The sequence below is a fragment of the Diadema setosum genome, chromosome 8 (genome assembly GCF_964275005.1).
Source record: "Diadema setosum chromosome 8, eeDiaSeto1, whole genome shotgun sequence".
Classification (NCBI taxonomy): Eukaryota; Metazoa; Echinodermata; class Echinoidea; order Diadematoida; family Diadematidae; genus Diadema; species Diadema setosum.
Genome location: NC_092692.1, coordinates 32,555,656 through 32,627,744, shown reverse-complemented (window position 1 = coordinate 32,627,744; position 72,089 = coordinate 32,555,656). Strand labels below are relative to the sequence as shown.

General features: G+C 39.0%; 1 protein-coding gene across 1 annotated transcript; it reads left to right on the top strand.

Moving 5' to 3' along the window:
- The first annotated feature begins 37,695 nt into the window (after nucleotides 1-37,695).
- LOC140232209 (calcium-activated chloride channel regulator 1-like) lies at nucleotides 37,696-70,150 on the top strand. Its single transcript, XM_072312346.1, has 14 exons — nucleotides 37,696-37,863; nucleotides 45,036-45,327; nucleotides 48,433-48,568; nucleotides 49,834-49,948; nucleotides 52,313-52,445; nucleotides 55,261-55,391; nucleotides 56,530-56,751; nucleotides 61,933-62,125; nucleotides 65,308-65,432; nucleotides 66,348-66,627; nucleotides 67,085-67,279; nucleotides 67,815-68,060; nucleotides 69,280-69,574; nucleotides 69,613-70,150. The coding sequence occupies exons 1-14, from the start codon at nucleotides 37,696-37,698 to the stop codon at nucleotides 70,148-70,150; spliced, it is 3,069 nt and encodes a 1,022-aa protein (XP_072168447.1).
- Nucleotides 70,151-72,089: the final 1,939 nt, after the last annotated feature.

Below are 72,089 nucleotides of genomic sequence, written 5' to 3'. Positions count from 1 at the left end.
CGTGGCCAGGTTGTTGTATGTATATGTTATAAGATAATGTCTTCTATAATCTACATAATCAAGAGGTAATTGATAATGATATTGACGTAATAGATATTGTAGTTCATTTTCCTTCAAATCTGGTCAAATCTTCCCTGTGGAACACTGAATCATAACCAAGTGGCCAGGTTGTTGTATATATAAAAGCCCCCTAACACCTGAGCGAATGTAGGGGGACGAAGGGGGACGAATGGGAAAAACGCACGAAATGCGCGCGAATTCAACGATTTCAAATAAAATTGCCTTCAAATCATCCGATTATAAACTAAAGTCAAATATGATTAATGAACGACAAGCGAAGGATAAATATGACATGCGAAGGATAACGATTTTTCGGTTCACTTCTTTGAGTAAATTGCGGCCGAAGGCGAGCGAAGGGTTGATATGACCCGATAAGACGAACGAACAATGAGCAATGGTTTGATATGGCGTGCGATTGGAAACGAAAACGAAAGAATAGATCAGGCGTTCTCGTATGTGTGTGTGTGTGTGCGCGCTCCTCGGGGAGTATAAATTGTGCGAGTACGTGGAAGGTGATAGTCATCACGATGACGAGTTGGGTAGATATGAAGAGAGTTATTTCTTATGAACTAAAATGTGCAAAAATGTCAGGAAGCTCATCAATTGAAAATTTATACATAAAAATACCAACATTATAATGAAACAAATCAATCAATTTCAGATTTTTGCTTCTACTGTACACAAAAGATCATTAACCCTTGTGTGGAATAAGTATCCAACATTACTAATTATTCTTAAAGCACGTTTTTGAAGAAGGAAAAGGGTATCAAGCAAAAACTGAGATGAATTGCCCCAGTTGCTATCATTTTAGCAAAAAATAAGTATTGAAACAGTAACAATGGAGGTGAGGTGATAACAAATCTGACGTACCCCTAAATTGACTCGACCTACCCCCTTTCCGCTATTGTATCATACCTACCACCAACATCGCACCAGACAAATTTGTAGTCACTGTCCACTATAGCCAACAGGATTATACTAAAAAAAAGCCCTTGTAGTTGTAGTATAGCGAGCCAGACAGAGGAGGCTTTCTGACACGTCTGATGGCCACATGCTTGCCATCAATAGCTGCCACACAGTGGGGAAAATTCCACCACTTGTAGAATCCACCAGCAAGTTGTCACCATCCATCAGGGGTTGAAGGGGCTGTCATGACTTCATCTGCATACTCGTCACATATGGCCTGACACACTTCCCTGACCACTACAGATAGGGTGTTTTCAGGTACCCTCCACCCATACTGCATGTCGGAGTACTTGGTGCCAGTCACAAGATGACGGAGAGTACCTGCCAACTTGAGACCTTCTTCCAGTGGCTCCCTGTACCAGGTGTACTGCCTCCTGAATCTTCCTCTGACCCTCTCCAGGATTTCATCGTAGAGTTCAGGGGGCATTCAGGGAAATTTCTTGAAAGTCGAAAGGTTTTCTCTTCGGAGCTCAACCAACAGCTGGTCGTAGATTCCAAAAGCCCTTCTTCTGGCAGGGTTCAGCCACGTCCTTCTCCTGATACGACGTCGTCTGAAGCCTCGTCTCCATCTGAAGCGGCCTCTGATGAACTGGTGTAGGTTCAGCTGCTGATGTATAACTTCATTCTGAGCCATTGCGAGTAAATACTGGACTCTGAGGCGGGCTGCATCTTTCATTTTTCTGAAGAAACTTTGAAACTTTCGGGTGGAATGTTTATATATGAGTAGCGTGGTGAGTGGCTGGTCACAGAGAGCAGCTCAGCATTCGCCAATTTTTTTCGTCAGGTCATTCGCTCGTATTCGTATCACTTCGCAATCCATAGTTTGTCATAGTATCTCTTAGACTTGCCTTCGTGTATGCATCGCTATTCAAATTTAGTAAAAGTCAATCTTGGTTTCCCTTCGCATAGTAGATGGCAAGCGAAAATACGTTTGTCATAGTATCTTCGTTTCTATGCGCAAGTCATATTTAGTCATCGTGTTGCTTCGTTTAGGGTTCTTTCGAGATCGGTCCACCTTGGCAAAAGCGCGATGAGGGACTATGCGTGACAATAGCACACGAACGATAAACGAAGGATTACCGCAGACTAAATAAGAGATGCAAATTCAAGCAAATGACAGACGATTTTTCAATTCGTCGGGAAATTTTAAACATGTTCAAAAATCCCGTGCGAATTTGAATAATCGCAACTGTTAGTTCAGAAGGTGTACGAACCCAAACACGAAGGGTAGATATGATTTACTATCAATTACCAATGAAAACTATTTTTCAAAAAATGCCTTTCACCAGCCATAGCAAGTCATATTCCAGGCAGTTCGCTCAGGTGTGAGGGGGCCTTTAAGGGGACATCTCACTGAGCGGCGAACGCTTACGAACGTTGCGAATCAGGATTCACCTATGTCATTAGCAACATTTAGCGACTTTTAGCGATGTTTAGCAATAACTAGCAACATTTTGAGCGAATGTTTGCGAAAGTGTTTGCGAAAGGCAGTTGGAGACTTTTAGCGACCGTAAGCAAATGATAGCGACAGTTTTTGCGAAGATTAGCAACCATTTGCCAGTTCTTCACCACTATTTGTGAATGTTTGGAAACTTTTGCTAACTCCTGGAAAAAGTCTCAAGCAAATCTATGGACCCAACCCTATAAAAAGGGTAAGAAAACCTTCCCCCATCATTCTGATTTCTTCTGACCGCAGTCGACGAATATTTTCGAGATGGATCGGAATTTCTTCCACGAAGAGGCCCCACGCGCTGCTGCCCTCGAAGAACTGCTTTGCCTGGCTGCTGCTGCTGCTGCTACAACTATCGTGCCAATTAAGAGAAAGAAAGAAGAGAAAGAGAAAGAAGAAAGGACGAAGAAAAGCAATCCTGTTTGGGTCAGAGAGTGGTTCCTGCAGAGAACAAACTTCGGTCAATTTGAAAAACTCCTGTAGCAATCCCATGATGGTGACCTACGGCCAAATTTCTCTCAATGAGTCGTTTTTATACATGCAGTAACCATTACAGTCACGTGTCGGTAGCATTTTGGCGAAGTAGAAGGAACTTCAGCGAAACCTCCTTCCAACCTTTTGCAAAGACTAACGACTGTTTTGCAAGCGCAAGCACTGTTTGCGGAAAAATAAATTCGCAAAGAAATTTTGAACATGTTCCAAATCCATGTGCGACAGGAAAAAAAAAATGTTTGCGACAAGAAAAACTGTTTGCAAATTTACTTGCAACCTTATACGAATCCTGGCAAAATCCCAAATTCGCTACGTTCGCAAGCATTCGCCGCTTCGTGAGATACCCCCTTAAGATAATGCCTTCTATAATCTACAAAAATCAAGAAGTAATTGATTATCAACTGATTATTAATTGATTTCGGAAAGGCTTTTGATAGTGTCTCTCACCACTTTCTGTTTAAAGCCCTTTCTTTCTTTAAGTTTGGTAATTCTTTCATTCGGTGGATAAATTTACTGTACAATGATGTCTATTCTAGTGTATTTGTCAATGGACAAGGAAAACGCAGATTTCGCATAGAAAGGTTATGTAGGCAAGGCGACCCACTATCCCCCTACTTGTTTTTGTTATGCGTAGAAATTATTGGGATGTTAATTCGGAATTCGCACTCGGTGAAAGGAATCTTTGTCGGCGCGAAAGAATTTAAGACCCTTCATTATGCAGATGACACAGCACTATTTTTACTATAGATGGTGCAAATATTATTTTCCGCAACGCTCTACATATTTTGGATTCATTCGGAAAATGTATAATAGTGGGCTGAAGATCAATATGCAAAAAAAAAAAAAAAAAACAACAAAAAAAAAATGCAGTTTGGATTGGTGCTTCAAAAGGTAATGATGACTTAGAAACAGAAAGACAAGTGCATGATAGAATTTTTGATAGGAAACGTCAGATGATTTCTTGGACTAAACGAAATAGTACGGTTTGGGGAAGATTAACGGTTGTTAAATCATTAATGTTGCCACAGTTCAATCATCTTGTTATATCAATACCAGCTCCTTCAGCTAAGTTAATGAAAATCATAAAAACTAAGTTTTTTTCAGTTTATATGTGAGAATAAGCCAGATAAAATTAGTAGGAAACAAGTGGTTGGTACACATGAAGAGGGGGGGGGGGTGGGTCTTAGGATGCCAGATGATGTTGAGTATTTTGGTATGTCATTAAAACTGATATGGATTCGAAGAATGGTTTTAGGAACATGTAATGATGTCAGTCTTTAATGTAGTCATTTATAACAAGGCCATTTGAAGTAGGGTTTGGCGATGAATATTTTTCAACTTTATCCCAAGAAGTTTCAAATCCGTTTTGGAAAGATATATTTTATGCCATGTCCTATTATGTCGTGCAGAGGGATCTGATTTCTTAACTTATCCATTGTGGAGAAATAGTTCAGTTCAATTCAATTCAATTCATTTTTATTCGTCCAATAAAAAGCATTACAGGAAACTCATCGCGGGATTTTCACATATAAATGACAAAGCATAACAAATACAGTATATACATATAGAGAAAACAACACGGAATAGCACTTGACAAATAGATAAATAACCGGACATGTATGCAAGGTTAAACTGAAAAGAACAATCGTATAAAAACGTTGCATAAAAACGGACTCCATTGGCATGTTAAAAACTTAAGAAACCTTCCCTATTGTTACGTCCCAATCTCAGCCCCCCCCCCCCCCCCCGCGTATATAGAATGGTGCTCTCGACAACAGCGGTGTAGAAGAGTTTGAGAATGGGTTTATCAACATGAAAGGATTTTAGTTTCCTCAAAAAGTGAAGCCTTGCATGGCCTTTTGCCAGTACTTGTTTGCTCTGCTCTTCCCACTTTAACGACTGATCAATCATTACACCAAGATATTTATATTTTGGAACAATTTCAATAACCGAGTTGTGGGTGATAACTGGTCTTGGAACATCATTCTGTCTTTTTCTGTGGTCAAACACAATTTCCTTTGTTTTCTTTTCATTAAGTTTGAGATAATTACAGTCACACCACTCTACGAAAGAGTCCAGTGTTCTTCGATATGTTGTTTCGTCATTCTTCGTAATCAGTCCAATTATAACCGTGTCATCAGCGTATTTCAGTATGCTTGTGTCCTCACAATCACTTTGACAGCCATTAGTATAAAGTATGAAAAGGATGGGGGACAGAACACAACCCTGGGGGGAACCGGTACTGATTGTCATCGGGCGTGAAAGAACACCACTAACCGATACTTGTTGGGTTCTGTTAACAAGGAAATCGCGAGTCCAGTGAATGAGGGTGGGGTCATCTCGCAGATTCCGAAGTTTTTCGATCAGCTTCCCTGCTACCATGGTATTGAATGCTGATGAGAAATCCACAAATGTAGCACGAGCGTATGTGTCGCGGTTGTCTGTGTGTCTTAGAATGGAGTGAACCAGTGATAACACCGCGTCATCTACGGATTTGTTCTTCTGATATGCAAACTGAAACTTATCCACCTGCTGCTTTAACGGCTCAGTGAGGCGCTTGGACACAATTCGCTCAAAACACTTCATGACTTGTGACGTCAGAGCAATCGGACGGTAGTCATTCGGCTCACTTGGACGCGGTTTCTTAGCAACGGGAACAATAACGGCAGATTTCCAACACTTAGGAATCATGCGTGTCTTCAGTGACTTGCGGAAGAGTGCAGCATAAGGAATTGCCAACTGATGAGCACATTCTTTGAGAATTTTCCCTGTGATATGATCTGGCCCGCGAGCCTTCCGTGGATTCACGCGCTTGAACTGTTTCGCGACTTCCCAAGTTTCGATAGTGACACAGCACTGTGATGAGTCGTCACACAAAAGCTGTTCAGGTGGAGTAATTGGATTCACACATCCTTCCCTATCAAATCGGCAGAAAAATTCATTCAGGTCATTCGCCTTGTCATGGGGGTTAGATGCAAATAGGAAAGGGTCACTTTTCCTCGAGGAGAAACCCGTCATCTCTTTCAAGCACGTCCAGGCGTCACGGGGATCGTTTGTTTTGAACTTGTTATGTACAATGTAATTTGTCTCGGTATGCAAGCTTTGCATTCTTAATTTCTTTCTTTACTTTGTTTGCACTCTCAGATACTGCAGCTCGATCATTTGCAGAGAAAGCAGTGATTTTTTTTTTTTGCTTCATTGCATCTTTCACCTTTTTCGTTATCCAGGGTTTTTGGTTGGGATATATTTTCACTGGCTTTGTTTGAACACAGCTGTCTACGCAGAAACGTACATTATCATTTATCCTTTCCGTTTCCACATCAACGTTATCATCGCGAAAAACATCCCAATCCGTGGTTTCAAAGCAAGATTGTAGTCTATCAATGGCAGGTTTGTCCCACACTTTCACAACTTTTTTGGTAAGTTTTGTTGTTTTAAGTTTTTGACGGTACCTTGGTAAAAGATGAACGACATTATGGTCAGAGTTTCCAATTGGGGGACGAATAAGAGACTTGTAAGAATTAACAATGGAACAGTAACATTGGTCCAAAATCTTATTTCCCCGTGTAGGTTCATTGACACATCGAACAAATGTAGACAGGGCTTCACTGAGAGGCTGCTCACAATGATTAACATCTCCCAGAACAATCTTTGGCGAGTCGGGGGAAGAAATACACATAGACTGTACAGTGTCATAAACCAAGTTTGACGCCACCTCAGCATTTGCGTCGGGAGGGATGTGTGCCAAAATAACATGAATTTGGTTAAATTCTCGGGGAAGGTAGAAGGGACGTAAGGCCACGCACATGAGTTCAATGTTGGCGCTGCATATACTTTTCTTTATCTGAAAATTCTGACACCAGTGTTTGTTCACATACATACAAATTCCACCTCCTTTTGATTTATTAGTTGCAGTTTGGGACCTGTCCAGACGTAAAATATCGAATCCATCAATGTCAATAATGTCGTTCGGTATGTCATTTGATAGCCAGGTCTCGGTGAAACAGAGTATGCTGGAGTCTCTGAACTCGGACAAGTATTTGCAACCAGTTCGGATTTCATCAATTTTGTTTCTTAAGCCCCTTTTACACTTTCACGGATTACTACACGGATGACCACGGATCGTTATCCGTGGTGATCCGGCATGCAAAATATCGATTTTCCTCTCAATGCCGGTGTGAATACGATGCCAACTGGATGTCTACACGGACAAGTACTGATGCTACAAGGACAAGTACGGTGCCTACACGGACAGACAATGAACGAACGCGGACCACAGCGGAAACGATACGGAGCTAACACGGCCATATCAAGGAAGAGCACGGATGCAACTTGGTCCCTTCGCGGTCTTTACACGGATATCCCAAAAATGTTGACAGATAACATTTACTTTTGCTTTTGATACTTTATCATTCTCAGGCAACATGCCTCCAGCGCTAATAACAAGCACATCAGAAAATCTACAGCAGCCATGCCTCGGCTTGTCGACGTCAGGCAAATCTCTTTGTTGCAAACTCTCATTTTGCGGGAACATCATCACATAAACAAAGCAAAGCAAAAAACAAACAAACAAACAAACAAATCAAAATGCACACACATACACAAAAAAGGTCAAGGAAATGTGTGGGTCACTGAAGGTTTTCGTGCGACCATCATACGAACAGAGTATGAGGGGTTGCTGGCTGTACTGATGGGGGAAGATGTGAGCAAATTTAATGGACTTCATGAGCTTCTATTTACAAAATACACGAATTTTTCATCCCGGATGGAGCCGATGATAGTACGGACGTCCCGATGTCTTCACGGATTGTCTCGGAATGAGTACGGAGGCAACACGGAATAGCCGGTGCCTGCAAGGAAGGAATACGGAAGCAACACGGAGTAGACGGTGCCAACAAGGAAGAGTTCGTATTGATTTTCGTCCGTGATGTCCGGGATGAAAAATTAAGCAAGCTTAATTTTTTTCCGCGGACATACCGGATGATCAAGGATAATGCCGGATGACTTCACGGAGTCAACACGGTCATGCCGGAAACAGTACGGATGATCCCGGATCGACGATCCGTGGTCATCCGTGATGCGATCCGTGAAAGTGTAAAAGAGGCTTTACTGACCTTAGATTAGACAGCGTTAGTATTGGTAAGGGTGGGCGTTGTCCTCTCCTTTTGACACGTTGTCTCACACCACCCTTCCTACCACGGCGTATGTGTCGACGCTGATCCGGGGGCGCCGTCCAAGAGTCATTTCTCGTTGGTACCCATGAAGGCAAATCCATGGGCGTGACTCGCGACGCCACGGCTCCAGCAAGTTCATGTCGTACACGTTGGTCATATGTAATTGGGTTGTAGGATTGAGCCGGAGATAAATAATCACACTGAAACAGATAAGAAGTCGAAATCAGTTCTATTCAAATCGGGCAGAAAACTGTATTTTTCAAATCTTGGCATGAAAAAGGTATCAGGTATATCAATGATTTGGTTGATAACAAGGGAAATGTGTTGACCCGTGAAGAATGTGAACGGAAATTTTGTTTGAAACTTAATTACCTTTCATATTATTCGTCAAGTCAAGTAATTAAGTGTCGGTATGGTGGTTATTTTCAAAGCTGTGAACAAAATATTATAGATCCGTTATTGCCGTCACATATTAAAATAATACTGCAAGAATAATTATTAAAAGGATGTGTGTATTCATAAAGCTCTTCTTGGAAAAACAAAATGTTTGCCTTTGATATGTTCTAAACGGGAACGACATTTGGATAGTCCCCATGAAACTGTAAAAATGGAAAAGTATTACATCATGATATTTCGTTTCACTCTGGACATTGGGTTGAGATATTTTCAGTATAAAATAGTAAATAGGATTTTGTTTTTAGATAAACAATTGTATAAGATGAAAGTCAGTAGTCAGTAGTGATAAATGTTCGTTTTGTAAAGAAGAGCTGGAAGATATTGTACATTTCTTCTATGAATGTGAAACTAGTAAGTCAATCTGGAATGAAACTGAATAATATATAAATGAAGGTTCTAGAGCACAGATAAAGTTTAGTCTGGAAAATGTTACTTTTGGTTTGAAAGAAAAGAGAAACGACGCTCTAAATTGTGTTGTGATTTTGATTAAGCAACGACTGTTTGTACAAAAGTTAAAAAAACAAATTCCCTAGATTTAACTCTATGAAGAAAAAAATTACTGAATATTACGCAGATGAGAGGTACATTTATTCTGTATCGGGTACTCTCCAACATCAAAATGTTTGTGTAAATGTTTACGAGAGAAATGTTAAGAAAAAAAAAAGAGAGATTGTGGTTGAATATTTTCAGTTGTACTATGTTGACATGAATATAACAAAATAGTCCATGGAGGGCTAAAAAGTTTGGAAAAAAAGGAGTAATTGATAATGATATTGACGTAATGACGTTTATATTGTAGTTCATTTTACTTCAAATACGGTCAAATCTTAATTATACCCAGGTGGCTAGGTTGTTGTAACAATAAAATGAGTTCAATCGATAACAGCGTAATGGGTGGAATCATGATAACGAAAGTAATTGTAATAACATGAGAATGAGTTTGTCTGGTTCATTTCATATTTTGTTGCAATCAGAATGTACTTGACGTCTATTGCTTTTGTCGGTCAAAAATTGTGTATTCTTTTTTAAAGTGGAATGGTCATTTTGAACTTATTAATAAAGACATATTTTGATTCTTGTGCATATTATTTCTTATCTGTCATAGTATCCTCGTTCTTTTTTTTTACTTGTAGACTGTCAAAAAAAAAAAACGGTGATAGGAGTTTCAATCATCGTAACCAATTACAACAGTTTCAAGCATCTATCCAGTGAGTTAACAACACAAAAAAAGGCTATCGATTCACGTCATGGGTGTTGTATATGCTGTAGTTGGTATCTTGGTAATCATGGACATACATTAAACTAGCCCTTTGTGTGGTTTCGTTGAGCGGTGATTGACACGAAAAATCCTACAGTAATGCACACATTGTCCATAATCCCTGTCACAGAAAGGGTTAATCTTGATAGAATTCATCTCTGTTGCAGCTCCTGAATGTTTTAAAGGTATTAGCCCACATTTGTAAACCTGCAGCAATTGGTCTCATAGATAGCATGGAGTTTGGGTATGATTGCAGCAACATCGGTGCAAAATTTCGTTCCAATTAGTCCATTACTTTCATAAAAATAAATGAAAATGCACCGTAATCCGTATGCATGCGTATAACGCTCGCTAGCTCCGGTCCACGTACGTGTTACATGTACAATGTACGTAGCTATAGCCCGCGCTCGTAATTCGATTTTGGGTCGGGTTGACCCGGTTTGAAAATTGATTTTAAAACGATGATTTTCTCTCTTTTATCGAATGGTATAGACAAAGAGCGACAGGTGAGGTATGTTACTGTTATAACTTGTACTTGAAGTCATATTGGACCTGTTTTATGCAGTTTTGATTTTCGTGGGTTTGCAAATGTGGGCTAGTACCTTTAAAGCGTGATTTCCTGACTACTTGGATTGATTGGATAACTGTATATCTCGACAAAACTGTTCAAGCTATGTTATTGGTAAAGACTTACGTGGATTGCAGAGCTGAATGGTCCATATTATAGATGAAGAAAATATTGATAATGACTGAAATAATGTAGAGCCTACGTGTACCTACGTACATGAATCAAATATCTTTTGATACCAGACTGATTTTTCACAGTTCCTACACGCATTTTTTCACACAAAAAAAGGAAAACTGTCCTTGTGTTTCAGGAAACGCAATCCAAATTTATCCTACTGTCGAATAGGCTTGGCATGAAAGGTGTCTAGTTAAGATCCCCCCCCCAAAAAAAAAAAACCAAAAAAAAACCTGAACTTCCAGTAAATTTCAACGTTCACTTTTGACCTACTCACGTGACCTTTGAACTCCGAATAACATTGAGGTATACGTACATGCAGGACATTTATCATTCAAGTTTGATTACAAAGCATGGTTATCTTTCAACGTAGTAGAAATTTCCAGGTAGATTGTAATATTTGACCTCATTTGTCCTTTGACCTATTACTTAACCTTTGATCCCAAAGTGTATGATTATTAAAGTCCCAATATGACTAGTACGACCTAAGTTCAGTTACTAACAACCTTATGGTTGCAAAATTATTCACGTTTTTGTTAAGTGTTACGGAACGGGATGGACAGAGAACGGACGTACAACGGACGGACGGACGGGTAATTGGATCACATGGCCTTTCTCCACGTCGATGAAGAGCAAGAAAGCATAGTTGTTCTGTTAATCAATAATACAAGGAACAATACTATATTTATTCCATGGAAGATGCTGTCTTTTTTTTTTTCGTTTGTTTTTTTCTTGCGGAAACCATCACAGACAATGGACGTTTCTAAAGTATCTACATTTTCATCACAAATTTAAGAATAAAAGAAAAAGTGAACTTTCCATGTACGTCAGAAAAAAAGACACCCAGATAAGTTATAATATTGCATATTATTACCTATACGAGGTAGTTTTGAGAGGCAATTGCAGTTGGTATTTTGCAGGGTCGGGAGTTCAGCGGGCGATATTAGAGCATATCACGAGCATCCGGGGTTTTACATATACAGTGGACTCCCGTTATAACGAAATCCTCGGGACCGGCAGTTTTCTTTCGTTATATCGGAATTTTGTTATAACCGAACAAATAAACGATAGAAATACATAGAGTGGATGACATTGCAGCCAAAATTTTTACTTCGTTATAACCAGAATTATGTTATAACCGTGTTCGTTATAACGGGAGTGCACTGTAAAACAGGGAGGTGGGAAGAGAGATTCCACTCCTTCTCTTCCCACCTCATGTAAACATTCCGATCGACCACGAAGAGAAAACATTCAAGGACGTCGCTGCGTGTCGATTACACGAACCGCAGAAGAACGCCGATAAATCAACTCATACAAGGTCGACCACTTCCACTAGTTCCAGCAGCACGACGCGTCAAACAATGACTAACTGCACAGTGACCATCAGTTATTACAACTCTCCAAATTGAAACAGAAGCAAAAATGAAGTGTAAAAGCGTTCAGATGTTTGAAGTTCGCCTGTTACAACTACATATATATCTTTGAAGTTGGAGTTGAATGATATACATTGATGAACAATTTTTCAATTATTCGACATGTTGGTGATGATCTACAGGTAGGTCAAATGTGGCTTGATCAATATCATAGTGTCTAGCTGTATTCACATATTTTCCTAATTTACCTAGGGGATAGGTAATAATTATGATATTGACTGGCCTTGAGGGAGATACCAGATAAATATTGCCCGCACTGAAAGAATATTGCCCTCGTCTTCGACTCGGGCAATATATTCTTTCAGTTTGGGCAATATTTTCTGGTATCTCCCTCGAGGCCAGTCAATATTATATAAGTGATGCTAGATTCAAAAGTATATTTTCGAACTGATGCTTGGGTAAAAACATAATGATCAATATGTCAGTTCGTAAAGAATGCATACTGTGATTTCTTTTTTTCCATGGAGCTACAACCGTTAGCTTCATGTTCTTTCCTCGGGGGTGTATGGGGCAGCATCATCAGTTATTAGTTTTTAGAAATTGGTATCAAGAGTGCCTTGAAATAACACACTCTAGTGGAGAAGACATGAACCATGCAGCATTGCAGTGCTCCATCACTGTCCATGATAGGCGCATTCTTTCTATCCTTCTTTCTTTCTCTCTTCATTCCTTCCTTTCCTTTCTTTCCTTCTTTCTTCCTTTTCTTTCTTTCTTTCTTTCTGTCTTTGTTTCTTTCTATTTCAACGTGGCCTGCTTCTGCGATCCACTAACTGGGCTATAAAAAATCAAATTGACATTTCCATGCAAGGTTCGACATGTACGAACACTAGAGGGCAGTCAACCGACCGACAACCCAGAGCCCTTATACATTTTACACCTTATACATTTAATGTCGTGAGTTTCACGAATTAATCAAAGCGCCTGAGAGCGTCGAGCCGAGACGTTTCTAAGCGTGGTCCTCCCCGCCATGGGGATGCCACTTTATAATGCGCAATGTGTATGCAGTTGGAAATAATAAGTGAACGTCTATCAACGTTTGAGGAAAAAATAGAAAAAACAAAATAAAAATTGGATAAATCAAAGGCGGAACTAAGGGAAATGAAAGCCTCGTTAATTTACCAAAGAGACGAGGTAGAGGACCTATACGCTAAAACAGCAGCTAAACGGTAAAGAAGTCGAATAACATTGCAATAAGAAATGGACAATATCTTGCGGCGTATGTTTCTCGAAATACATAACTTTGTTGTTATGGTTCTGGCTAAAGAGGAGGGAGAAAATGACGCGTATGTCCCTGCTGGAAAGGGCACATTGTCCCACATTGTTAAACACAATGTGAAACACAGTGTGAACACATTGTGAACACAGTGTGAAATCTCTTCACATTGTTAGGCTACGGTCACATATCCCCAAATCAGCCTGCTCAATGACCGGACGGGTCAGCCGGGAGTTTTTAGCCAATTTTGGTCGATCACCAACCGGTGACCGACCGGGCACCACTTAATTTTAGGGCATCGCTTGATCGCCGATGAAGTTTCAACACGGAGTTAAAATTTCCACAGCGACTGACCAGTTTTCACCCGCCATTGCCCGCCGTCCGAAGTACGCTCGGTGTCTGAGCGGCAGCCACCCTAGTCTAGCTTCCGGACTTTTTTTTTTTTTTTTTTAACTCGTAGCGGGGATTTAGTATACGCGACAAGCCGTAAGAGAGCGTGACACCCGAGGATTGCATTGCGATACGCCAATAACCTCGACACGCGAGAGCCTCGCACCACGACTCTTTTCATGATTATCGCGATCAGAAAATTTGCGCCCTCTCCAATTGGTTTGTCGCAATTGGCAAAATGTCACACCAAGTAAATAGGGACGGAGCCCTGATTGCAATCATCCAGGCACCGACCTAATCGATTGGTCGCCGTCGAGCGATTTAGGGAAAAAAAATTATAGTAGAAATTTAAATATGACAAAAGCACAGAAGAAACCCAAGGAACTCGAAGACGGGGGACAGCTGGGCTATGGGGAAGAGGAGACAGGGCTACATTCTGGAAGAGGCAGGGGAGGGACAAAGGCAAGGAAACCTCACCAACTTCTCCCCATGAAAGAAGACACAACTACCTGCAGCTTCTACCTGTCAATAGGGTGCTTTAGATTTGCTGCGCGGACGTTTGAGACGACGCTTGAGCTGGACGTTCTCCTCTTCCCTGCGTCGTGCTGAAAAGTAGCTTTAGATTACGCTGAGACGCAACTTATAAAAAATAAAATGGCGCCCCCATATGATCGGTGCATAGCTCTCTACGTCGTGAACTGAGCGGACGTAAAAATAGCCCAGAACGCGAAGTGAAAACTCAGGCGCGCGAGCTACAAATAGATCGCGTCTGATACGCGATTCTGCGCATGCTCAGACCAGGGTTTTTTTTTTTCCCTCTGAACGTCCCCGTCGCGAAAATCTAAAGCTCCCTATTCTCAGGTAGCGTACGCAGAAGAGGGCTCGGCTAGTGAGGCTATGGTCACAACCCCCAAAATCAGCCTGCTCGGCGACCGGTCGGCGAGTTTTTAGCTAAAACCGGTCGGAGAACGATCGGTAACCGACCAGTGACCGACCAGGCGCCGCTGAAGTTTTAACGAGCAGTTAAAATTTCAGCGGCGACCGACCAGTTTTCACTCGCTGCCCAAAATACGCTCGGTGTCCGAGCAGGAACCGCCCAGGTACTGCAAAAATAATAGCACAGAACAGCACAGAAGAAAACCAAGAGAATAGATCGAGCGGTCGCCGTCGAGCGATTTGGGGACTAAAAATGTTAAGATGAAAATGACAGAGGCACTGAAGGAAATCAGGGCCTAGATGGAGAAGATAATCTAGCGCAATGTGGAAGGGGGAGGGATAAGAGGCAAGGAAATCCCACCAACATATCAGCATCTCAACATCTCGGCAACCAACATGAGGGACATTGAAGTCAGAGGCAACCACTTCGGGACAAAAGAGATGAAAGCTAAAAGTAAGTGCCGATATGTTGACGTAGTAAAATATGGTTTGGTTACCTTATCATTCATTAAATGCCTATTGATCGAAGAAGAAATAAATAACAAGAGATGGGGGAAATTAAAATATGAGATCAAATAGGAATAGAAAATACTGTAAAATATAGAAGCAAAAAAAAAAATATTTTGGAAAATTCTAATCTATTCTAATCTTTGTTCCATCTTGGGTGTTCCTCCCTTTTGTTTTATTTCCTAATTTCTAGTTATCTGTGGTATCACATGGCGGAGTTTTGTTAGTTGATAATTTAACTATTAGAGGTTTTGCCTCAAGTTTTTTCTTAATTAACTAATTAGTTGATTAATTAATTAACACATCACAAATCACATAGGAACATTAATAAACACAGGTAGCTCGTGAGATATTTCCGGCAGAGACCGGCGGGTGGCCGCCGGTACGCCTACGGGTCACCGGTAGATGACCTATCGATCACCCGTCGGACGCTGAGCAATTTCGTAAAAATCGGCCGGTGGCCGGTGGGAGATCGTCCAGTTGCCGATGGGGCATCGCTCGGTTACTGCTCGGACTCTGCTCGTTGCAGATCTCCATATTTCGCCAAAATTTTACTGAAATCGATCGGTGACCGACGGGAAATCGACAGGGCGCTGCTCGGTCATCGCTAGGATTTTACAGCCTGCTCAGCATCTCCAAAAACTGCTGAGCAGTGCCAAAATTTCAGCAGCGACCGAGCAGGCTACAAATCGGTCGGTCGCCGCTCTGAGTTGTGACCGTAGCCTGTGTGGGACAGTCAAGACAGGGATAGCCACTTTGGGGCGGATGAGATGAAATCTAAAAGGTGGGGTTATAAAAGGACATTTGGATAATAACAATACAAAATTAAATAGGAAATAGATAATGTACTAAGAATATAGTAGCAAGCAAAGATATTTTGGAACATTCTAATTTAGGAGCTATTGCAGATTTCGGGTTTTGTTTTTTCTTTCATCTTGGGTTCTCCTCCCTTTCTATATTGATTTCCTAATCTCTAAACATCTTATTTATCTTTGGTTTCACGCAGCTGAGACTGATGAGCTGAGTTCGTAATTTAATTCTTAAATCATTTACTTCGAGTTTTATCTGTTATGTCGAATTAAACTCTATTCTGAGAAGAATAAGGTAGAAGGAAAGTTCTTTGTTAGTTAGTATACAGGTACTTATGCATTCATGTTTTCACTAAAGTACTGGGCTTATGAACCTCGCTGTCGTGGTCGTTGAGGAAGAATTAGGAGCATCGCAGACCTCGTTGCCCTGTTAGATGGAAAGCAAAAGCGTTGTTCTTGATGGCCCAGTCACACATATACCCATCGTGAGAAATTTCCGACAGAGAAAAATACCCTTTTCGTGTAATTATAAAAAATAAGAAAAAGTATAGACACACTTTTTTTTTTCATTGAAATATTTATTACTTTATCACCGTAGGATCGATGTATGCGACAGAGGAGGGTGAGGGTGAGACGAGTTTCTTCCTAGGCCTCAGTCGGTCAGATACGGATAATTATTATAACAAACCTTACCCCGACAACGTCGGTACAACGTCCGGAGAACAACAAAACCGCATGAGAGAGCGAGCTGTACTGTCTTAACACAACATGCACATCGCACCAAAGCAATCTCGCACAGGCATCTCATCTGTTTGGAAAAAATCTGTATTACAAAGAATTCTGTATTACAAAAAAAAAAAAAAATCTGGCCAAAATTATCAAAAACAAAATTGTATAAAATAGGCCTGTTGCGACACGGATTGTCGCCCCTACACGGATTGTCGCCTCCTGCTCGGGGCGACAATCCGTGACGGGCGCTGGCGGCACGGATTGTCGCCCCCTACACGGATTGTCGCCTGGCGACAATCCGTGACGCTTGTGCAGTTCCCAGTTTTTGACCTCGAAGGCGATAATCCGTGTTGGCAAAAAAATTGTTGCGACACGGATTGTCGCCCCGTCACAGATTGTCGCCCCGGGCTCGGGGTGGTTCCTCCGGTGTTAAGCTTTGGTGGGATGGGTATGACTGGTAAGTTGTGCGTATGTGTGTGTGTGTGTGTGTGTGTGTGTGTGGGTGTGTGTGTCTGCGTGTGTGTGTGTGTGTGTAAGTGTGTGTATGTGTGTGTGTTTGGAGTATAATAATACAATATGTAGAAACTGTGCATGTGTGGTGGTCATAGTGGTAGTGGTTTGTTTGTCTGTGTGTATACGTGTGCCTGTATGCTTACGTGTGTATGTGGAATATAGCGGCGCTACTGTGGCAATACAAACGCCTTCAGAGTGTATGAGCACGTGTTTAAAGAATTCACACCAGCGTTGATCTAAAAATAGTATGGGTGTGTGAACCAATATCAGCGGTGAGGCAGGCTAGGCGAGAGAGAGACCGAGAGAAAATACATACGAGGGAGGTACCCTCCCCAAATGTTATTTGTCTTTGTTCATTTTTCACTGCAGTCATTTTCTTCCATCAGTCTTATAAACTAGAACGTCCATACCACTATTCTTTGTCCCAGAATAGGTTTGGCATGCTTTATGCATGAGCGAATAATTTCCACACGCCGTAAAAAAATTTGTCAATCGTTAGTTGATTTTAGCACAAACGAACTGCCATTGCACACCGCTAATACATACGTAATACAAACAAACACCAACAAACACTCAAACAAATCCTCATAATGCAAATAAACCAACTCAACACTTTTTTCCTTGATATTCATTGATTTCATTCAAATCATTCATAAATCGACTCATTCTGGGTGTAACATGAAAAAAAAAAGTTACAAATGGCAATTCGAAACAGAAACAAATCCATTTGTCAATTCATACCACAAATAATCTCACTTGGAACAACAAAGATAACTCGATTATAGACCAACCCTACTAACAATTTCTTCACGAGAAAGTTTTGACATGTAGGGCCCTACCAAACCTATATTCCTTGAATACATTGGTTTTGATCATGTAACACCTTCTTACTTACAAGGGCATATACATAAAAAAACACACAAATACTTTACACGAATCTAGAATGAAATCAGTCATAAAAAAACCCGACCACCCCCTCCCCTCCCCAACCGAAACAAATCTAGGGCCTACATCTATCCTAAATATTAAATCCTACCAACATCTGTCATACCATATCCTTCTTCAAACCCAATCCCCAACCCACCAACCCCTGATTAAACAAAACCTAAATCATCCCACACCCACATTCACCAACCCAAATACATACACACACACAAACACACACACACACACACACATACGAAGGTTCCGTTATTCCGAAGTTTCGTTTTTTCCGAGGCTTCATTTTAATATCCGAAACACACAATTCCCTATACCTAGAGGCTCGTTGATCCAAAAAATGAAATTCGGAATAACGAACCTTCGGAATAATGAGCCTTCGGACGAATGAGCCTTCGGACGAATGAGCCTTCAGAGTAACAAACTTTTGCAATACGAAATGTAATCCCCTTTCCACATACCGACGCACACCCGAACCGATACCACATTCCTTCCTGATGAAACGATTTCCCAATGTTGATAAATAAGACATAATGGACCGTATGCAGAAAAGCAGCATCTACCCGCACGCAAGCTCCACTCCGAATTCATAATTATACAAATCTGCCAAACAAACTCATCAAATTCAAAGCTGCTGATGAAATCAATATCAACGTTTATGCCAGCAACAGCTTACTAGTTATCCCTCCCCACGCGCAGCTAAAAAACACATACGCAAAAAAACTGACATAATAAACACATTCTTCCATATCACACACACACACACACACACACACGCACGCACGCACAAACGGACACTAAATTATCATGTGCAAGCGCACATACACACTTCCTTGAAACCTCACCATGACTTTTTGCATGGATGTAGCCATGTAAGTTATGTGTTAGTATTTCAATGATTATGTCCAGAACGATATTACCCAGCAAAACGTGCTTCGAGGGCGGGCGACAATCTGTGCCGCCAGCCCCCTACACGGATTGTCGCCAGGCGACAATCCGTGTAGGGGGCGACAATCCGTGCCGCCAACGCCCGTCACGGATTGTCGCCCCGAGCAGGAGGCGACAATCCGTGTAGGGGCGACAATCCGTGTCGCAACATAGGCCTATTCAAAAACATATATATTGATATTGTTGGTGTCAAAAAAATGTATGTATGTATATGTATATATATATATATATATATGTATATGGGTGAGAATTTTGAACGATGTACAATTGCCAAGTTTCGCACCTTATGACACTCTTTCCCTTAGAACACACCAGGATGATCTACGAAACCAGTTTTTTTTTTTTTTTTTTTTTCATGTCATCTCAAAGCCTGGTAAATTTCCTTTCAGGAAATGTATGGGTTGGTTTACTTTTGACTGATATTTTGCATTTGACAAGTACTTAAAGCAAAAAAAAAAAAAAGGTAAAAACTCTATTTTCACAATAATTTTTGTTTCTCAAACCAATGATGTGCCGTTTCAAAGTACGTGGCATCTATTATCAGACCGTGTTCTGGATCTGACATATCATGGGTATGTACCACAAAATTATAAGAACTCTGTGGGCACGTATAGAATTACAAAGAACAGTTGAAATATCAAAGTCCTAAACAGACGAACGTCCGTGATGCTTCTATCTCTATCGCTGCTGCAAATTTTACTTTGTTGTCGCAACTGTAATGTATACGAAAATTTGGTGTTCCACCTAATGTACATATCCTCCTACTACGTCTACTGGCTGTACATGGGACGTAACATTATTTAATATGCAAGATTATCTGATTATATTCAGTTTTCGTCACGGACGTGCGTCCCCTATTTATCAATAGGGATCGTAGCCCATTAAACGTTATTGGCGATATTGTTCTGAGTCGTAATCAACTAAGATCTAGCTACATGGTGATATGTATGTTTTGAGTTTCTGTCAATCCCCTGTCAAATGCGACCCGAAATTACATTTTTGGACGAACCTCCGAGAAAAAAAGAACGTCCGTGATGATTAAAACGCTATCGAGTGGGGCACCATCTTGCTTTGATGGCGCAGGTACATTTTACCTCTGGCTCTCTAGCCGAGGAGCTGCATGCCATGTTTGGAGCGGACTGGGGCTCGTCTGCAGTTTTTGGACCATACAATTCACCGAAAACCAAGCAAATTGTGAATATTTTATCTGAAAATCCACCTCCTACTCCCTTTCTGAGCAATATATATGTTGAAAGGGTGTCAAATTTCTAGTAATTTTCATTGAAAATACCTTTTCGAAATTTTGAAAGAGTTAGGAAGGCTACGTACTCTCTGTCGATTAATTATCCGTCTTGGAACATGACCTTGGTGGTAGAACGAACGTCCGTGACAATTTCAGCGAACGTCCGTGACGTAAACAATCCAACCGATAGGGATAACTTGTCTCGAAATTTTCCTTTATTCTTTAAAACTTTCAGCTCAAATAACGATAAGTAAAATTTTACAAAGTAAACATTGAGCTTAGAGCAGTAGTTTCAGAATTTTTAAGGCGGTATGTGATCATGATGAACAAACAGCTCAAAATTTACTTGCAATTTTACGCTTGTATTCCCTCTAATTAAACAAGTACAACTAAACACTGAAAACCAGGCTATAGGAAACTGGAATTTTGCATAATCTGTAATTTCTGTGCATTTAAATTTCTTTCTGATGAGGTTTTGGAGACAATTTGCACTGTTATAGGTTCTGAGAGTTTAGCTCACGGACGTTCGGTCCGAGAAAGGAATTTTCTGATGATTACAAATATATCACTGTACGATAAGTTAATGTTACTTGAAAATATTACTAAATCACTGAGTCTCTCGTACCAAAAAGTGAATAACGTTCAGCATTCAACTTATTTGTAATAACAAGAGGAAAACGTTTTGCTCACGGATGTTCGTTGGTAGAATAAGCCCATGAATTACATAGTATATAGGAGATAGTGACAGATGCTCCCCGTGTATATCTTTTTAGTAAGGTAGCTGCCATCTCAAACGGAACACATCCATTTTTGGTCTCCATCACGGACGTTCGCTGTAAGTGTCATATATTATGTGCCTTTATACATTCTCATTTTTCTTTTCACAACGATTTTTCTCTCATTCGCTAAGTAGCTTAAACATGCTGCGACCAAAAAGAAAGAAAGAAAATCCGAAAAGTGCTACGCAGTCATATTCGGAATATATTGAAGCGAAAAAGATGAATGACGGAAGAAGTCTGTAATGGGTATGTGGCAAGAAGAAACGTAAAAATGTCAAAAGAACGTGCAAGCAATTGAATGGAAATGAGAAGAAACGGAGAAGGGATCGAGCTCCAAACACATGGAGAAAAGAATTGCCAGTGCACTCCCGTTATACCGAATTCCTCTGATGGAGGGGCTGTTTCTGTTTATTTTTTATTCATCGAAATCTCGTCATGAGCGGACAAAAATAATGCAGTATACAATATGTGACTGTGCACCTCAAAACGAACATAAAGTCGCACACACTGATTGTGCGTGAGGCCTGTAAATAAGTGAAATGGTTCAACCTAGCCGAACTTGACTTTTTCATATTTTCTGGAAGAGCGGATCTTCTTTTACATTACGCTAAAATTTGGTATCATAAAACGGGCGGGAAAGTGTGTTTTTTTAGCAGTTTATCTCGAACATTTTTGGTAGAATAGTGTGATTAGGTGTGTCTTTAGAATCCCTTTTTCATTTCTGAAAAACCTTGTCCACACTCTTCACTTTCAAGTCTAACAACTTTTGAAAGGATAGTGCTACTGCTTTGGAAGTTAACATTAATTATGGACAAAATGTGTTAATGAGGCATATTTAATTTCAGTTTAATCTGATTATCCCTTCATTGTTGTTACTCTGGTGGTTTACTTCCTGTTTTTTGTCCCATTCATCGCACAGCCAGCACGGTTTGGTAAAGATTAAGCGCTTGAATAGACACTGTACTTCAGAGCCTCTTTTCTCAGTTCACATTATTTCCTGAGTTTGTGCTTTCTTTCCAATATTTAGATAGGTTAGGAGAGTCCATTTGATTTGATTTATACATTATTTCAAATCTTAAAGTCTGCTCTTTCAGAATATGGTCTTAATTAAAAGTTCATGTCTGGCGACTTTTTGTTTGTTTTGAGGTGCAGGGTCACATATTGTCTGATGAAAACACGCAAATCCTCCTTTTATCATGACATGGTGTTTTTTATACCCATCAATGAAAAGCAATGTTAATTTGCAATTCTGTCTCATATATATCTTTTTTTTTAATTTTACATTTAAGAGACAGAGAGATCGTCAAGTTGTTTGTGCTTTTGTGCTTACTTTGAAAACACATGTTAAAAAAGGGATGATTTAGTAATAGGTTTGAGGTTGCACTTTGATACGTTCGCTCTTCCAAAGATTCGTTACTTCGAATTTCCGTTATTCCCTGGATTCATTATTCCAAAGGTTTGTTATTCCGAAAATGAAAAAAAAAAAAAGGTTCGGAATTAAGTTAGGAGGTTCCTTATTAAAAATGTTCTTATTCCGAAAGTTTGTTAATCCGAAAATTCTATATCAAGGTTCACTATTCTTAAGGTCCGTTATATCAAAAAGTGGAAAGGGCCTGATATTCGTTTACGTTAAAAGTTATATAATGAGATTTCTAAATTTGGATTAACGAACCTCCTTTCATGTTCCAATTAACATACAAACCTTTCGATTATCTACCTTCGGAGATTCCTATCATATACCGAATAAAAAAAAAAGCTTCATGATTATACGAGCCTTAATCACTATTTTCGGATTGACAAACCGTATGAATAACGAGTCTCCGAAATAATGCGCTACAAAATGTTCGTTATAACAAACCATATTGTATGATAACAAAGTCACAAACATCCATCTAAGTTATATGGACTTAGTGTGTTTTGTTATGACGAAACATCAGAATAACGAACCTTATATCATTTCTGACTTATATAATAACACGAATTCTCCTCGGTAACAGTGTGTAACACAAGGAGCAAACGCAGAGGGATTTCTTTTTATACACATTGAAACGTGAAGCGTTTGCCCTCCGCAGCCGTATTTCGAGAACGGAGCACATTTCTTCTGTTTTTCTTTGGCAATTCTTTGTCATATTCAGCTGTGACCTTGTTTGTTGTAAGCAAATTTTGCATAGTAGACATTAGATAAACAAATTTAGGACCTGAATCTTTACTTCGTGATTACGAAATTTTGATAAATATATTCGCTCTCAACGACGTGCACTATATCGCGATTACATGAGAACTTTAAATTTTTGAAATCAGTCAACTGTCAATGCGATCTTCTTCTATTTTTTTTCCATATGGACTTCAGTTAAGACATTTAGAGTTATAATAAAACATGTTGCCAAAAACATCCAATTTGGGTAATGGTAATGAAAGCAATGTGTGTGGAAAATAGTTTTTTTTTTTCAATTTTCAGAGGTTACCGATGACCTGCTTACAACCGACTAGACGTGACATTTCACTTGATTCTTTTAACCTGAAGTTTGGATTAACAAAATGCTAATCGTTATAATTACAGAGTTCACTGATCTGCTTGATGGAACATACTAGCGACAAGGCGTAATGTTTCATCAGATGGACTACGTCACTGAGATTACACGTACGTTTGCACGTTCATCTACGAGAGATGGAAGAAGTGTTTTCTTTGATTCCTCAGAATGAAAAGATGAACAAGCTTTTGAAATTCAGACTTGGGAATAATCATTTATGATTTTGCAGAGGAGTTTGTTCTCGCCATGAAATCGCTGTTTGTTGTGTGTAAAATGCGTTTCCAACTCCAGAAAACTGCATTGTTCAATATCGTGTTTGTTCCGAACGTCCATGAGCTATATGCGAACCTCCGTGATGAAAACTATATGTTATGTTTGTTTGGTTATTGCCTAGATCAGATACAGCTTAAAAAAGCATCTTATTATTTGGGAGTAAGGATTAAAGTATGGGATAGTGAAATAAGAGGTCGAGATATTGAGTTTCTGTAAAATGAGCGTAAATTGGAGAAAGTTTTTCAACAGAAATAACGAATTTGGTTAAATCATCAGTTGTCTACTATTACGTTTAGGTTAAGAGTACAAGCTAAATATTCTGCCAACACATAGACATATGCCTTTAGATATTTCGTTACGATTCTTAACTGAATCAGATCGTTGCATGCTATGTTAAATGCTGTTCAAATGTATGTGCAGTATTATTCCTCACGGACGTTCGCTGCTCTGGACACGGTAAACTTCCGCGGTGAATAAAAACTTGTTCCTCTGGGAAGATCCTGGTATAATTAGATTCATATTAAAGCTTGAATTATACACTTTCAGGTAAGATAAATGATTTTGAGTAATTCCTACTTTTTAAATTTGGTGTTGTTTTAGCTCAATTGTACATCGTTCAAAATTCTGACCCATATGATCACACGTGTTGTATAAATCTAGATATACATATATAATTGCATTTTTTGAAGGAATAGATGAGATTAGTATGGTCAATATAGCATCGAACGCAGCACCTAAATCCAACTGAACAAAAACTTCACCCTTCCTGTTATCAACCAGCTGCTGCAGTACACACACATACACACACACACACACACACACACATATATATATATATATATATATATATATATATATATATATATATATGTATATATATATCTGTTCTTATAATAATTATATTGTTCTAAATCGTGCACATTTAGGTATAGGCAACTGTGTTTATAGTAAACAAAACGTGGCTACACAAATCCATGCAGGTGATCGGCGCGCGATGTGTCATTCTCTCTGGAATATTGCACATGCGTTAATTGTATTAGTGAGCGTCTTGTTACAGAGGGTTTGTCAGGACTTTGTCGCGGTAATGGCAGGATAATTTCGGGGAAGGTTATATCCTAGCTGGCTTGGATAGAAGTTAACAAAAGTTACCGTCCTACCAACATTTCGCGTGGAGCGTAAACGCGTAGGGTAAAAAAAAAATAAAATAATAAATGTGCGAACGTTGTCGCGGTAACTCTGGTTCCAAAGGCTCTGTTGAAAAGGGGCTTTAGACACCAGGGATGTCCTTGAAAGGAATATAAAAATTATGTACACAGGGCTCAACATAGATGTGGCTAGTGGCAGCTAAAAATTGGTGTTGAGCCATCAATTTTATCTTATGGTGACCCGATTTGGCAACTAAGATTCAAAATGGAATGTTACGTTCACTTCCATTTTGGGCCAATAGATAATCTTTTTTTCGGGCCACCAAATGCCATAAAAAGGGCCTACAGTAATACATATATTGTATTGCATATCTGTTTTCTTACTCCCATACTGGTGTCATTATTGATCAGAAACAGTTTTTAAGGTTTTCAAACAAAGGAAAAGCTTTTAAACAAAGGAAAATGAGCAGGGAAGGGGAGATGGGTTGGAAATGTTTTATTACGTAGTTAGACATTCAGATTTTTTTTTTTTTTTGAGGGGGGGGTGGGTAAGCCCCATATCTTAACGCAAATGTCTTTCGTCAGCTCAGTGACGATTTGATTTTTTTTTTCTGCCAGGAATTTATACTTCAGTTCCTGTTTAATATCAGTTAATATTATTTGTATTGACACTTTATGTATAAGAGGCCACCATGCCACATTAAGAGAGGTAATGGGAGGACCTACGAACATGACAACTTGTATACTGGCCGATAATGTTGAAGGGTGTGGTAAAATGGTGCGTGGTATATGTTTCCCGCTTCGAGATTATCTAAACACATACATTTGGTAGTGAAGCAATGTGTTATGACCAATTAAAGCTTGCTGTCGAGTTTGCTTGTTTGTTTGCTTGTTTGTTATTCACTGTCCGGAATTTCTGTCTTACTTGGTGTTAGACGAGGGCTGCCATATGCCTTATCAGAATAAGATGATGGGGGGGGGGGGGGGGTTCGAACACAGAGGCAGACTTGTGTGTAGCACGAAGTAGGTCCTAACACGGACCTTCCTCCCAAACATGGACTATGAACGGAGGTTTTCTTTGATCCAATCGTCACCACCGCCACCTGATTACTTGGGGCCACGCATGTAACATTGCTTAATTGCAACACATACATAGTATGTCGTCTACCCTAGAGTCCATGTTTGCTCTGCGAAAACTGAGAACAATTAGATTTCAAACCACAAGTTCAGTTGGCAAAATATTTGCTCTCTCTTGTAAAGAACGCGTATACGTGCATTTCCGAGTCACAGATTTCTACCGATATTCCTTTTCAACTGCAAATGCATTTTCTCGATTTAGTTTTACTACCTTCTGCGCATGTAGTTTTTAGATTTCGCGGACCGCCGTCTTGTTTTTTATCCACTCGCTGGCTGTCGACGGTAATGATGGGAACAGATAATCTCGAGATTTCATATCCCGTCATTCAAAGTGCCCATCACAACAGTGTGTGCACCACCCCACAGTGAGGCGCAAGAAAACGATAGATTTATCGATCGGCATTAAGCGAGCTATTTCTGTACATGGGAACGTCTGCAAAAATCTCGAGATTTGGAGCACGATCGCTATCCCGTTATTTCTGAGCCTGTGATTGCTTGCGAAAAAATCTCGAGATTTAGAGCGCGATTGTCATCCCACTATTATGTACGTGTGAATGTGACTATTGTAACGTTTTTGACAGAAACAGGTGCACAGTAATTTAACGAGCGATGAACAATAATGGGATTCGCACGTACGTGAATTAACAGGATACAGCTCTCACAAAATCCCACAAATTATCGCGATCTATACATCGCGATGCTAACCCCAAGAAATCCTGCGGGTTTTTTTTTTTTTTTCTGAATTAGCGCGCTGATTCGCCCCGCGGTGTCCGTGTAAACGCCTGACCAAAATAATCTCGTGATTTTATATTCCATCATTCAAAACCCACATCACGACAGCGTGCGAACCACACCGCTGTGACGACCGTTCCTGTCCGTGTGAACGCTTGCAAAAAGAGAAAAAGAAAAGAAGATCTCGAGATTTGGAGAGCGATCTTCATCCCTCTACATCTGACCGTGTGAACGATTGTTTAAACACCCCCCTCCCCCCGAAAAAAACAAAACAAAACTCGAGACTTGGAGAGAGATCATTATCCCGCTACATCGGACCGTGTGAACGCTTGCAAAATATAACGAGTTTTGGAGCACATTCGTCATCCCGCTATTTTGTACATGCGAATGCGGCTCATGTGTAGTACGTCCATGATCCTTACCGTCTGCCAGTGCATGGTATCATCTGTCAATCACTGGCAAGTGCTCACATAACAAAAGACATTAAAAAGCACCTGCCCCCAGACCGAGCATAACATGTTTCTCTGCGATGTCTTTTGTTAGTCATATTAGTAACATGGAACATAGAAGTTATGCTCAGTATAGGGGAAGATGAATTCCCATGTGTTTTGTTAATCATAAATTTACACTGTATACTTCACCAGTGATTCACAGATGATGTCAATAGCAGAATGATGGCTTGGAAGTTGTTGTTTGCTTTGTGGGCGAATCCAATCTGAAGATAAATAGTCGAAAAATCATCATAGAATACATGGCGCATGTTTACATATTCTTTGACCACATAGGCGAAGATCCGGGTGGTATGAATCATTCCAAGTCAACATGATTGTATTTGCATTGCATAGTTCCACTTAGGCTACGATCACAACTCAGAGAGGCGACCCGCCAATTTGTAGCCTGTTGAAATTTTGGCACCGCCCAGTAGTTTTTTTTTAGAGATGTCGAGCAGGCGACAAAACCCCAGCGATACCCTGTCGATTTCCCGTCGGTCACCGGTCGATTTTAGGTTAAAATTTTGCGAATTATGGGGATTTCTCCGCGCAGAGACTGAGCAGTCACCGAGCGATGCCCCACTGGCACCTAGACGATCTCCCACCAGCCACCGGCCGATTTTTACGAAATCGCTCAGCGACCGACGGGTGATCGATAGGTCATCTACCGGTGTCCCGTAGGCCTTACCGGCGGCCGCCCGCCGGTCTCTGCCGGAAATTTCTCACGAGCTACCTGGGTTTATTAATATACCTATGTGATTTGTGATGTGATAAATAAATATGATTAATTGATTAATTAATGTTGGTTGCAGAGATGTTGAGATGCTGAGATGTTGGTGGGGTTTCCTTGCCTCTATCCCTCCCCCTGCTTCTTCCACACTGCCCTGGCTTCTCATCCCCATCTGTAGTCCCTGGTTTCCTTCAGTGCTTATGTCATTTTTATCTTTGTGATTTTTAGTCCCTAAATCGCTCGACGGCGACCGCTCGATCTATTCCCCTGACTTTCTTCTGCGCTTTTGTCATTTTTGTCTCTATTATTTTTGTTCCCTAAATCGCTCGGCGGCGACCGCTCGATTAGGCCAGTGCCTGGGCGGTTGCCGCTCGGACACCGAGCGTATTTTGGGCAGCGAGTGAAAACTGGTCGGTCGCTGCTGAAATTTTAACTCCGCGTTAAAACTTTAGCGGCGACCGACCGATGCCCTAAAAATCAGTAGTTCCTGGTCGGTCACTGGTCGATCACCGGTAGTTGTCCGACCGAAATTTGCTAAAAACTCGCCGACCGGTCGCTGAGCAAGCTGATTTTGGGGGTTGCGACCGTAGCCTCAGATTGACTGTTTACCATACCCCGTCTTAACAGACCACAAAAAGCAGGGTAGCCTCGGGGTAGCCTCGGGTGAAGAATCTTCCCCTGGGAAGATTGTGCCTGTTAAGACGCAACACAGTGGACAGGCTCAGGGTAGCCGCGGGGTAGCCTCGGGCGAAGTCTTAAAAAACGCAGGGTAGCCTCGGGTGAAGAATCTTCCCCTGTGTCTGTTAAGACGCAACACAGTGGACAGCCTCGGGGTAGTCGCGGGGTAGCCTCGGGGTAGCCTCGGGCGAAACCTTACCCTTCGATAGACAAGGGTAGACGCGGGGTAGCCTCGGGCGAGCCGCCGGAGGCTACTCCGCGATGGTGTCTGTTAAGACGCTCGCGGGGTGAATCTTCCCCCGAGGCGTCACGTGACCAGCGGAAATCCACGAACTCTCCCTATGTATTACTAGTAGCACGACCAGACGTATTGGGCTTAGTGTACTCACGTACTAGTAATAATAGGTGTTACCAAAAAAAAAAAAAAAAAATCCCGCTTTTGATGTTTAATGTATCCGATACATGTAACACTAGCATTGATATGAGCAATAGCTGAAGCGAGTACAATTTTGTTGGAAGTAGCTCGAAAATGAAAACATTCAAAGATTCATTTTGTAGAGTGCGAAATGCTTTTTGTAACACGTCCTGTGTATTATGTAAACTGTCGTAACACTCCTCGAGTTTTGTGGGTTGCACAATATAGTAATAGCCGTGCTCTGATAAAAACCTGTGGTTGATTTCATGACTTCTTCTTTCTTTACTTCTTTTTGAAAGATCATTATGAAAAGACAAAAGAAAGGAAAACGCATTTTAAGGAAACACGGTTTGTATAATATATAATGAAACGCCTCGGTAGATACTAGTTCCAACATGCCTGTGTCAGCAGTACACACTTGTACATTAGTACTCAACTACATGCTAGTGCAATGACAATGATGTGCATGTGAAATACTTCATTTTCAGCGTACCTGTAATGTGATTGGTCGAGGAGAGCGTATCCTCCCCGGAGAAGGTTTTCGAGCAATGCCTATTAAAACAGGACACCTTGGCGGTTAACCCGTGTTTTATGGAATTTGTGGAATGCAATCTTCGACGGCGAACACCCGGGCGCGCCCGGAGAAGGCCTGTTAAGACGGGGCTATTGAGAACGTGTATTCCCCGGGGAAGGTTTTTGAGCACTGCCTGTTAAAACGGGGTACTCTGTGTTTCATGGAATCTGTGGAATGTATATCTTCGCCGAGCGCACCCGGGCGCGCCCGGGCGCACCCGGGGAGAAGGTCTGTTAAGACGGGGCTTATGAGAGGGATAGATTCGACAGTGTCGTATGTTGGTGTGTCTACGTTTGCGTACTAAAAACCACGAACTTTTGTAGACGTTAGAGCATCGCTGGTATGTTCGTTACGTCTTGTGCAGGGGAATTAAACCCACATATTATATATAGTATAATGTGCTGTTTATATGAAGCCAGTAAACACAAAAATATTAGTAGTTCATACACATATACTTACACAGAAGTCTGTTAAAATGTTCAGCTGTATCTGACTGACAAACGAAATGAAGTTTCCAAGTTTCGCGTTTCCATCACGCTGTCCATACTAGCCATTGTGAGTCTGAACGCTAAATACTCCATATCTACACCTTTCAATCACTGAGAATCTAAAGTGTGATTTATTTCGGCTTCTTGTATTTGTTTCGTATAACATTCTTTCCTTGCATTATATCCTATGAAATTATAGTCCTTCCCCTTGGTTGAAATACTTTGATCTAAAGAGCCAAAGCTGCAAATTGGCCATGCCTTTCAAAACATGAGATGATTGATAATCAAGAGGAAGTTTACAGATCTGCAAATTATTACCTCATAAAGAACGCCGCTGAATCGGAAGGAGTAGATGAATGACATTTCTTTTTAAATCTGCGTAGTTGTCACTCCCTCGGGCATGATAATTATGTTAGAATATTTTGTCACGTTTTCTCCCATTATCGAATCAAAGGCTAGTATTGTGGAGTATTGTACCATATGTCCCCCCCCCCCCCCCAAAAAAAAAAAAAAAAAATACAACGGGGCCCTCCGCAATGATAACCTTAAAGATGGTGTATCAATCCAAAAACAATTTCAGGGTATGAAACTATAACTCATTGCCCACATCTTACAGAAAGCCCCATCCAATTTGCTTCAGTGGTCAAAGAGAAATGAGGAGTTTTGTAAAGCATGTCAGGAATCCCTTCCCTCCAAGTTCTGTCCATTGTGTTCACACAGTAATATACAGTTCCAAGACCATCCAAGTGCTAAACTTGGAAGAATCAGACACATGATATTCTTTACAATAATCCACATTTCTCTGTGACCACTTAACCAAATTGAATGGGGTTTTCTGCAAAATAGTGCTAAGATGTTGTATTTTAAGACCGTGAAGTAGCAATTAAACAGTTTAATCGTATTGGGAGTTATCAATGTGAAAATCCGATTGTAATTTTTTGGGGGACATACTGTATGCTATTATCAACATAATGCGCACGTATTCTGCTGACTGTTTTCTAATGCCCGGCTTTGATACATTATACAAAATACAATACCTTTCTTTAGGAATGAACGATGATGTATTTTATGAATTAGTTTTGCATCTCATCAACTCATAGATGTTGTTATGGTTGTTGTTTTTCTTTTTTCATGTGATTTTCATTCTATTGTATTCATCCGAGACGATTAATTTGAATTGAAGGAGACGAGAATATAGATTACGATGTCTTAAAATAAAAACCCAAACAATTGAAAGTGGACACGAATATCAAGTTGAGAAAACCTTTGCATGCATGTCACATCTGTTGGTTATATATATATATATTATAATATACACACATTATATATACAGTTAAATATATATATATATATATACATATAATATTTTTAAAAAATGGAGTAAAGAAGCTAAAAAGGGGGAAAGTACAAACTAAAGGTACCTTCCACTCCATCTTCACGCGTACATTATTCAATAAACTAAAATGTAACGAACAGAACCGTGAAGTTTCGTAACAATCACACAAAATCCAAGGATGTAATATGTAGTATTTATGTTCAGAAGCTCTAATTTTTTGAGACCCAGGTGACACGTCTTTGGATTGGACGATCCACAATCTCACCTACAGAGATTGTGCACAGACAAACCTGCGTCCAGACATCTGTGTGTTGTGTTAAAGCATGCATAAAATAGATCTTCTTGAACTGTCAGTGCCTTTGAACTTAGCATTGATAACATACATAAATACAAAACATAGAAATTCACCCCATTGCAGGGGGATTTGAACGAAAAAGATTACGATATAAAATTAGTTTGTCTGGAAATTGGCTCTCGGGGTCTTTTGTCTGAAGGTAATGCAGCTCACCTAAAGAAGAAGAAGAAGAAGAAGAAGAAGAAGAAGAAGAAAGTTGATTCTGTAATTATGATAGTTATTGAACTTATCTTGGGTCGGGATTGAATTTAAACTTCATTGTATTATCCAAGGGATTTTTAAACTGAGATACTTTAAAAGACTTAGTTTTTACCAGAGGTGCATTCTTTTCATAATAATACCTTTTTAATTTAGTTTTAACTTTTCATATGCAGTGATATGCTCCGTTAACATCTTTTTCTTCAGAAGCATCCAACCACCAGCTGCTCATTTGCGAAGTCATCATTTAACAATGTTTAAGGCTAACATGTTTTCAATCGTTGTTTTCCTTACATCGCTACTTCTGATTTGGCATGATAGGTATTATAAAATGATTGTGAGGGTATAGGAAAAACTGGAAACTGATCTCACACATGATATATATATATATATATATATATATATATATATATATATATATATATATATATTATCATGAAAATCTTTGTCACGAGTGTTAGTAAAATGTATATATATACATATAATTAATTGTCAATAAGTTATGAAAATGCTGTGGTTATTCCGGAATGCTACGAAAACAATGACAAAAGCAAAACTATTAAGAAATTTACTGATGATGTTTAACATCTTCATCAGTTGAATTGAACATTGAAGGCACTTCTGGTGTGATGGTAAATTAGGCAATAGTGTCCAACTGTCACTTTACTATGTCCATTCATGTTGGCGTTGAAGGTAGCAAGGGTTGCTGCATGTGGCTGAAGGACTGCGATATAGCGAAGACGCTGGGGTTGCCTTTCTCTTTATTCGGGTGTAGACAAGGTACGAAGGGTCGTGGGTGGTATGAGATTTTCGCATGGAGTGACTCTAGGCGTTGCTTGCAAGTGAGCTGGTGGTCTAGTTGAACTCCAAAGAATGAGAGCTCGTGTCGCATTCTATGGCAACACTATGCCTCTAAGCTTGATCTTCATTTTGCGGTTTATTTAGCGTCCCAGTTGGCAAGATGGAAAACCGTAGCAGTTTTATAGTTTTGGCCATGCTCAGCTCGAGCCTCCACAGATCCAGATACTCTTTTATTCATTTTGCAGACGACACTAATGTATTTTTTGCCCATAATGATATTGATTTTCTCGTTCATAAAATTAACATTGAATTGAAAAAAAAAGAAGTGACGAACTGGGTCAGGGCCAATAGGCTATCACTCAATGCTCAAAAAAAAGAAACATGCTTTTTAGTAATACTGTTGATAGTTTAAGTACAAATATAGTATTAGATGACTCTCATCTACAAAGAGTCTCACATATAGAATTTTTGGGTGTCATTGTGGATGACAAACTTTCCTGGAAATCACATGTTGATAAGGTTTGCAATATAATTTCACATAATATAGGCATTATAAATAGATTGAAATTTCATATTCCACAAATATCATTACTTATGTTATATTAATTTTAATATTGTTAACATTGCCTCATCTTAATTATGGAGTATTAGTTTGGGGCAACACGCATCAGAATTTATTAGAGAGAGTGTTCCTTTTTACAAAAGAAAGCTCTCCGTGTTATCCGTTATTCCCCTGTACGTTCTCATACAAATATGTTGTTTGCCTCTAACAAGCTCTTAAAAATTACAGATTTGTTTTTGTTTAATTGAGGGCAATTTATGTACAAGTATTGTAATAACTTGCTTCCGTCTATTTTTGATTCTATGTTCCTAAAAAATCAATCATTTCATGAATATCCCACTAGGCGCTCCAATGAATTTCGTTTGCCTCTCTTAAGAACGATTTTTGCTAAAAATACACTTATCTATGTAGGCCCAAATTATTAGAATTCTTTGAATCATCACATAAAAAACGCTCCATCCATTATATTCTTTCAAGAGGAGACTGAAGTCTTTTTTTATTGCAATCGTATGACTCTACAATACTGAATTAACCATTTGGCCTTTTTTCTTACATAGTGACCTGCTCACTTTGTCCCCTCTTCGAAGAATTAATGGTATTATTTCCTGGATGTTTGCAATGTTGTCATCTATGCCATTTTGCCAATAGCGTCTAGAAGTTGACTTTCCATATATTACTCCTGTTCATACGTCCCTCTATTTTCTATTTTCTTGTCTTTCTTTCAGGCGTCAAAATATTACTTTTCCCCACAACTATCTTCTGTTTCTCTTGGCATGCTTCTGCCGAAGATCGCTGTTTCTGTTTCTGTTGTTTTTGTTGTTCTGTTTCTGTTTCTGTTGTACGTTCTTGTCTGCTATTTTGTCTTCAGTTTGTCAGTCTTGTCCATCCCGTTTTGTCCTGTACAACCTTTTCTTTCAGTAGTTGTCTTGTTGTCTAGTCCTGTTTCATGTTTGTTCGCGTCTATGAAAGTGTATTTATCTGTTAATCTAATTTTCAGTAGGCTTCCAGACTTCTTCCACTTTGTTATTTTTTGTATCTACGATGATTCAATTTATCTTTCCATCGATGTTCTGTTCCAGAGGGGCCCACATACTACAAGCTCTGTCTTTTTAGTGGGTCCCTCCATTTTTTTGCACTTTAAGCAACGGTATATGTACCTCACTTTGATCACTTCTGTTTTTTTTTTTTTTTTTTTTTTTTTTTTTACTGTACAATGTATGATTGATATAGGTCCCCAATTGTTGTACAGTCTTTTCATTTCACTATGTTCTACTTACCTTATTCTCTTTTATCAAAGAAAGTGAAACATATGTTTTGTCGAAAAATGAAATAAACTTTGAATTGAATTAAATGGAATACTTTGCAACTGTGATGTCTGAAGAATGGACGTACGTCCTCTATCCTTGACAATCTCTTTATCAGAGTACAGCAGAGCAAGGCCATCAGCATAACCCACTGTGCTGAGGTCGTGGGGTGGGGTGGGGGGGGGGGTCGTTATGTAGATGCTGGAGAGGGTGAGTGCCAGAACTGAGCCTCGAGGCACTCCATTTTGTTTGCCTCCGAAGGGGACTGATATGACCATCGCTGGTCTTGAGAGTGAAGCTGCGGTTTGAGATGATAGTGGATAGAAACCGCTCCAGACCGATGGCGGTCTATCAGAACACTCATAGGAGTTTGAGGATGAGACCCCATCAATGCCAGAATGGATCATATCCTGCCTTTGGGTCTAAATAATTTTTGTTTCATTCAATTTAGAGAGAAATTCATTCAATTTAACGACACAGAGTTGGCATTCAATTTCGCGCCAGCTGGATAGACGTTCAAATTCGTGCCGAATACCAGTCTCAATTCCATTTATAAGAACACAACTTCGCACTTTGAACGTTCGAATTCAATCAACATACACAACTTCTACGGGCCTTTTTGTTTCACTGTCATATTGGATGATACAATTTCATTTTCATTTCAAAGTCTCATTTAATCATCTTAATTGTATTATTAAATTTCTTTCCTGTCGACCTTGAAATTCTTTCACTTTCAATTCATCCCTTACAGTTACATGGATGTAACATTTAGGAAATAGCCATATCCCAGAATATCTTAGGGGTCCTACCCGTCCAAATCCATATTGATCAATTTTGATTCTATTCCTTAGTTCCCCATGTCCATACCATGAGTTGCCGCCATCGGATCAGCTGCTGCCATGTAGATAGACCTATTTCACCAGAGGGTTATATCGCCAGTTTTGCTGGTTGTCAAGGTGAAGCTTCATCCACTAATTCTGTCCGTATTCAAGATGTTCACGCATATTCAGTGCTGTAGCAGCGGCTAAAATCGTGTATGAATAGAGTGTAAATGTATGTGTTTGTTAGTGGAGTTATACGAATTATTAGCAAGTGTGAGTAAAAAATCACAAGGTATATCAAGTTTGCATATTCAAACAGCTGAGTAAACTACAAAGAATAAAAGCAACAACGAAAAAGACTGCCCAAAGTTTATAATTGTTTGACTTATCGTGAATTTGAATAGCTTAACGCTCTCCACGGCGCGGCGGTGCTGATGTGAATGTAAATGCGTTGCACTTGCATTTTTTATTTGAATGTCCTTTTACACCCTTGTCAGTCAGTCCGCAGCACGTATGCTAATGAGCCGATCCGGCAAGATTTATTCAGCACTCTCGTTGACGATCTTTGCGTTCGAAGGGTGTCTCGTCGTGCGAGATTTTGCAAGACTTTGATAAGGCTATGGTTTTCACAGTGTAGCGACTTGTACATACATTTGTCATGGCTACAAGTCACGGTAAATTGTTCTCCAGACTTTGATCTTTATTTTGATACTAAATTTGCGTATAACATCGGATCTTATCATGACTATATTATCAGTTGAATTTGCGTAAATTTTGCCTGCTTTTCATGGAAGATTTTGTCGTCTAAAGTTCTTTTTTTGTTCCTGACCGGATTAAGAAACTGTTGTTTCTGATTTTGGCTTTTTCGTAGAGAGGAAACTTAGATGCTCATCATATATTGGAGTCAAGGAGACGCAAGCATGATTTATACTAGTTTTTCCGTTTTGAAATGTCTGTAAAATTCACTCCTAAGCCGGAAGTATGCTCCACGCAAAGTGTACTGTGGCGCGAAAGCGCTCTCTCATTGCTTGCATTCAGCGCTTCAACTACACGCGTGCCAAGAAACCGCAAGACCCCACTTGATCATTCTACCTATATAGTTCTGTGGTGGCATGAAACCGTTATGTAGCAGCGTAATGACGTACTGCAAGCGCTGAATGTAAGCGCTGTCCAATGAGAGAGCTTACTCTTGAGATTACACGGTTTCAAGCTGATCAGCACTGACATCGATGTATATTTTACTGGTTCCTGACCGGATTAAGCAACAAATTGTCAAGATATTGACATGGATACAAAGATTAGGAGATGGACTACCAAATAAAGCATTTTCATTGAGACGCATGGTGAATTTGATATTTTTTTGACGTCTTGAACGTGTACTGCACGAATTACTTTTTTCATCATTTTTCAAGCTCAAATTACGCGATGATATTTTTCATTTACAATAATTTGAGTAACATGTGACGATAGTTTACATATTTTCCTTGAATTTGATACCAAATTTGTGAACATAAGGTGTATTTTTGTTGCCGAAAGCCCAAGGACAAAATCCCCTTACGCAGCTCATTACGTACACAAGCCTAGAGCGGGCTTGCATACGAGTTTAAATAAATACGAGCGAATTATCGGGTGCTGCGGACTGACTGCTTGTTGTGTGAGAAACTCATGAAACCGCATAATGACGAAATTAAATTGAATAAACTAGTTACCTTTTTGAATGTCGATCTCGGTGATCATTCAAATTCACTCGAAATTGAATGACCGCATCGTCTAATCGAATCCAAATCTGATGAAATTGGACGGGAAAACCTATTTTAAAGGAATTTATATTCTACCAAGTAAAATGTTCTCTGCAAGAAATGATTCAACAGCACAATACTGTCTCCTGAATTGTAATTCACGTTTCATTATCTTGTGTCTCCATTATTGAATGCCTCACCGTTTTCTGAGACTCAGACGCTAGCATCACAGGCGGAAGCATTTGGACCTAAAATATGGGCATTCAACCGTAACAACCGTACGGCTATTTGCAAACCGCTGGGCAGCTTTCAAAGGTGCGTCTCTTTCGAAAATCTTCTCCAGTCATCATGTTGTCACTACTGCACCTACTCGTGTTTGTTGGCCTTGTCGTGAGCTCCGCACGCGGTCTCATTCCGAAGTCGTCGGTAAAACTTGTCGACAATGGCTATGCCGATGTTGTTGTCGCCATACACAGCCGAGTGAATGAGAGTGATGAACTCGTTCAAGTAATTAAGGTAAAAAAAAGTTTTTTATTTCTCCTTATTATAACTCACAGCTTTCTTGCAGCACTAACTTTGATACATTTTATACAATGAGTTTAAAACATGAGTGAACAAGCACTTGAAGTATATCCCTTGATTCTTTGTCGCCATAAGACATAATAGTCAAGATGGTGAATTATTTATAATATGTTTCCTTTGTCGTGTAATTGTGTGTGTGCGTGTGTGTGTGTTTTGTTTTGTTTTATTTTTTTGCCAAGGATTCATCTATGATTAAGTCTTGTATGTAGCTTGTAACCGTCTTCAATAAGCCTCTTGCTTTCTATAAGTTTTCTTTCCCTCGTTATGATTTTATACATGACATTTTGACTAGTTTTGCAGACTTAAAAAGAATAGTTTTGATATTGATGTTGACTCTCAAATGAGAAGTGGTGTGAAGCCTGAGAAGTTTCGATATCGAGCATTCTATGAATGGAGCTGGTGAAAGCTTCCTAATTACTATTTTACAGATAATGGTCTCTGACAATAGATTTATTAAAAATTCGTACTTGTTTGCAAGACTGCAGTTCAAGCAATATAACTAACTTGCTCTAAAAGTCTGCTCTACCTTTTCATGATGTACCAGCAACATTAATTTAATGTCAGTGCAATCGATGTATCCTACTTCTGGTTTAGATACCTTGAACAAACCTTATACAGGGCTCCACACTAACTTTTATTTTTGGTGGCCCGATCGGGCCACCAAAATCATTGATTTTTATTTTTTGGTGATCCGAAAGTAAAATCTGGTGGCCCCCCCCCCAAAAAAAAAAAACAAACAAACAAAAAAACCAAGAAAAACGTGAAAAAACTAAATTGGTCTTACTAAATATAGACAAATTGATATTAAGCATTACTGAAGTGATACAGGTACCCATGTCTAAAATAAATGAATAGGAAATTCAATCATCTTACCGTTATTCTGAGTTCTACGATTTAGCAAATAGACTCATAGATTATTATAAAAGTTGATGCCTATTTAGGTGGTCAAAATTTACGCTTGAAATGAGAAAGTGGGAACATTTGCAGACATTTGTAAACATCCGACATTGTAGATTTTGTTTTATCCTTGTAAAGAGCCGAAATTTATCGTTATTCATTTCTGATTGTAAAAGCGATCATCCAACATTTACTAGTATTTTAGCACCTTACGGAGCCGAATGTTACCGTTAATCATTTTCAAATGTAAAAGCAAACAACCGACATTCATTTTAGCATCTTACGGAGCTGAATATTATCCTTATTCATTTCCGAACGTGAAAGCAAACATCCGCTATTATTTTAACATCTTACTGAGCCGATTGATACCGTTAATCATTTCCCTATGCAAAAGCAACAGTCTGTTATTCATTTTAGCATTGCACGGAGCAGAATATTACCGTTATTCGTTTCCAAATTTAAAGGCAAAAATCCGACATTTATTTTATTATCGTACGGAGCCGAATGTTACTGCTGTCTAAAGTGAAATGAATCATCTGACAATTATTTTAATATCGTACGGAGCAGAATGTTTATGTTTTTCATTTTTGAACGTCAAGGCAGACATCAGACATTTATTTTACCATCTTCCGGAGCTGAATGTTATTGCTATTTACTTTCGAACATAAAAACAAACATCAGACATTTATTTTATCATCGTACGGAGTTGAATATTGTTGTTATTCATTTCCGAACGTCAAAGCAAAGATCAAACATTAATTTTACCATTGAACGCAGCTGAATGTTACTGTTATTCATTTCGAAATTTAAAGGCAAACATCCGACAGTTATTTTACCATCTTATGGAGCAGAATATTACTGCTATTCACTTCCGAACGTAAAAGCAATCATCTGATAATTTATTTTAGCATCTTCCGGAGCCGAATGTTATTGCTATTTACTTTCGAAAGTAAAAGCAAACATGCGACATTTATTTAATCATCGTACGGAGTTGAATATCATGAATTGTTATTCATTTCCGAACGTTGAAGGAATCATTCGACATTTACTTTAGCACCTTCCGGAGCTGAATGTTATTGCTAATTACTTTCGAACGTAAAAGTAAACACCCGGCATTTATTTCAGCTTATTATTATTCATTTCCGAACGTCAAAGCAAACATTCGACATTTATTTCAGCTTCTTCCGGAGCCGAATGTTATCCTTATTCATTTCCGAACGCAAATCAAATATCTGACATTGATTTTAGCACCGTATGGAGCTTAATCTTACCGTTATTCATTTCCAAAAGTATAAGCAAACATCTGACATCTATTTTAGTATCATACGGAGTCGAATATTACCGGTATTCATTTCCAAAATTAAAAGCAAACATCTGACATTTATTCTAGCATCTTACGGAGCCGATTGTTACGCTCTTTATTTCCAAAAGTAAAGGCAAACATCCGATTTTTTTTTTTTTGGTTGTCCGATCGGGCCACCAAAATCTTTAATTTTGAAATCTTGGTGGCCTGACGTGCGTTTTTGATGGTGGTCCCGGGCCACCGGGCCACCGTTAGTGTCGAGCCCTGCATATGATCCTGCTCCTAATGACAAAGTAAAGACATGCAAAATAGCTCCACAATACCTCTAGAACGAAGGGAAACGTTTCTGTTTAAAATATAAAGGGAAATCAAGTCATAGCTTTCCATCAATTATTTGTTAACACGGTTATTCATACCTTTATGGTGTTTAAACATCAAGAAGACATAAAAAGTGTATCATCCAAGTCTGCATTTATTTTCAGACTATCATGCATAGACTCCTTGAAAACTGAGCCATGTATGGCTGAGCGAATTTACCCTTTTCTGAGCGACGCAACACGGCATGGTTTCACGCTATTGTATGCTTCGACGCTGTCTTTGAGGAAAGCATTATGAAAAGTCGAAAAACAATTATTGCTTTCCTAGTTGCACGGAAGATTCAGAGGAAGCACCTGTCGAATTTGAAAAGCGATACCGTCTTTACAGTCTGCCAATGTGCATAAATGTGCATTAATCATAAGCTCGGCAGAAGCAAAATACGTGATTACAATCTATGCCATTGTAAACCTATCATGTACTTGTTATGCGTATATATCATTTTTTACACTTCGAGAAAAAAAAAGTTTGGAAAAACTGAATTTGATCGGTTATTATCCATATCTCTTATCTCAGTATTATTGATCAATACATTTGCTTGGTATACAAACGAAACAAAAAATACATGTTTCTGTAAAATAATACGCTACATACTTGTTATGATTATGGCTTGAATGGAGGTGCCGTGCTTTAGAAATGTGAGGTAAAAAATGGCAAAATTGAAAAGCTGCAAAATGATCCAAATTTCGTCATGGATTTTTGTTCCTTTTTACCATGTTTAATATTGATATGTAAAGTGAGTTTCCCAATGCCTCTTTGGTTGTAATGCGTTCTAACAACATTGAATCCGAACGTGATGTGCTCAACCAAACAAAGCAAAAAGAATGAACATTTAAGAACAGGGCTCAAGCTACTTAATCTCGCAGAACTTTCACCACATTTTCACAAAAAGGTAAATAAACAACTGAAGTGACAGGGGATTGCTTTGCATTAACTTTCATTGTTGTCATAGGGATCTTTGATTTTGTCAGTGTTCATGTGGATTTCAGTGACAATGTTCTATAGCGGAGATATTCGCAACACGAAGAGGCGGGCCTGCCTATGTTAAAAAGTCGCTGCCGGCTTTTTCGCCGTCTCTCTTGCTCGGAAAAGGGGCATGCAGATTGGAGGCGATTTCTCATAGTCTAATCAGATACCCTTCTTTGTATTGTACCTTCCCGCAACATATCGTTGGGTGGATGGTCTGTGACGTTCTCCTGGGATCCTGCCGAGCAAGTACCTAGCTCTTCCTACAATGTAGGTTGATCCTATACCTGTTTTGGGGAGCAAAAGACATATCGTAAACTCAGTACAAAAGAACATGCTTATCGCCTCTTCATGATCAGTGGTATTCATATCGCAACTTTTCAATTAAGATCTTATCCGATTTTGGAAAACTGTCCTTTCCCCGATGGCATAATCATAACAAGCAGGGTATCGTTTTAAAGAAAAATTTAAAATCATTTCTGATGGTTCCATACATGCGTCGATTAAATTGTTATTAAGAGAAAGAAAAATTCGTAAATCAAGTTGCCGTAGCTATATAGAGAATTACTTCGATACATATTTTACTATTGATGGTTATCGTTTCGAGAAGTGCTTCAGGTAAACCAGCTCGTACATAACTAGCTTATGTGTATATTACCTACAAGACCCTTCTTTTTTTTCTCAGTTGGTTAGGCACTTCTCTCGTTTTCAAAGCGACAAATTGCATATGATTGCCTAACGTAACAATTTATGAAATTCATAGTCAAACAAAGAATGAACTTGCGTAGACAACATTGGACAAGGTAACCTTGATGGCTGATCAATATACTTTTTGAAACATCAATTTTATTCTTCTTCTTCGAATGCACTAAAAACTATTTTCATTTATCACTTCATAATATACTTCCCTTTTTAAATACAGTTTGTTGTCGTCAGGTGGAAATGCATGAAAGTACCATTTTATGTCGTTCACTTCATGAATAATTACTGCCACACAGATGCCTATCTCATTGAGTTTAAAAAATCATATCTGTTCCGATCACAAATTACCTTTTCCTGCGCAAGCGCAAAGTGGAACTACAAACTAGATTATTTGATGTTTTCAACGACATTTAGTCTTGAAAAGATGATTTTCTGTGAGAGAAAAATGTTGATAACAATAAACCCTTGGTAAACCTTCCACCCCCCCCCCACACACACACATCAACATAATTCCTATCATTACACACCGCTAGCCGATTATCCCAAAGAAAAATCAGCTATTTTCAGGAATTTTTCCCTCCTAGAATGATGCATTTTTCGTCGTTTGAATTGCGTTTCACATAATATGAATAATGTTTGGCGTCGGTCTTCATGCAAACACACGTTTGTAATCAAAAGGAATTTCCAGGCAATTTTCATAATTTCATATCATGTAGTGCATAAATCGACAGCTCCATGATTAGATTTGTGGAATTCATTCTGGTCCTGGAGTAAAGAATCTCATAAATTTCCTTTATATTTTGCATTTAAGAGAGAGCATACAGTCGTTTGTACTCTAGTGTTAAAATGAAATTATAAGAAGTGATGGTTTAGGATTTGCTTACGGCCTACAATTGGTTATTTTAAAGGTTCGGTTTTTGTAATACGCAGGCTCGTTATTCCCAACGCTCGTTATTCTGAAGGCTAGTCATTCCGAAAAGCCGTTAAATCGAAAATGAAATAAAGTTTGTTAATCCGAAATATTGATCGTTCTTTCGAAGGTTCGTTTTTTGGAAAGTTCATAATTCCAGAAGGAAGTGAAATAAATGTTCGTTATGCCCGAGGTTCGTCAGTCTGAAAATGAGGAATGTTCGTTTATACGAAAAGACAAATTAGGATCGCAAATCGGAAGTTTTCATAGTGTACTCACCTTCCTTTTTTTACCCTTGGATCAACCAAACTTCGGAATAATGAAAATTCCTATCATTTTCGGATTGACGAACCTTTAAATAGGAAAATCAAACATTAGGAAAAACGCAACGAAATATGCTAAACGAACCCTATTTCCAGTGTGCTAGCTTCACCACGAGAATGTACGAGTGGGAGCTGTTCATCGTAAGAATGCATGAGTAGGAGTCTCACATATTTCAGAAGTGATAACAATGTAATTCCAGTACAATACCGGTTGCTAAACAAAATAAGTCAACTGCGTAGAATTTATGCAAGTTGGGGTTTTTTTTTTTTTCCTTTTGTTCTGCAGCCTTGAGCCCCGACTCATGGATTCTTAAGGTGCATGTCATCTTCCATGTTCATTGTGATTTGTTATAAATTTTGAAAACATATTCTTATTCCTTATCTCATGCTTAATGCAATCACTATAAATTCCGAAAGTCTGTACCAAGGATAACCAATTTATAATCATCCAAAATGTAAAAATCTGAAAATCACCCACAGTTCTTAAATGCTGATTCTTATGCTCCGCTTTTGCGAGCCTACGGTGGGCAGTTTTACAGAAGAAGTACAGTTTACCTATGACGTGCATTTGTGTGTATTTTGTTTTATATTCTGTTTAGTTTTTGACGTTGTTTTTTGTTTTGAGTCTTCTGTATTTTTCAGTAATGATTATTCTGTAGTTCTTCTGGTGGTATTAAACTGTCCTAGGTGACCTGGGGTTGATAATTTTGTCCAGGATGGTTAGTTATCAGAAGGGTAGTTACCAGGAGAGTAAGTGTCACGGAGGAAGGGGTGATTTCCCTATAGTCTACAATTATATCGCAAACTATTCAAACAGTTGGAAATGCCTAAAACATGTTTCTTGCAGTGTCTTACCAAGGAGGTTTGAGAAATGGAGTTCCAATTGGCTGTAAACATTCAAACTGCTGTCGGTTTTCTTTGGATGTACAAAAGAATTCCACAGGTGCATTTGTGCCTTTGATGATCGGGGTTCGATGCCGCCGTCTTTCCGAGCAATGTGATCGTTCATTTGGAACGCTAACATAATGTCGGCTATATTGTTTGTTTTTGTATCAAAGGAAATTAAATTTCAGCTTATGATAAGGCTTATGTAAAAAGAAGTAAATCATGTCCAGGATTATATCAAAAAAATTTAAATCTGAGCCGTTCGTTGTGAAAATACGTGAAACTGCACCCTTACTGGAAAGCGGATTTAATCATCTTTCCGATCACTTCCGACAAATGAAAGTGATAATATGGAACAATCTTCAAGTGTAATTCTTTATTAATCTATATGTTAGATTTAATAGTTTAAAAACATTTAAAGTCGAGTAATTTTAATTCTTATATCATCATATTTTGCGGAATCTTTATTCGCACATCCCTGTACCTGTACTTTTATGTACCGCTCATGTTTCATATGAAGGGACGGCGAGGAGCAAATTACCATCATAAAGACATGATTATCTTCCTTTGAGAGAGACAAGTCATGATGCAATGCCACATGAATCGATTGTCTTCCTATCCGTCGGTAGCTACAGTTTAGCACATACTTGAAATATTTCCTAGTGACGGCATCAAATATGGGATCAAACTGAATAACACTGTTGTTACTCCATCTCTTGTACCTCCTTGGTCTTTCCAATTTCAGAGAATGTTCACGGAGGGATCAAGCTACCTGTACACTGCAACTCGGAACAAGCTCTTCTTCAGAAATGTCACTATCATCATACCTTCACACTGGACTTCCAAGCCGGAATACGGCCCACTTGGAGAAAACAGATTTGACCTGGCTGACGTCATCGTAGCTCCAGCCAATCCGCTGTGGGCGCCCGATCCATACACCTTGCAAATCCAGGGTTGTGGTAAACCCGGCAGCTTCATTCATTTCATGGATGAGTATTTGACCGACCCAGAAGTCGAGAACACCTACGGCAATCTTGGTAAAGTCTTAACAAAGACACTTTTCAAGTTATTGAATCATTTCATGTTTCAAGAGGGCAAACAGAACTCTCGAATTCGAAGTCTGTTGCGCTGTTTATTTGTTATGGAATTTTACACTTAACAAACAAAATGGGAAGCGCACTTCCTCAACCATGCATTCATTCTTTTGATTTGTTTCATACATTCACAGTACATCAGCGAGTATTTCTTTTCAGTTAATCCTTTGAAGAGAAACAAGTAGGCCTATACATGGATCATCACAAGAATGCAAATATTATGTAGTTCACCTGCTACCCCCGACGGACAGTAAAGAATTAAAGAAACCTGAAATTGCATGACTGCAGATAACTTCAAGTGAAAGAAATGAAAAAAAAAAATAATGTGAGACAATAATATGAAGGAAATACATCAACTAACTAACTCAAACACCATTCATTATGCAAGTGAAAAACTTACAATTATGATTAAAGATAAACCGGGAAGATGAATAAAACCAAAACCACAACTTCACATTCCCTCTAATAAGAAACGAAACATTTGGATCTACGTCAACAACACTCATTGCTCCCATAAAATAATTCCTGATATCATTTTTTGTATCACCGCTGAGTACATAGACACACGAACCAAAGCTGTCCTTACGACATTCTCAACAAGGAAAATGCTCCCCCTCTATGTTATTTGTACAAAGAAGAGCCGCCGAGGACCCAATTTTCATTGCGATGACAAGATTAGTATGCTCTATGAAGGACCTTCTGTTTTTCATCTCGGCAATTTTAGATGCTATGTGGTTAAGTGTTAGAGCATTCCAGGAGCTCTGCAAGTTCATCCCGCTGTTTAGGCCTGTATAGTGCTATTGGGATGAGTTTAGGGCTATCAATCATTGTTCTGTACATACACATCACATCCTAGAGTTGGTGGGGGCTCATAACAGGGAGCCTGAAGATGGCGTCACACTGTCCCAAAATTGATATACAAGAGAATCATGCGAATATGGCATTTTCAGTTTTCTGCGAAGTTTGTCCTCGAACGTAGTCAAAATTCATCAACAGCAAAAGCAAGTATGACACCTACTAGGTAACACGATGCCACTCTAACCACGCCAGGAGACTACACGAAGATTAGAAGCTTGTTATGATATGAACCATCGCAAGATCTTCTGACTATTCTTTGGCTTGCCGAAGAAGTTAATGCCGGATCCTGAGAAAATCCATCGGCAGTCATATACGATGGCTTAAGATGCTCCCACAAATGACCCGAAGTTTACACGATCAGAGCCGAATATGTAAAGTTTCTGTTTTTCGCATGTTCATCTTTGCTCAAACTTGGGACAGTGTGCTCAACGCCTGTATTAAGCATCTTATAAGCCATCATACACTGTAAAAACATCGGTGTTAGATTTAGCACCACGCTTGTTAAATCTAACACCGATCAAACTTCAATAAAGGACCACACCCACAGGTGTTAAAAATGCACTGTGATGGTGTTGAAAAGTGTTCACCTGACACTTCATGGTGTTAATTTGACACTGTACCTGGTGTTATTTTGACACTGTACTGGTGTTAATTCAAAAATGACACCACATGGTGTTGATTTGATATTTGTTGGTGCTAATATCAATGGTTTAGCACCCGTCCAGCTTCAATAAGAGACCACACCAGCTGGTGTTACTTTGGTGTTAATTCATTTTCACATTTTTTTCAAAAATCTAGTATTTTAATGTGAAATTTTTGATCGTCTTGTTTGAATTAAAAATCAACAAGAAGTGCAGTTACTAAGAAACTCTTCAAAAAAACAGTTTAAAATTTGGAAAATGACACCCGGAGGTGTTAATTTAACACCATAAATGAGCACCGAAAATTTAACACCAGCTCGGTGTTCACTATTTAACACCGGACTTTTTGAAGTGTATAACCACCGGTGGAGTTTCTCAGGCTGCTAACACTCAGTGGTTCTTAGTCAACTCTTAACCAGGCTCGGATCAACTTTATATGGTGGCCCTGAAGTACGCTCGACTACAGGTCATGTGCGTCGTTAATTTTGCGACCAGGTCGCGAAATTCGCGATTTGGGACGCCAAGTTCGTGACTTGTGGTCGCAAACTTCGCGATATTGGGTCGCGAATTTCGTGACCACAGGACGCAAATTTTGCGTCCCCGGTCGCCAAATTCGTGTCCCCGGTCGCCAAGTTAGTGTCCCGGGTCACGAAATTCGCATCCCGGTTCACGAACTTGGCGTCCCAAATCGGGAATTTCGCGACCTGGTCGCAAAATTCACGGCGCACATGACCTGTCGTCGAGCGTACTTCAGGGCCACCATAACTTTACTCGAAATTGGAAAATCCATATCCATCCTGTGCCAATTTCGAGACAGTGTGACGTCAGCCTACTTACGAAGTTTTCCTGAAGGACACACGATACGAAGATTTTACCCCTCCGTTAACAGCAACGAAGTGGCAGTTGCGCGTAGAGCTTGAGAAACTACTCATGCTTACAGTCACGATGGTTTTATCAGGGAGGGGCTCCACCTTCCTGGTTTTATGATGCTTCTTACGAATGGCACAATGTTTATACGATCAGAGCCGAATTTGAACGTTCCTTTTATTTTGTGTCCATCGTTGCTCAAGTATGGGACAATTTGACGCCTATGCAGAAATCGAAACCGACGATAGTCTTCATGTCAAATGCGCAACGTTTCATTGTCGTCCCGTTAGCAGCCAGTCAAAGTCGTGAATTATATTATTTGACGTGACGTCACTTCTCGCAATATAACTCTTTGACTTTGCATAATTCACGTGATTTCCCAAGTAATTGTTAACCATTTAGTATTACCTGGCAGGGAACGAATTGATACCATGGGATTAGGGCCCCACTCACAATGTTTGTTTTCCTTTCTGGTTTGTTTTGTTTTTGTTTTAGACTAACCAAACTCTATGATTTCTTGGAGTTTCGTCTCCTTCCGACATCTGTCCGACATTGTCCCTTGACCCCATCCCTTTCACTGAAAATAATCCACGGTCCCCGAGTATTACCATCATTACGTTTACCATCATCACCATCTTCATTATCAGCATCACCGTACTTAATTTGAGATATTAATCCGCAGGGCGAGTGCTGGTGCACGAGTGGGGACATTTCCGTTGGGGGCTCTTCAACGAATACCCTGACCCCGTGGGAGACCGAGAAAACGTGGCCTACTTTTACCAGTCAACCCAGCATAATAACGAGTGGAGAGCTGTGACGTAAGTGTGACATAAATGGTTCTTGTTCCGCATATAAATACTAGAAAGTTTCATGTCAATCAAGAACATGATGTGGGGTAATACGACACATCACTCCCGTTCCGTTTGTCCTTCTCAAGAGCTTCTAATTTCATAAGACGTTGCATATAGGCCTGTATTGAAAGTATTTGAAATTGTACTTTATGACGTTGTACATCATGGAGTGTAATTCATATAACATTTCACCTTTTTTGACATCGTTTGTAAGAACCTAAATGTCACAGTGTCAGCTATATCATAGAAATAATCAAAGTTGGTTCAAAAACCAACGTGATAGAGTAAATATCCAGTACACGTTCTACTTCACTAGACGCAGGTTGTATGAAATGCTTTACGGTAGTGGCTATAATACTTATAGAAAGACGGCAAAAAAAAATCTCTTCCACCTTGCATAGCAAATTCATTTTAATCGCAAATTAAGAAACGATGTTTTCGAACGCATATAACCCTCATACCCTCATTTATCTAGAGTAGACACGTGGAGTCGTACTTAACGTGAAATATAGTACATGCATACATTATGTATATATAATGAAGAATAAACCGGTAATGCAATATTTCGCCAATATAGAGTTTATTGAGTAACTCAAATTTTCGGAGGCTTCCATCCACCTTCTATATATGTGTATACAATCATAGACTTGGTTGCTATGAGAGTGCGCACCCTTTACGCAATGTGTACAGTCATAGCACGTATAAGGAGGAGAGCATTGGCGTGTCAATGCTTTCCTCCTTATGTGTGCCATGATTATATATCTGTGTTTGTATGTATGTATTATATATATGTATGTATATTATATATATATATATATATATATATATATATATATATATATATTCAGACTTGGCACAGACGTCCGTATGATAATTTAACGGCATTAGATTTCAGGAGTAATTTAAAATTCATGTATGATTCTCTTGAAAAGAAATATTGACAACTTGTAGTGGTTATTTCATTTTCATCTCTACTCAAAAAGAAAAGTTCTTCTCCATAGGGTACGAAAGTTAAAAATTTGTAAAAACATCTGGCTGACTAGCAGTATTATCATGACAGTTTGTGTCTTTAATTTCCTATGGCGCTTCACATCAACGTTTTCCCAATACATTTAAGGAAATAAAAGAAAATTTCCTCCTACCCCGAGTTCACTGGGGACAGTTTTGGACCGCAAAGCCACTACGTTGTGAGAGTAACTCACTTACTTTGTCTTCTTTATCATGCTTGATAGATGTCCAGATGAGAGCTACTTTAATATGTTCAGGTACGTGGAGGCATCTCCAGGCTCTTATAGGCCTTGCTCTGGTAACCCGAGCGACGGTTACGCAGAGGGCTGTGTATCAACCGTGAGGAGCCTTAACGGAGCAACAGCTTCCATCATGTTTGGAAACTTTCACCCTAAGGTTAATACTTTCACACGTTTTTTTTTTTTTTTTTTTTTTTTTTTTTTTTTGTTCCAAACATTCATCAGCTCTGCCTCAATATTTTCATTTTCGACTTCCTCCCCCTCACCCAACACTTCTTTTTTCGTTAGTTTTGAAATGTGGTGATCCGAGTATGAAGTTCTTTGCTTGTCCATATTTTTTTTTTGACCGATGTACCCGTAGGCGTAGAACAAACAAACGAACAATACTTATTGTTGTCTCGTTTTCCCCAAGACATTTAGTTGAACGTCCATGTGGGAACTTCATCTTCCTCCTTTCCCGATTTGTTTGCTCTTTCTTTGTCGTGTGTCGTGTGTGACGATTGTGTTTGCTTGCGTATGTGTCTGGCATGTGCATTTATGTGCGCATGCGTTTAATCTGTTATGTATCGTCTATAGCGGAATGCACAACATTGGATCGGGCTTTAAAGGGATCGTATATTTTTGGTTGAGACCTAATTTCGGATTTCTAACATGTTTTGCTGAGATAATGAGAAACCTCTTATGAAATGTGAAAGAGCATGTAATTCCGGAATTCAACGTTTATTTAATGAAAAATGCTTTTGAAGTGGCTGAGATATCCAAAACAGAGCGATTCTTATAAAGCGTGGGACCCAGCTTTTATTACGATCGCTTTGTTTTACTTTGTTTTTGGATGTTTCAGTCATTCCAAACCCGATTTTCATCAAATAAACTTTCGAATCCTCTTAAATAGTATGCTTTGTGCTATTTCATGGGTGTTCTGTTGGTATCTCACAAAAAGCTAGAGGTCCAATTCTCATCTCCACCACTACTGTACCATCCCTTTAAGACCCCGTAGGACAACCTGCAGGCCTGAATTCACATAGACGGTTTAAATCTATATACTCAGTAGATGAGTGCCAAGATGCTTTCGATACACGAATAAAAAAGAAAGCAAACCAAACGAGAGACATCCATTATGAGCATACACAGGGGCGGCGCAGCCGTGGGGGCTCGGTCCCCCACACTTTTTGTGCACCATACAAAGGAATACATATTAAGGTGTCATCACTTTGGGCCCCCACACTTTTTTCAACCCGGAAGTACGTAAGTGGCATTAAAATGGGACATTTTTATTTTTTTTTTTTTTTTTTGCTTGTTAGCTGAAGAAACCCGGAAGTGGACGGGGGGAGAGATGAGCTGAGGACTTTTTTTTTTTTTTTTGATTGTTAGCTCATGAAACCCGGAAATGGTTTGAAAACACTGCTCCGGCCGTGATACATACTTGCTGTCAGGCGCATGCGCCAGGTTCAGAAGTCACGCTTGTTATAGTCCATTGACTGTATGTAAAATCATATAACTAGATCTAGGATGCAGCATAAGCCCTGAGTTTTGAGACAGCAGTTCGATATACTGACGGTGAAAAATCATTTTCTAGGGTGATCACGAGTACGAATGCGTATAGATGTTTCGTGCAAACTGCAAGGCTGGTTTCATTTTTTCAAATGCAGTCGATTTTCATTGCTTGATACACTATCTTTTTATATCCTTTCCAATCAAACATCCTGTTCATTCCATTCTGGTCCGCATGCTCGTACAACAAACGAAAAAAAAATGAATGGTACACCTTTGACATTTCCATTCATTAACCCTTCAGAGTTTTTCATTTGAAACATTTTGCCTTGGAATGGTATACCATATTATATGACTTCACCCATCACTTTCCATTCAGAATTTATCATTCAAACTAACTGTACCATCACTGAATATGGAGAATTAGAACATTCCATTTGCATATTGAAGGGGAATGAATGATACCCTAAAATCCATCTACAAATCTTCATTTCAACGTGTTCAATGATATATACCATTGACATACATTGTACCTTTTACCATTGACCACTTATTTATACCATTGATATGACATGTAATAGCCAGTGGCATTCCATAATTATGTTTATTTTCCACCATCAGCTGACCATTCATACCATTGGCCTACCATACTGGCCTACGATTCCCCTTCTGCAATTGACACATAATTAATACACCATATTTACACGTAATTAACATACCATTCGCCTTCCACCATTAGCTTATACCATTCACCATTCACCATTCAACATTCACCATTGATATCGCATTCATTAAAGGCCTATATCACTTTAGATACCTTTCACCATTGATATTTACCATTGAGCGGCATTCCAATAACATCAATGATACTTGTCAGGGTGAAAACATATATGCAAATATTGGGTTTAATCACCTTTGTACGTGTCATTGGTACTTATTCCAATCACGGATAATCATCACCCTGTCTTTCTAGATTGAACATTTTTGTAGCAATGATACAACCGATCCAAGTAATCTGCACAATCGCGAAGCCATCAACAAACAAAACCGTCTTTGCGACTCAAGAAGTGCATGGGAAGTGATGCTGGAACATCCGGACTTTAGAGGTATGGAGACGAGGTGCACGTCACGAGACCGACATCCACGAATCATACAGCCCACGAGTCATCCAGCTCACAAGTCATACTGCCCATGAGTTATACAGTTCACGAGTCATGCAGTACATTTGTACATTAAGCCCCGTTTGTATCTGTCGAACTCGCGGGCTGTTTTTATAAGCAACTATACCTATAGTTTCGAACTCTTGGGCTTTATTTGCCTAGTGTCGAACTCATGGGCTGTATGACTCGTGAGCTGTATGACTCATGGACCTGTTTTCAATGTCGAACTCGTGGGCCGTATGACTCGTGGGTGTTGGTCTAGTGGGATGAACCCATGGAGACGATCTCAAGCAGCCTTTGCTAAATGAAAACTCTTTCTCTTCTTCTTCTTCGTCATGTTTTCGTCGTCTTCTTCTTTATACTACTTCTGTGTAGTTGATGAAAGCTTAAACATTGTTAAATAAAAGTAAATAAAACGTGTATGATTTCTTATTACAAAGTCTTAAATCTCAGATACCAAAATCTGCTCCATGTTCTAGTAATAGCAATAAAACCACACTCAGTGAATATTGTCTGTGCTGCAATATTGAGATCTCATTTTCCATTCGTATTCCGTAGTGTTTAAGCAAAGCTGACAATTTCCAGATAAAATACTCTTATTCAATATAGATCAGTTTAGGATAGATATGTATTTGTATATTGTTTACCGAGTTATGTTTAAGTTCTGCTAGTGGATGACTCTTTTCCATCGCTGTATTTACTCCTTAATGTGATTCTTGCCGAGAACGCATTGTTTATCTGACACTTTTCATTCATTCGCACGTAATATATTTTGTACCACATTTTCTTTAACTTGTACTCCTCTACCTCTTGGCTGGAATACTTGGTGTTATGTATCGCTTTCTGTTCGATGGAAGTGAAAAAAAACTGTAAGTGATTGAATTGAAACATTCATGCAAACGAAATGGTATATCTTATTTTCATACACATTCGACATGCTGATGCAACATTTGGAATATGATCATGGCAACTGAAATAAACTTTAGATGAGATGATGATTTCATCGGCTCAGGTCACCCGTGCATTTATACGCAAATGATTTTTACAAAATGCATGTTTGGCAAACTGAAATAAGCAAAAACAGGAACAAGAAACGTATTGCAACTGATTGACAAATTATTGTCCTTCATCTACGTAAATTGTCCTACATCGATATTCTCGTTTTATGATAGCCTAACAATGACTTGCGAGGACAACGATAAGATTTTGAAAATTCCGTAACTTTGTTAAGTTTATGACCTGCTATTCGATGATCTTCCTTTTTACATTTTTTTTTCTCCGAGTTTTGTCTGGTTAGTAAAAATAAACTTGATCGTGTCTGGGTAACAAATCTTTTCCAACAGTCCAATGTTGGGTTCATTACCATGATCACATCTTTATTGTCTGCAACTCTCCACACCATATTATTTCCTATGCATCTCGTGTTCAAAGTGACGCAATCCTCGTTGAAGATATGTATGTTTTTATTTCTTTTTCAGATGTTCTCTAAAAAAAAGAAATTGTCGCGTTATAAATAAGCTGTTCAATTATTTTCACTGAAATGATAATTTTGATTGTGCATGCATAACACGGCAATATTAATATTCAATAGGGCTTGGGTCCCGTCCAGAATGGAGAGTTTCATACTGTTGTATTTGGAAGAAAGTATTCAATGATAGCATAATTGTGCAAAGACCAATCTTGTTGAGCATACTCTCTTGAAGATAATAACTTTCATATTTTGGACTCTTATTATAATTATCATTATATTATTGTGGATTCTGAATTTCAATCTTAACTTTCAAATTGACGAAGGCAAGTAATATTCTTTGGAACGAGTCTGTAATTGACTTGTTCATATTGGTTTGGTTTGATTTATTTCCGTATTTTCTTTCTCCAAATACAATAAATGAAAACAAAGCAGGGTATACAAAAAGGGAAAGTATAACATACAAATCAATATAAGAAATGAGTATATGAATATAAGAACGACCCAAGTCCATGGAAGACCATTTCGAGTAAACTAAAAAAAAACAAACTTCACATCTTTTTTGTTTGTCCAATAATATTCTATTTAACTGTGATGGGATGGCAACATTGTATATACAAATTAGAACATATATTATTATGACAATTAACATTAACATTAATTGTGGAGAGGCCATTATGTGTGATGGACTTGGGTCGTTCTTTGATTCATATACAGGATGTACATGATATTCTGCTATAGAGATGAGAGGACGAGAGAGGGCGCTATAATATGAATGAAAGAATGGCCCAAGTCCTTCATTCTTACATTCATATATAAGATTTAACTCATTTATTTCAGGCACTTCCGGGGGTAATTAGGATTTATCATTTATACACAAGATGAGTCCATGCATAAGCTACAATTTCCCATGTCAAACTGAATTTGGCCAAAAATTGGACTTGGGTCGTTCTTATATTCATACACTCAAATGTCAATTTCATAACAACATCAGTCTGTAATAACATGAATCAAAGCAACAAACCAAGGCACACTGTACTTATATATATGAACAAAGGAAAATTCACTACAGGGGACAGTCATCATAAGCAGAGCTTGAGGTGGATGAGTTCCTATCTTACATATATATATATAGAGAGAGAGAGAGATATATATTACAATACCAATAAATCTACACCAAAAAAAAAAATCTTATTCTTAACGTTATATACCAAACACATTTTGCTAAAAAAAATAAAAAATAAAACATTGTCACACTGAAGTCATATCTATTTTTTGGCTTGTTATCTCAAGACACATCGAGTTCATCCCCAAACCTGACGTCAGCTGACCTTACTCCGACCTTCAACCTCGTTCAGTTCGAGTTTGCAAGAGACGCTTGTAGAGTTGTTTTGGTAATCGATACATCAGGAAGCATGAGCACTGTAAGTTAAGTCCTTGTTTTATCTTCAAAGTGATAATTTTACATAATTTTCTATCATGACCTTGGTACAGCTCCCATAATTTTGGCTCTTCGAAACAAAACAAAACACTAATGACCCCTAATAGACAAAACTACGAGCTCTACCCTTAACCCCCACCCCTCAAAAAAATTTTCGGCAGCTATTCATATTTTTGGGGGGTAATTTATATTCATATTTGCCTCATCCCCACCCCTGACACACACAAAAACACACGAACACACACACACTTGTGAACACGCCAAGGAAAGCCAGGGGACCCAAAGCCCCTAAAATTGAGGAATGTTTACAAAATACAAGAACCATAATTGATTATAGAGTTGAGCATGCTCAAGTTCAAGTATGGTGCCATGCAGTCAGTGCATTAATGAGTGTAGGTTCAATCTCTACCCGTGGTACTCGAGGTAGTGGGATATGCCGCCCTCAAGGCCTTCTTTTTTCGGGGGGGGGGGGGATGGTGACCAATTTCCATATTAAGTTCTTCTTAAAAATGTATGGTTCAATTTTCACCAGGATGTATGGGCATTGTCGCTCAAATGTACAAGGGGGAACCATGCGCGAAAGTAGAGAATTTTGCTTTTTTTTTTTTTTTTTGTTGTTGAAAAGTAGATGTTCTGTAGAATCAGATATTATAGAGCTTTAAAAAAAATAGCTATATTCTCCTTGGGTAATTATTCCTAAAACAATGAGTGAAAGGTGAACTTGCGTTATACTCAGGTGTGCTCAAGACTCACTGAACGTCTTCTCCGTCTTCTTCTTGTTTTATTTTGTTTTGTTTTAATTTAGGCGGTGTTAGGAGGGGGAGTTCATCCTGACTTATTTCTTTAAAGGTGCATTTTGCACGGAACGGAAAAATGAATATGATCAAAATATTATCATGTAACATCTGATTATCCTCTTCTCTTGTATGTCGAAACCTTATGAGACTAACGTAAAACAACAAGGGCACTATTTTAATTAAAGAAAGAGACTGGGACCTGTACTATTTATGCGCGCCTCATAAACTTTACACATTTTAGAAAAGCAGGTGATATACATATTAGAATCCTTGCAATCTCATGGAAAATCTTATCATTTCTTAAAATTTTTCATCTTTCCATAGAACGACAGAATAACTCGCGTTATCAGCGCAGCTACGACATTTGTGGACCTAATTCCCCTTGGTTCCTGGGTTGGCATAGTCACCTTCACAAGTTCAGCATCAACCGAGCACGCGTTGACTCTCGTCGCCAGTGAGTCGGACCGCTTATCCCTCAGCAGCGCCCTGGCCCTTTCAGCTGATGGAGGCACTTGCATTGGATGTGGTTTAGAGAGAGGACTTGAGGTAAGGATATGACTTTTAAACTCCCGTTTAATAATGAGAATATCATCTGACTTTCAGAAAGAAAACATACTCACAACCTGAACGTTCAATCTTGCAGATTTGCCATGATGGTGACGTCTACCAAATAGAACAGGGATTTAAACGTTTGTGCGCATCCTAGCTGTGCAGGTTGGCAGTGACGTAACAAAGAGCGTAGAAGCGCACGCACGAGTGATGAGCTGAGCTAGTTGAGCTGAGCAGCTGCTAGTAGATCGAGCTCGAGTGTGGTACGTACCGATACCCGACAGCTCCCCACCACGGCCGCGCTGGGCGGCCTCGCTCGGCTCGCGTGCCGACTGTACGCGTTACAATCTGTACGTACTACGCAAAGTTCAGCGGTCCGAGCCGCATATACATGGTCATGGTAGCACAACACTGATCGACGGGATCGTGAAGCCTGGAAGTGGAACTGAGCTGTTTCCATTTTCAATCCATAGATCTGTTTTGTGACATGCAGTTCATTGTCTGTTCATCAACATCCAAAATCGAGTGCTAAGGTACCTCGGCCTGAGTCGGGGACTACTAGTCTACTAGACTAGGTGTTAAAAACAACAACAATAACAACAACAACATAACCAACATATTATGACACACATTTCATTTTTAGGTCTAACAACTAGAACAATCTGAGTATCTATGTTAAAATCTAAATTAGATCTAAACTTGTCATTACTAATGCAAAATATACATATATATTTTTTTTTTTTTGAGGGGGGGGTTACAAAGGTCAAGAAAGTATTACAAAACATGTATTTATCACTTTCACCATTCAGATATTAATTTTTTGATTACCAAATCTGGTTTAACAAAAGGAAAATCAAAGAATTTTTTTTTTCGGGGGGGGGGGGGGGGTTACTCAAAGTATATATTCATAGTTCACAACACGCAATTTACCAACCCCAACACAACATTGTAATCTTCAATCAACGTCATTATATTAAGATTTGTTTTTCCTTTGGAGAACCGTCAGACTAATGTCAAAACTCCCATTTCCTTATATTTATTCTTCTTCCTCCATTATCACTTTCTGCTCATGGTTACAGCAAGTGGGTAAAACAAACAAATAAACAAACAAACAAACAAGCATGTCAATGTGAAGTTTTCCACGTTTGCGTCCACATGATATCATTATGGCTGTGTAAGGGAAATACTAACAAAAACGCACATGGACCTTCCTTTCTGAATATTTTCCACCATATCACTGCAATTGTGACACGTTTTCGTTTTTTGTTTTTGAAAAAGAAAAGAGAGAAAATGGGGTTTTGAGTGAACTGCATTAGATTCATGCATCCTAGCAGGGTATATCCCTGCAATGGTTCCTGATCAGATCAGATACGATGATTTCTGTCGCAAGGAGGTTCTGCTAGCACAAAATTGAGCACATGAACCCCACCATTTTCACATTTGCATTAAGTAACCGTTCTTCTATAATTTGATAAAGTTTCGTAAAAAATGACATGGGTTTTGAATGTACAGCATGGCATTCATGAACCTCACCTAATCAGGGCACCCACGATAGGTTTATAACCAGATTTGGGGGTCCTAGGATGATTTCTATCATAAGGAATTATGGGGGTGCAAGCGTTGACTGCCAGCACAAAAACTAGCACATAAACCCCACTTTTTTATTAATTTTCTGGAATAAGTTAAAGCCTTCTTATACAATTTGGTCAAGTTTCGTGAAAATGACATGGGTTTTGAATGTACAGCATAAGTTTTATGAACCCACCCTTTCAGGCATCCCTGCATGGAGGTTCCTGAACAGATTTGGGGGACTTACGATGATGTATGTCGCATGGGGGCGCTGCTAGCACAAAATCGAGCACATCAACCCCCACTTTTTATTGTTTTTCTGGAAATAGTAAACCTTCTTCTACAATATTGGTAAAGTTTCGTTAAAATGACATGGGTTTTGAAAGTACAGCGTGAGATTTATGAACGCACCCTGCCAGGGCATCCCTGCATAGGTTCCTGACCAGATTTTGGGGACTTACGATGATATATGTCGCATGGGGGCGCTGCTAGCACAAAAACGAGGACAAGAACCCCCACTTTTGATTGTTTTTCTGGAATTATTAAGCCTTCTTCTACAATTTGGTCAGGTTTCTTGAAATTGACATGGGTTTTGAGGGCGCTGCTTGCTCAAGAATGAGAGTGTAAACCCTAACCTGAAAACCTTTTCCTCTTTTGGATACCCTTTTCTGCAATTCTTGGAAATTTGGAGAAAATAACGTGGATTTTGAAAGAATTATGGGGATTTAAGTTTGGCATTGCAGATTTTGCCAATCATGGTCTTGATCCTGTAACGCTATCATTTTGGTACAAGACTGCAGATTAGTCATATTCTTCAAAGTCCCGTAGAAGAAAAACAAGCACATGAACCTATGGTTTTATTTACACATTTGGGCTTCGGATGGGTCAAAGTTACGGTATGGAAAGTTTGAAGAAAATGACATGCACTTCACTTTAACTGAGGAACGTCCTTAAACATGTTTAAAGCAGAAATTTATAGAGAATCTAGAAATATGACAAGTTTGATATCTACGGAAAGCTAAGAAGCTAGTTAACAAAACTGGATATCTTTTAGACGATGTAACTTCACCCCCAAACTGTTTTTGAGATTGAAAAAACACACAATTTCCATGACCACGTAGCTCCGTTCGCCACTAACAAGAAACATCGGATTTGAGCGACGTCACGAAATGTGTATGAGCTGATTTGCCGTACGGCTATAATGAGACCCGCTCTAGCAAAACCCGAAACTTCTCGGCAAATGTGATTTCGCGCTACAGCCCGAAAGAGGTAACAAAATGACCTACCTCAGGGACCAAATTGACATTTTGGTATCACGTTGTAGGGGAAATTTTTTAGTTTCTGATTAATATCAACAACATTTCGAAATACAACCTACAAAATGTGGAATTTTGAAGAGAAAAGTGGGATGTCAATCTCAAAAGTTGGCCAAAATCTTACGTCTAAGACCAAATCGCCTTCGCTTACGGCGAAAATGACTGTTCTTTTGGCGATCGTGCCTTAGATATTCTGCGTTGAACCCTGACATATTTGGTACCTACAGAAAGCTCTACCTCTGCTTATTCCAAATATGGTCATGGCATGATGTCATGCTACTCACTTTCATTCATAAATTCGTCTGAAACATGCGTATCGTCTCCCAGACAAATATGTCTGCAAATCGTCTCCCAGACACGTAAACAGCCTTGTTGCTTACCAAGACACGTGATCGAAATACGTGTTCACGATTGGTCAACTGCGCCGAGGACCCCCTTGTTTACAAGCAACCTACGTGTTATACTATGGAGGTCGCTGCAGCAGCGGTACATGCTTGCATGCAACACGTGTATCGTGACTGCTGCTCAGCACGGAAATGTTGCAGTTTCCCGCTTTGTTAGACTGTTGTTTTTAGCAAGTTGAGGTAGAAATTAGAATTTATACCAACACACAAGAGAAAAAGAAGGTCACATTTATCTAACAAACTGAAACAAGTCTCAAGCTGAAATCACGGCATCAAGGAATACCTCTTCACTGCCAATTCTGCTGGTACTGTTGTGCGTACTTCTGATCACGGCAATCGCGAATCTTGAGCTGATTATGGTAGGTTCTGTGGTTTTCAAACGTCGTATTTCCATAAATTTATGGGTGTAAAAATGATTTCCAATCAATTACAGCTCTTTGACTTAGTTATCATCCTTCATGAGTATATATGTAAGATTACCTCAGCTATACGCAATCCCCCCCCCCCCCCACAATGATCGATTTGTTGTGTCAATAATAACAGCAAATTGTGGCTGTACGAAGGAACAGCTGATCACAGCAATCGTGAATCTTGAGCTGACGATAGGTTTTGTGCTTTTAAAACTTTGTCTTTTCGTTAATTTATGGGTGTAAAAATGATTCCAATGAACACAAACAAACAAACAACTTCACGACGTGAATATATAGTTTTGGCGGACGATTTATTCTAGATTGACAACAAATTACACACCAATTTCCTGAAAAGTGCACACAGTTTGCCTATAGATACGTAAATCCCGCTGGGTTGCATACACATTTAGTGACGTCGCAGATTTGGCACTTTTCGTAGCCGCATCGAATTTTTTCCAGTGCTCAAATTCGGTAAAAATAAAGATTCTTATATTCAAAGCAGAGGCAACTTTATTGCATGATTTATGTCAGAAATTAATCAAAATGATATTAAATGATGGAAAACAGTCAATTTATATGATATTATTTCCTATAAATTTCTTCTTTAAAGAAAGTCTGACAAGGGTGAGAGCCGATTTGTGTGGGTATGTGTGTGTGTGTGTGTGTGTGTGTGTGAGTGAGAGAGAGAGAGAGAGAGAGAGAGAGAGTTTCACGTGCTTTCACCGACGAGACCACGATATCGGTCTCAGCCCTGTATGTATGTGAATTAGATTAGATGTGAATTTGATTCAAAGATGAGTCTTTCACAAAGTTCCATTTGATCTGACTTAAAAGAGCCTATAATGAATACTTCGCATTAATGACTTTTGAAAGACAAAGTATTGATACAATTTTACCGTAAGCATACTTCCTCATTTTTAATCTAGAATCAATTAGAAAAATGTAAATATAATTGTCGAAAAATATATATTCTATAGTGACTATAACATTGCTGTTTTTGGAAAACAATTCATATTAGTGAATGATTGCTTTTCAAATGGAATGAGGTTCCAGAGTCTGACTGAGCACTGCTGTGTGCTATCATCCCGTCTCCTCTTCTGTGTGTGGGAGAGAGACCATAACTCATGTATGTAGAAGATCAAACTTCATTTATTCATCTCAAAGAGCAGGACGTTTAGCCCGGTGACGTGGTCCCATCTCGCATCCAACTGGACCCCCTCGAAACCCAGATAGTGCAGCGGAATGTGGGATATCCAGTCATCTTCTCAGATGGAAAAGAAAAACATGAAACATTAACAAACAAAATAGAACACGCATTTTAGAGTTTGTGTTTGATCGTGTAATGACCGTTGCATGGAACTATAAATTAATCCCATTGTCATAATCGTCGACTGCAATAATATGTACGATTCACTGGTTCCAAACGGGAGGGACATTATTGGCAAAGGATGATAATTCTTTTGTTATACTATAATCCAGGTGTTGAGATCACATCCATCTGGGGATACCGAAGGAGGAATTATCTTCCTCATGAGTGACGGTCTTGATAACGGCATAGTCGGTCATTCTGTGAGAGACACACTCCGGGATCCAGACACAGGTGTCAGGGTGAACATCCTCACCATCGAGCAATCCACATCAAACCAGCTCCACCCTATAGCAGATGAAACTGGTAATGTTGATTCTAACCTTATAACGTATAGAGAAAACTGAGGGGAGGGCGAAAACGTAGACTAATTTGTTATTTAGTGATATATGTGTAACCTGACTTAAAAAAAAAAATGGCATGAAATAACAAAGTATAAAAGATCAACTTAAAAGCATCTCACACGCAAAGATTAAAATGGACCTTTTTTTGGAGGAATTTACCCTCGTTAACGAACGCTAACTGCCTCCGCGGTCAACTCAACCTTTCGTTGATTTCACTGTTTTCACTTGGTATGCTAAAGGGTCCACTTTGTCCAAAGATGGTCAGTTACTGGCAGTCACTGGCAGCTGCTACGAAACGGCTTGTATTCATCCATGTTCGCTGTTGTATTCAAGAACTACTTTCTAAGTTCTAAATTACATTGTCTACCTAATCACTCATGTAGCTTATGATATTTCATTAAAGAAGATAGATCATGATTTTATTTCTGATCGTTGAGGGTGATTGGCTTAAGTTTTAGGAAGTAAAGTGGCCATGTTCAAATAGATATGGTGAGAAGAAACGGAGACAAATTGTGATGGAATTATTGGGATGTGATTTTTGTTTGAGATTTTTTTTTTTTTTTTGTGGGGGGGGGGGCACCAGAGAGTATGCATGTAAAACGTAAGTGAGTCATCTCCTTTTTATGAAAATAAAATGAAGTATGGCACTTTTTATCACTGTGTAACCTTCGACTGCTTATTTGCAACATTTTGTATTTACTTTCTTTTTCCTGGATGGAACAGGTGGATCTGCGATATCGTATGACGTGAATTCCGCGTCCAATTCAATTAACGACGCACTGCAGGAGTTGGTGCGTGAATGTGGGGAACTGACTAACGTGTCGACCAGCATATCGGTGAATATATCAGATACGTTTTATGAATTAACCCCAATAAAGGAAATCACCATCTGCATACGTTGACTTGCATGTACGAACATACAATGTATGGAAAATAAGAATATCTTATATAGTGCAACTATCAATTGCTTTATGACCAATGAAATCTGCGTACACTTGAAAACAATAAATAAAGTAGGTGGGAATAACTTTCTGAGCAACATGGAGATTCATATATCTCATATCTTTTTAAGCATATATGCAAGTATTGCATATAATGGTCTGTAAATTCAAGACTAAAACCCCTACGTTGGAATCTTTTCAGACTTACTTAAAAAATAACAAAGAATAGAATATAGAATTAAAAAAAAGAAAGGTAAACTTGCCACTCATTTTCAAAAATTGAGGTTTGAAATTTTATATGAAACAGTCTACAGGGTATTTTTGTCATATTTGTCTAATATGTAATGTTTTATGTATTCACGTTGTTCTGCTGCATCTTTTTTCCTTTATTATGTGATTCTGTAATTCACTTGCTGTAAATGCAATTTATTTTCGACCCCATAGATACTTAATTATGAGAAAAAAAAAACTTTCTAAGGACTGGTGTTGATACAATACATTTTCGCATTTCAAAGTGCAATTCCACGTTTTTGTTTGTTTGTTTTTTAACTTTATGTCTCACGAACAGAGTAAAATCAAGCTGATAGAATAATTACCCCGTCAAAATGGAGCATGAAATTATTAGAAGGTAACGAAAAGTGTACGTGGCTGTATCATAACGCCTCCAATGACATAATGTAACTCGGTTTTAAATGCAATAATTTTTTTTTCTTGTCTCGTTGTTTTCCAGTTACTGAGCGAAGCGTTTACTTTGAGTTCTGGAGCTAGTCAAACTGGAAATGTTTCGTTCGACGCCCTCATTGGAAGGAACACTCGTTTTCTGCTGACATACACAATTACAAATTCGGGAGGTACATAATTATGATCATTAAAGAAGAAATCCTCTCCAGAATTTCGTAAAATAATTGCATAAGAAAGAGAGAAAAAAAAAAAACCTTGCAGAACAGTGCAAAAATGATCGAATAAGTTCGAATAAGAAATCAGGAAGTTGTGACATTTTGAAAAATCAATTTCTTGTCGGAAAACACTTTTTGATCAGCAAATCAACACATTTCTTATCATTTCAAATACAGAAATGACAAAAATCTCATATTTCAGTGTATAGACACAAGATTTGCTTTAAAACCACCCAAAATAATAAGAACAAATGTTAACAGTAATTTGAATATTCAAAAGGACTGGTCAAGAAGTGTTTTCCGAAGAAGTGTGAAACTTCGAAAAGTCATATCTTCCTTATTTCTTATCCAATTTGTATCATTTTTTGAATTTTCTGTTTGGAACATTTTTTTTCCATTCTTTTAGAGTTTATTTATTTTTGGGGTGGATTTCCTCTCATGGACCCTGCACAAGGATTACAGTTCTTGTACATATGTGTAAACACTATTCTAGGTATTTACCTAGAAAGAGAGAGAGAGAGAAAATTGACATACTCTATTTACAAATCATGTGACATCGTTTTATCCACTCCTTGCAAGAGGCAAGGAATGAGAATGTATAGAGACGACCAAGAAAAAAGAATGAATTACCTGAAACAAACGGTGTTCACGTTTCGTTCTGCACAGACCAAGGTCACAGCTTCTGCCCAGTAAAAGAGTCAGGAGAGGGCCGAGAATGGCTAAATAATGAAAATAATGATAGAATGTAAACTTGCAAGGTAGATGCATTAGTTGCGTTAGCATTAGCATTGGTGGGTGTATCGAACGAGTCAAGTTAACCAGGGCCCGGAGTTTAAACCCTGCTACGCTGTTTTCAGCATGAGCCTTTATCTTTTACGCTATTCTGTATTTGGGAGTATTTACGAGAGTATTTTGTAGTGTGCATTAACGCTTGTAGGTTGGATAAAATATACTATGCAGCTTATTATAGGTTAGCATTAATAAAGGAGTAGAGCTCGATAATGCTTTATTAGGCGAAAATCGTTCTTTCGGAGGGATAATGTCATACACATTCACATAGAGAAGGTAAAACTTTTCACAAAGTGTAATTTTTGAATATTTATACTTTAAAGATTGTATGTAGAATTGCCAAAAATAAGTCATGTTTATCGTACAGAAGCACCATGATATGGTTCAAAGGGGCTGTAAAAACACAAAACCGTAATATCTGCTATTGTATAAGGAGCATATTAGCATCAGTATCCTTTAGAATCTAAGTTATCATTTCTTGCTGATATTATCATTGATCTTCATTTATGTCTTTCCAGGCATGCCAGGAATAACGGTCTCCATCACTCTCCCCGACAACACTGTGATAACATCAAGCAGTTCCGAGTATAATGAAAATATATCGAGGAAAACAATAACGATATCGATATTTGGTGTAGCGCAGGTATAGGACTGAACATTCGTAATAAAATCCTAACTCAGTCGAGTTTGTGTCAAGACTAAATTCCTAGACAAGTTCCTTGCATTCTACTTTTTAAATTTGCGATTTACAAACTATTATCATTGACCAGCAAATTGTGTCCTCGGTAATGATGTGTACCCTGAGAATACTCCATTCAGCAGTGTTCGCAATACGTACGGGATTGTAACGTCCACGTTTTGGATTTATATCAAATACGACACAGGCGCTCCGCCAGCCATAAAGTGTCTTGACGGATTTTGTTAAAATTTTGAATAGAGGATCGGTAGAATGCAGACTATGTAAAATTTCAGTGATCACAAGGAGACGAGTCCTTCTTTGGTATGGTAGACCTTTCGCCAAGCGCTCACAGAGCACAGCAGGGCGTATATCCATCATGGCAATCCCACATATTAGTATATGATATAGTGTATTATTTAACCTCTTTGCAAAGAGCGCTGTGCGCCTTACCAGATTTCTATCAAAATGTGGGACAAGATGACTGAGCACGATTAACGAGATCAAACAGAGGTTGGATGTATATATCACGCAGGCAGGCCTAACCTCTCTGACGCCACTGGAGTTTACCAGATGTTCTTTTATGTTAAAAAAAGAAAAGAAATGGGAGCACCATCTTTTTGTTGGTATAAAATGCAGGTCCTTCATGATATACTCCTAAGTCCTATACTTTGAGGATACACTTCCGTTGCGTGACAACGTGTATTTCTTCTGAAATATCTTTACACAATTGAGCATAACCTAGAGAATTTATGAGTGATGGTGATTTTATTTTATTTTCACTTTTCTATGTATCATTAACATGAAATGGCATCTATTACAATACAATGTTTATCCAGTTAATTGAGCATCCTTTTGTTTTATTGTGACTCTCAACTATAGAGCGGACAGTGGACGTACACCATCCAGAATCAAATTAGCTCCACGCAGTCTGTCACGCTATCCATCACGTCAGATCCAGTTTTCGAGGATGAGGACCCAATCACCATCACATCGGAGATCAGTAACTCCGTTTTGGACTTCTCGAATGACATCGAACCGGTGGTTTTGTACGCACAGGCCAAGAAGGGTTTTCAACCAGTCATTGCTGCAAGCATCAAGGCTTTCGTCGACCGACCTGGCGGGACAGCGTTAGAATTACCGCTGCTAGACAACGGAGCAGGTATAATTTTAACTCATTCCAACGCTTTCCAGTAGCAAATATGAACGCAAAATAGATAAAAGTATATTTAAGGGTACAGTTTACCATGCGGAGCAGTGATGTAAAAAGAAATGTGAGAGATATCAAATTTGATGCATAATAAATGTAGGTCAGTTGTATCATAAAACATCCTATCATAATTTTTATACAAATTTCGCAATGAAACCTAAAATATAGGGAGATATCACAATTTTTCTAAATAAACCATAACTTTAGACAGTTTAGTTTGGAAACTGTTTTTTTTTTTATTATAACTATTGTTAACATTTTGTATATCTAACAATATTTACCATTGTTTATACTGATTCAAATTGTTAATGTTTTTGTTTCTATCCCTTATTGACATGTTAGAACTATTTCGAAGCACTAAAGCTGGGTTTTTGTTTCATCTTCAAATTGTAAATAATGCCTTTAATAGGGGCAGACGTAACTGCAAACGACGGGATATACTCGAGAAATTTCCTTGGTTTCACATCAAGTGGATTCTATAATCTTAGAATCGTCGCAGAGAACGATGGGAACGCCAAGATCCTAAGACAACCCAGCGGGTCCAGAGCTCAAGCATACATCAGCTTTAATGATGATGGCACGGTAGCTTCGAGGCCATCGATTGGTATGTTGTACGAAAATGAAAAGGGAATATTATAGTCCCTTTATGAGCTTCATTTGTCTCCCGTATGATGTCGGGGCGACATATCACATGCTCACATTTGAATGGAAGTGTGTTTTCGCTTTTAAAATAAAAATAATGCCTTTGATTCTTTCGAATGGGATTCTCAATGTTATGCCACGAAAAATGTGTGTACGGTTTATGTCAAAGATATATAACGTTTCATTGTGGCTTGAAGAAACTACTGTATATGTCCACCGGAAATTTCGTCACAACTGTGCCGAATGATAGTAATTAAATGGAATGCTTGCTAATAGTGAGACACACTCGTGTATGTGAAAGCATGCCAAGTAAGGACCAAAGTCTTTAATGGTCCCTATTCTAGCTGTCTGAAATGTTCTGTAATATTTCCAGGGATGAATTGATCTGTGAAAATTTTCATTCCTTCGTTGGCATAATTCTTAAGCACGAAAAGGCAACTTGACCAAGTTCAAACGACTGAAAGAGCAACATCCCCGATACCTTTCTCATTCGACAGGTAGTTACCCGGTACGTTTTGCAGGCGACATGGTGCAGGAACTGGAGGTTGAAGATGCTCCTTCCTTTGTCAGAGGTTCATCCACTGGATCCACGAGCATCAACAATGTGCCATCCGATATCATGAACATGGACGTGTTTCCACCTAGCAGAATTCTCGACCTCCAGGTGACTTCGACGTCCGTTGAAAACCTCACAGCCGTGCTGACATGGACTGCACCGGGGGACGATCTCGACTCAGGAACAGGTAAAGGTTTTCATTAACGTTGATACTTCATGCTGGCAGAGGATTATGATATGCTTTGGCATATTTACAGCTCTGTTGGGGACAATTCATGAAGCGTGTTTTTTTCTTTTTCGACAAATTTGTCGAATAAACTTGCTCTCAGCCAGTCAGATTGAAGTATTTCAGCAGCTGATAACAGTTTGTCAGGAAAAATATGTAATAAAACGCTTCATGGAATGCCCCCTCCCTGATGTCTTTACTTGGAGCGCACTTATACAGCAACAGTCCTGCATCATGGAAACACGATTCTTTTGTATGATTTTCAAATGTTTCTGTGCTACAAAATATTAACTGAGTGTCTTGTAATGAACACAAACAAATAAAACCACAAAAGGGTAGTGCCTTCAGCAAAGTTACGCCTCCTTTTTGGACAGCGGCATTAATTGGTATCGAACTCTTTTATGCTCCCTTGATTTTGTCCACTGAACTCTAATTTCCAGCTATCCATGTCATTATTATGTGCTTTTCTTTTAATGTTTGTTATAATGATGCTTCTACTGAAGTCGTTCGTTAAGGTATTCGTCAGGTGCAAAAGTAATGACAGCTATTCGCAGAATAGGTACGTACATATATAAACAGATAAAAATATGCACCGGACACCTCTTTTTTCAAGTCTTGCTAATCCTGACTACATACATAGACCACATCAACAATCACATATCTGTGCCATCCAGCCCGACATGCTATCAGGGCGTGCTTATTTTACGACCTGCTTACAACGTTTTGAACAGGCCCCAAAACCTTACATGTACTGCCACCGACTCTACCATTGTTGACTTCACCATGAATCGCAGGAGAATCGCAGTCCTGCTCCGGGGGAGATCTGTCTGAATTGAAAGGAACAGGTCGAATAGGCATTAGAGCTTCAAAGGGATGGTATAGATTCGATTGAGATGGGGATACAGATTTTAACTTTTTGTGAGATGATTAGAAACCACTTATATATCTAATATCAAAGAGCATACAATTCCAGAGGAATGTGAAGTATATTACTTTGTTGAAAATCAGCTTTGAAATGATATCCAAAAATAAAGCAAAACGAAGTAGTCCTCAGGGAAGATTTGACAGTCTGATATGAACATTTAATAGCGCCGTCGCTTTATCAAATTTCTTATAGTTGTTTGTGATAGCGAGAATTCGATGAATTGGGTTCTGCTCTCATTGTTGTTTTATGTTTTAGCGACATCATATGACATCCGTGTGTCAGACTCTATGGATATGTTGATGTCTGACTTTGAGGGGGCCTCCAGGGTGAACGGTTCAGATCAGCTGGTCCCGCAGCCATTCGGGTCGCCGGAAGAATTCGTTACCTCTGTCGAGAACGCGACGCAGGTGGCTGCTTTCTCCTATTGGTTCGCCATTCGCGCCACTGACGACAGCGGCAAAAGTGGAGACGTGTCCAACATCGCAGTTGCAACATTCAGGCGTATTATCCCGGTCCCAAATCCTACAACCACAGAAGAGCCAACAACAACGCAAGAAATAACAACAACACAACTAACAACAACACAAGAACCGACAACAACACAAGAGCCAACAACTACACAAGAACCAACAACTACACAAGAACCAACAACTACACAAGAGCCAACGACTACAAAAGGACCAACAACAACAGAAGAACCAACAACTACACAAGATCCAACGACTACACAAGAGCCAACAACTACACAACAACCAACAACAACAGAAGAACCAACAACTACACAAGAGCCAACGACTACACAAGAACCAACAACACCAGAAGAATCAACAACTACACAAGATCCAACAACAACACAAGAACCGACAACACAAGAGCCAACAACTACGCAAGATCCAACGACTTCACAAGAGCAAACAACTACACAAGAGCCAACAACAACTCAAGAACCAACAACAACACAAGAGCCAACAGCAATACAAGAACCAACAACAACACAAGAGCCAACCACTACGCAAATGCCAACAACTGCACAAGAACCAATTACAACAAAAGAGCCAATAACAACACAAGAACAAACAACATTAGAACCGACATTAGCCGCTACAACAGTCAAAATTTTGACTAAATGTCCATCTAAAGTGTGTCAGAATGACGGGGTTTTCAACTCGCAAACATGCGCATGCAGCTGTTCAGCTGGATTCCAAGGGGACAATTGTCAATGTAAGTTGTAATTCGAACAATGCTTGACAAGAGGTGGAAACTGACAAAAATAAAATATAGCATACAAATGTTTCTCATAGGGATTGTGTTAAAACAATTACGCTAATAATGTTTTAAGCCTTGCTGAAATATTTTTCAGAAGCTAACGGTTAGGTCATGATGACTCCTGTATAACGTAAATTTCGTAACTATATGTAAAGTTTGCTAGCAGCACGTCCAGTGATTTAGATTTAAACAACAAATTGCTAACTCCGAAAACATTTAAAAAACAAATATTGGCTTTAGAGTATATAAGCATATATCTGATACATGATAATTGGTTAACTCAGGGTCTTCCAACCATGTCATGCTGGTCACAGCTTTAATTTTGGTTGCGTTACAGAAAACTTCTATCCTTCCTTTAGAAAAGTCTGACCGAGCAACATTTTCTCATGAGTAACAGCTTTCAAGGAATACCCCTTCGGCATAGTCCCGTGATTAGAACAAGACCTGTAACATCCCGAATGATAACAACATTCATGAACTCTAGAATATTTCAATTCACAACAACCAGTTATGCCTAAAGAAAATAAACTTAAACGGATCGTGCAAATATATATGACGGCACGAAAGATTTCAAACATTATTTGAAAACCAATTCCGGTGGAGCGTAACATTGTACAATGTTCATTAATTAACAAAAGATTTTCGAACAGAAGCAAGGGCTAGGTTGTTGCATTCGTGTATTTCCACCCCGTCACATCTCTGTTTGTCAGATGAATATGGCATGTAATTACTTGTCTGTCCCTTTTGTGCAATATCCTTTCCTTTTGCTCTTCTGTCGATCTACTATATACAATGTCATCGTTGATATAAAAATTGTGATTTCAAAGGCATATAGAGCCTTAAAACCGTATCATGTTATTTTAAATGTTAGCGAACACGTATACTCTTATCGTATTTAATTGCAACATTTCTACGTGTAAAGAAGTATGCGTGTGTGTTCGTTTTTCTGTAATCTGCGGTGTCTTTGTGTTAAAACATGTGTACATAATTTTAAACATGTATTTTCACTATCCTATTAAAATCTCCAGTTGACAAGCAACAGCTTTCGAGTGGAGTGCAGCTGTTCTTTAGCATAACGCTTGGAGTGGTAAGTTACGTAAATCATATCCTATTTCTAATAGACCAAGGACGTGTATCCACGACCCCTTCATTAATTGCACATAATCTTCGTCGAGGAAAATTCCATGCAAACATGACTGAAAAATTGAGATCTGAATGCCAAATTAGGATTTAGAAATTTATTCATCTCAAAACTTAAAAAAAAACTACCATAAATATAGGATTTTTAATCATGATACGGCGTTAGGCGTAAGGAAATTATCAAATCCTGTTACCCCTTCATATTATAAAACACATATTGAATTACAGATCATCACTTTTCATGCAATTTCTCGACTGTCTAAGTATATCATTTGTTATTTTAACTGTCTTCTTCTCCCTGTCTCACAGTGCGTAAATCTGTTGTCGCCTCTTCGCGAGATTGTTGCCGTTGCCATCAATAGCTACTGCAACGACGAATTTTCAGTTTGCTGTCCAAATCAAGGACCACGACTCAAGTACGTGCAACATCTTGCTGAAGTTGAAGTTGGAGTTAAAGTGGTATAGGGGAGTAGACGGTTTCCATGGCTACACAAATTGTTGTAATCGTTCACAATAAAGAATGTAATGATGGTAATGACGCCAACACCTTACTAGACTTGTAATCAAATCTCAGTGATAATTCTGTTTTTTGTTGGCAGATACAGTAAGACTATATACAGTCAAACCTGTCTTAGCGGCCACCTCTCTATAGCGGCCAC

Coding starts and splice junctions, on each gene's coding strand:
- LOC140232209 (XM_072312346.1), top strand. CDS start 37,696: ATGTTGTCACTACTGCACCTACTCGTGTTTGTTGGCCTTGTCGTGAGC. Junction 52,446..55,260: donor GGAACATCCGGACTTTAGAG/GTATGGAGACGA, acceptor TGTTATCTCAAG/ACACATCGAGTTCATCCCCA. Junction 62,126..65,307: donor CCCTATAGCAGATGAAACTG/GTAATGTTGATT, acceptor ATGTCTTTCCAG/GCATGCCAGGAATAACGGTC.